The 63,452-nt window shown below is 40.4% G+C and overlaps 4 protein-coding genes across 5 annotated transcripts; 2 read left to right on the forward strand and 2 right to left on the reverse strand.

Annotated features, from left to right (window-relative positions):
- Positions 1-6,116: 6,116 nt before the first annotated feature.
- On the forward strand, positions 6,117-9,671 carry LOC121639773 (tripartite motif-containing protein 16-like). The gene has a single exon (XM_041985257.1). It carries the CDS (start codon positions 6,141-6,143, stop codon positions 7,842-7,844), a length of 1,704 nt encoding a protein of 567 aa, XP_041841191.1. The 5' UTR covers positions 6,117-6,140; the 3' UTR covers positions 7,845-9,671.
- Positions 9,672-17,160: 7,489 nt separating this feature from the next.
- Positions 17,161-21,340, reverse strand: anapc10 (anaphase promoting complex subunit 10). Of its 2 annotated transcripts, none has more exons than XM_041985373.1 (6): positions 21,232-21,340; positions 19,834-19,956; positions 19,668-19,758; positions 19,355-19,475; positions 19,202-19,255; positions 17,161-17,758 (listed from the first exon to the last, which is right to left on the reverse strand). In XM_041985373.1, the coding sequence occupies exons 2-6, from the start codon at positions 19,946-19,948 to the stop codon at positions 17,579-17,581; spliced, it is 561 nt and encodes a 186-aa protein (XP_041841307.1). In that variant the 5' UTR covers positions 19,949-19,956; positions 21,232-21,340; the 3' UTR covers positions 17,161-17,578. The 2 variants fall into 2 exon arrangements, with proteins under 2 accessions (XP_041841307.1, XP_041841306.1); XM_041985372.1 differs by lacking the exon at positions 21,232-21,340 and adding an exon at positions 20,452-20,593.
- Positions 20,635-30,537, forward strand: abce1 (ATP-binding cassette, sub-family E (OABP), member 1). The gene is made up of 19 exons (XM_041985194.1): positions 20,635-20,771; positions 22,144-22,285; positions 22,369-22,454; positions 22,540-22,637; positions 24,487-24,604; positions 25,487-25,624; positions 25,710-25,779; positions 25,863-25,959; positions 26,044-26,133; positions 26,207-26,328; positions 26,404-26,528; positions 27,903-27,999; positions 28,098-28,157; positions 28,229-28,287; positions 28,361-28,471; positions 29,515-29,657; positions 29,776-29,898; positions 29,972-30,083; positions 30,155-30,537. Exons 2-19 carry the CDS (start codon positions 22,183-22,185, stop codon positions 30,200-30,202), a joined length of 1,800 nt encoding a protein of 599 aa, XP_041841128.1. The 5' UTR covers positions 20,635-20,771; positions 22,144-22,182; the 3' UTR covers positions 30,203-30,537.
- Positions 30,538-33,226: 2,689 nt separating this feature from the next.
- On the reverse strand, positions 33,227-57,498 carry otud4 (OTU deubiquitinase 4). Its single transcript, XM_041985152.1, has 21 exons — positions 57,063-57,498; positions 56,638-56,721; positions 50,091-50,141; positions 49,930-49,976; positions 48,116-48,188; positions 47,807-47,888; positions 47,351-47,516; positions 46,362-46,416; positions 46,161-46,260; positions 43,809-43,873; positions 43,638-43,735; positions 43,463-43,557; positions 43,202-43,364; positions 41,969-42,101; positions 40,503-40,577; positions 39,333-39,945; positions 36,709-37,383; positions 36,518-36,558; positions 34,900-35,551; positions 34,687-34,763; positions 33,227-34,569 (listed from the first exon to the last, which is right to left on the reverse strand). The coding sequence occupies exons 1-21, from the start codon at positions 57,201-57,203 to the stop codon at positions 34,159-34,161; spliced, it is 3,897 nt and encodes a 1,298-aa protein (XP_041841086.1). The 5' UTR covers positions 57,204-57,498; the 3' UTR covers positions 33,227-34,158.
- Positions 57,499-63,452: the final 5,954 nt, after the last annotated feature.

A 63,452-nucleotide genomic window follows, 5' to 3' on the forward strand; every position in this document is an offset into this window, starting at 1 on the left:
TCCTGTGTGGCTGCAAGTTAGTGTTTGATGTGTGTGGATTGTTTTCCTTCTTCTTTCTGCAAACCTGATTTATGCTCCAATCGTTAAAACATACAACATATTAGAGTATAGAGATCAATGTGCAGCGGGATTGTGTAGCAGCATGATGAAAACTGACAAGTGGACGACTGGAAAACCTGAATTTCTGCAAAACATGAACGGAGAGCAAATCCTCCTAAGAAAAGGTAGGAAAGGTCAAAAAGGGGAAAAAGACAAGAAATAATGGAAAATAAGAAAAGAGCCAAAGAAGAAAATTCCGGGGAAAAAAGACACAAATAAAGAAAAGACAGTGGAAAAAATTTAAAAAAAAAAGATGTGAGGTTAGGAAAATGAGAAGAGAAAATTTAGGTGAAAATTAGCAGGAGAATGGAAAGGAAAAAAGAGAAAAGTAATAATGTGAAAAATGAAAGCTAAAAAAAGTGAAAGCAAAGAAGGGAAAGAAAGAAGAGAGAGGAAAGACAAATGGAAGAAAAAAAGGATGTAGAAGGATCAGCAAAGGAAACTAGAAAATGCTTTTCTAAGAAAAGTGTGAATGCTCATGGTGATCATGGGCTGAATTAGCTAAAAACTTGATACAGCAAGAATTTGTTTAAATAGCTGACTTGTGTTAGATTAACCTTCTACTTAACACATCGTTTCAAGAAAATTAAAACATCCGAAGTCAAAATGCAATATGAAGTGAAAGGTCACAATCTTCACTTGGACTGAACTTGCACTGTGATTTTGCTGGAAACGTCTCACTTTAAGAACAAACCCCGTTTCCCACTGAAACCGTTTTCCAACCACACAAAGATCAAGGCATTGATGAACATGTCAGTGTGTCATTTGTTTCTCGTTGTTAAAAGCTGTTGATGTTAGAGTGAGTTAAAAATAATGGTAACATGAGCTTTTCTACCAAAAAATGCTATCAGTTAATATGGGAGTCTAAGAAGCTGTTAGAGGATACTCTGTGGATTCAGGGGTTTTCAGGACAAAGTTTGATGGTAATGAAAGTCACATTGTGAGAGAGCGGAGACATTTCCCTGCATTTTGAATGTAAAATGATGCACATACTGCAATAGTTGTGCACACAGTGGCAGGTTAAAAGCAGTATTTGGATTATTTTTTTTGTCTTCTCCCACTCTATTCCCAACATTCCATTCCATAGCAACCCATTATAAATGCAGTTTTACTGAATCTGAATTTGAGCTAAAGGTGAATATTTCTAAAACTGTTTTGTATATAAAGAAAATCAGAACATCAGAACTATAGTCCAATCACTGATTTTGAAGTTCGAATGGTGTCTCTGGGTGTTTTTTTGTGGATGGAGAAACATTTTGAAGTAGCTTATGCTTGAAACGGTTTCAAAGGTTCAGCCCATTGAAATTTAGCTAAAAAACCCAAATATTTCTGAAGTTATTAAAGATGTTGAAATTTTCTTTCTGAGCACCCCTTTCTTGAATAAGCTGAATAATTTGCTGTTTGAATAGCTTCAACAAAAATAGTAAAATTAAGAAAAGGGATCTCTTGGTGTGAAAGTGTAATGAACATTTAGACAGATAAAGGATAGAAAAGGGCAATGAGGGGAAAAATAAAGATTGTCAAGGACAGGGCAAAAGGCAAAATAAAAAAATAGAGTGGGAGGAAAAAAGGGAAAATGGGAAATTACATAAGCAAAGTTAAAGGCAAATGACAGCAGAGTGGAACGAAAATGCATGAAAAAAAATAAATGCAAAAAAAATGTAAATTATGAAAAAGGGAATAAGAAAGAAGAAAAAGAAAAAGAATATTATGCAGTATACTTTCCTTGTCAAACACACCCTGCCTTCCCCCTGACACCACCTGTGTGTTTTATAGCTGCCCCAGAGGGGGCTTTCAGCTGCAAAGCCTCATGGGTAATAGATATGTGTGCTAACACACATACATACACACACTACAGGTTTATGCTCAAGATTTATGCTCAAGGAAAAAAAAAATATTTTGATTCTTGACAGGCAAAAACAAACACACACTCACACACATATCCATATGATATTTCTACATCTGCGAGGACAAAATTACACCTAAAAACCTGAACAACATCCTCACAATGCATCAGAGTCATCACACAGGACTAAGCTACACATAGTCATGGCACAAAGAAATTACACCATCCTTTAAATATGAGGTTTCACATGAAATAATCAACAAATCCTTAAAAGATTTTAAAATGGTGTAAATATGACCTCAGATGGACAGCAACCTGTAGTATAATACACTCCATCACTTTTGCATCCAGTAGGCTGGATTACTGAAATGGTCTTTTAACAGGACTTCCTAAAAAGAGCATTAAGCATCTGCAGCTCATCCAAAATGCTGCTGCTAGAGTTTTAACCAGGACTAAGAGCTCTGAACACATCACACCAGTTTTGAAATCTTTACACTTTACACTGGCTTCCAGTCAGTCACAGAATAGATTTTAAACCCTTCTGATCTTTTACATCCCAGAATGTTTTAGGCCCAGAATACATCTGTGATATGTTCAGAGAATATAAACCTAGCAGAGCTCTTAGATCCAAAGACTCTGGTCATTAGTCCATACCAGAGTCCAGACTAAACATGGAGAAGCAGCATTTAGCTGTTACACTGCAGACAAGTGGAACAAATTGCCAGTGGAGATTAAACTTTCACCAAATGTAGACATTTTTAAATCCAGGTTAAAAACATTTCTTTTCTCATGAGCCTATGTATGAAATCTGCACGGTAACTTTTTCACTCATCTTGCTTTTAGTCATTTTAATGTAATTTATTATTTTATTGTGATTCTTTCTATGTGTTGCCACCTTTTACTATTTCTTAATATCTGTAATGCTTTTGTTTTATGTAAAGCACTTTGAATAGTCCTGTATATGAAATGTGTTGTACAAATAAATTGCCTTGCCTTGCCTATTTAACAAAAACTTAGTCAAATCACACAAACAATGAGGCTGGTCATCTTTTCAGTAGCCATCCTAGGTAAAGAAAATAAAAAGACATTACGTAAGCATTGATATCTCCCAGCAGAACAAAGGAGTCCTCAGTAGGAGCTCAACCACAGAGTTGAAAATGGTCCAATCCTATCAATGAGACTGGTTCTAGAGCCCAAACTGTGTCATGATGTGAGTCTGACTATATCTATCTGGAACCCCTCAACATTGCACACCAGCTCAGACTCCTTCTTCTCTAGAACTAATTTCTGTAGCTGAGGACTGAATCACCAATGAGCTTGCCTTCAGCCACCGCCCAATTTCCAATGAACCAGATTAAAACTTTCCTTCCCACAGGTGGTGAACCTCCATAGAGTAGTCAGAAAATTTCTAAAACCTTCTAGATAAGATTATGACTGAAGCTTGTGTAAAGATTTAAGTTATAAAAGTAAAATAATAATAATAATAATAATAATAATAATGATGATATGATTTTTATAGCACTTTTTCTGCGGGACCTTTTTGGGTCCAAGGATTCTATTTGTGAGTTTTTCTGGAGAAATCCCAGAGGTTATTTTAGTTAGTTTAATAGTAATTCCACAAAAGAAGGAATGCATGTAACTGAATTTGCAACCACTGTCTGGGAATGGCTCCTCCCTGAGCCACCACCTTTTCGTGGTGGAGGAGTTTGTGCATCCTGACGATCCTAGCGGCTATGTTGTCGGGGGCTCATGCCCCTGGTAGGGTCACCCATGGCAAACAGGTGCCTAGGGGAGGGACCAGACGAAGTGCGGCTCAAATCACCTCTTTGATGATGAGAAAGCAAGGACCAAGGTTTCCCTTGCCCGGACGTGGGTCAGCCAGGCCTGGAGGTGGGGCACAGAGGCGAGCGCCTGGTGGCTGGGCCTTTGCCCATGGGGCCCGGTCGAGCTGAGGCAGCTGATGGGTATCGGTGGGCTAAGCGGAGCGCAGCTTTGGCGGTCGCTAAGGCAAAAACTCGGGCATGGGAGGAGTTTGTAGAGGCCATGACTTCCGGACGGCTTCGAGAAGATTCTGGTCCACCATCCGGCGGCTCAGGAGGGGAAAGCAGTGCTCTGTCAACACTATGTACAGTGGGGATGGGGGGCTGCTGACCTCGACTCGGGACGTTGTGAGGCGGTGGAAGGAATACTTCGAAGACCTTCTCAACCCCATCAACACGTCTTCCGATGAAGAAGCAGAGTCTGGGGTAGCTGGTGCTGGCTCTCCTATCTCTGGGGCTGAGGTCGCTGAGGTGGTTAAAAAGCTCCTCGGTGGCAAGGCCCCGGGGGTGGATGAGGTCCAACCAGAGCTCCTTAAGGCTCTGGATGCTGTAGGGCTGTTTTGGCTGACACGCCTCTGCAGCATCGCGTGGACATCGGGGACAGTTCCCCTGGACTGGCAGACTGGGGTGGTGGTCCCCTTCTACAAAAAGAGGGACCGGAGGGTGTGCTCCAACTAAAGGGGGATCACACTCCTCAGCCTCCCCAGTAAGGTCTATTCAGGGGTGCTTGAGAGGAGGGTCCGTTGGATAGTCGAACCTTGGATTGAGGAGGAGCAGTGTGGATTTCGTCCTAGTCGTGGAACAGTGGACCAGCTCTACACTGTCTTTAGGGTCTTTGAGGGGGCATGGGAGTTTGCCCAACCAATCTACATGTGTTTTGTGGATTTGGAGAAGGCATTCAACCGTGTTACCCTGGGACTCTTGTGGGGGGTACTTTTTCAACTTGCTTGTACAAGCTGTCCAGTCCCTGTACGACTGGTTTTCAGAGCTTGGTCCGCATTGCCGGCAGTAAATCAGAATCGTTTCCAGTGCGGGTTGGACTCGTCACCGATTATGTTCATAACCTTTATGGGTAACCTCTCACTGGAGCGATTCGCAGCCGAATGTCAAAGCGCCTGGGATGGGAAGCAGCACCTCTAAATGCAAGACCATGGTTCTCAGCCGGAAAAGGGTGGAGTGCTCTCTCCGGGTCTGCAATAGGGTCCTGCCCCAAATTGAGGAGTTCACGTATCTCGGGGTCTTGTTCATGAGTGAGGGAAGGATGGAGCAGGAGATCAACAGGTGAATCGGTGCAGCGTCTGCAGGGATGCGGACTCCGCATCGGTACAAGCGAATCGGTGCAGCGTCTGCAGTGATGCGGACTCTGCATTGGTCTGTCGTGGTGAAGAGGGAGTTGAGCCAAAAGGCAAAGCTCTCGATTTACCGGTCGATCTACGTTCCTACCCTCACCTATGGTCACGAGCTGTGGGTAGTGACCGAAAGAACAAGATCGCGAGTACAAGCGGCCGAAATTAGTTTTCTCCGCAGGGAGGCCGGGCTCTCCCTTAGAGATAGGGTGAGAAGCTCGGTGATCCGGGAGGGGCTCAGAGTAGAGCCCCTGCTCCTCCACATCGAGAGGAGCCAGACGAGGTGGCTCGGGCATCTGGTTAGGATGCCTCCTGGACGCCTCCCTGGTGAGGTGTTCCGGGCACGTCCCACCAGAAAGAGGCCCCGGGGAAGACCTAAGACGCGCTGGACGGACTACATCTCTTGGCTCGCCTGGGAACGCCTCGGGATCCCTCTGGATGAGCTGGTGAATGTGGCCGGGGAGAGGGAAGTCTGGGTTTCCCTTCTTAGGCAGCTGCCCCTGCAACCCGACCCCGGATAAGCAGCAGAAAATGGATGGATGGATGGATGTCTGGGAATGGACTTACTTCTACAGCAGTTTTTCTATGTATTTCTTTGAGCTTTTGTAATCATCAAAACATTTAATCTCACTATTTTAGGAAAGCAGATAAGCTAAATAGGAAAATGTGGTATCCATCTCTAAACCTAAAGAATTAAAAAACGTATCTCTTATAAAGTGAGCTGACCAGACACTTTGAAGCAGTTATCTTGTACAGACTACAAACTGCTCCTCTTCCTGCAATAAGTGAACGTATTACAACTCCTCCTTCTTCCTGCTAATGAAACACAGCGTCTCCACTATGTCCGCATATTTGCTTTTGCCCCTCCCTTTTGAATCTAAGCTTGTATATGGGTGGTACCAACTTTTGCTGAAGCGTAGGAGCTGATTGGCCTCATTCACTGCGCACTTATGTTGCTGGGTAAGATCTCAACTGAGTTTCATTTATCAGGAAGCAAAACTAACGGAGTCATTGTTATTGAGAGCTGAAATGGCACAGAGAGGAGTTCAGCTGGACCAAGAAAACATTTCTTGTTCAATCTGTGGGGATCTACTGAAGGATCCGGTTACTATTCCCTGTGGACACAGCTACTGTATGGTCTGTATTAAAACCTGCTGGGATGAAGAGGATCATAAAAGAATCCACAGCTGTCCTCGGTGCAGGAAAACGTTCAAACCGAGGCCTGTGCTGGAGAAAAACATCCTGTTAGCAGAGTTAGTGGAGAAGCTGAAGAAGACTGGACTCCAAGCTGCTCCAGCTGATCACTGCTATGCTGGACCTGAAGACGTGGCCTGTGACGTCTGCACTGGGAGGAAGCTGAAAGCCATCAAGTCCTGTCTGGTCTGTCTGGTTTCTTACTGTGAGAAACATCTCCAACATCATTATGACATAGTTCAGTTAAAGAAACACAAGCTGGTGGAGCCCTCCAAGAATCTCCAGCAGCTCATCTGTTCTCGTCATGATGAGGTGATGAAGATTTTCTGTCGTACTGATCAGCAGAGTATCTGTTATCTCTGCTTAATGGATGAACATAAAGGTCATGAAACAGTTCCAGCTGCAGCAGAAAGAGCTGAGAAGCAGAAGGAGCTGGAGGCGAGACGACAACAAATCCAGCAGAGAATCCAGGACGGAGAGAAAGATGTGAAGCTGCTTCAACAGGAGGTGGAGGTCATCAATGGCTTCGCTGATAAAGCAGTGGAGGACAGTGAGAAGATCTTCACTGAGCTGATCCGTCTCATCCAGAAAATAAGCTCTGATGTGAAGCAGCAGATCAGATCCCAGCAGGAAACTGAAGTGAGTCGAGTCAAAGAGCTTCAGGAGAAGCTGGAGCAGGAGATCACTGAGCTGAAGAGGAAAGACGGCGAGCTGGAGCAGCTCTCACACACAGAGGATCACAACCAGTTTCTACACAACTACCCCTCACTGTCAGCACTCAGTGAGTCTACACACTCATCCAGCATCAATATTCGTCCTCTCAGATACTTTGAGGATGTGACAGCAGCTGTGTCAGAGACCAGAGATAAACTACAGGACATCCTGACAGAGAAATGGACAAACATCTCACTGGCAGTCACTGATGTGGATGTTTTACTGTCTGAACCAGAACCAAAGAGCAGAGATGACTTCCTAAAATATTCAACAGAAATCACACTGGATCCAAACACAGCAAACACATATCTGTTATTATCTGAGGGAAACAGAAAAGCAACATTAATGAAACTTATTCAATTAATGAGTCAGTCTTATCCTAGTCATCCAGACAGATTCACTGGATGGTGGCAGGTCCTGAGCAGAGAGAGTCTGACTGGACGTTGTTACTGGGAGGTGGAGTGGAGAGGAAGAGGAGTTGAGATAGCAGTCGCTTACAAGAATATCAGCAGAGCAGGGAACTCACATGAATGTGGATTCGGATTCAATGACAAATCTTGGTCGTTACGTTGTGATGCAAACAGTTATACTTTGCGCTGCAACAAAGTCCAAACTCCAGTCTCAGGTCCTCCTTCCTCCAGAATAGGAGTGTATCTGGACCACAGAGCAGGTATGCTGTCTTTCTACAGCATCTCTGAAACCATGACTCTCCTTGACAGAGTCCAGACCACATTCACTCAGCCGCTCTATGTTGGAGTTAATTTTTATAACTATTTACTTTCATATTCTGGCGGAGCCACTGCCGAGTTGATCAAACTGAAGTAGTGTCTGTGTAGGCATGGAGTCGGTGATTGATCACACTTTTATTTACCTTTATAAATTATGTTTGTTGGCTGTTGTTATTGTTGAAATGAATGTACAGCAGGTTCACTGAAATTAATTCAGCTTGGAAAATATCTCAGACCCTGAAGACTTGTCAGTTAGTTTAGCCACGAGTTGAAATTACGTCCCTCTAAGTCATTATGCTGCCCCTGCTTGTATCATCTCCCTGTGGAGATTAATCTAAGAGATCTGGTGTTACAAATATGGAGCTACACATGCTGTGTGCTGATGATATAGCAATCCATTAGTATAATTCCAGACATGTTAGCCTAAACTATTTAGAATGTCATTAAAATCAGCAAAATGATAGTGTGGTGGTGGTAATCTTTATCATTTAGTCTTATTTTAGTCTAAACAACTATGTAGTAACATTTAGATGTGGTTTTGTTTTTGTTTTAAGGATGGGGGAGGGGCAACTCTTTAGCGGGTAGCAAAAGATGTCCATCTCTTGAGCGCCTAGTTTAGACCAGTGGTTCACAAACGGGTTGAGATCATTTCAGGGGGTTGCAGATAACTGTAAAAAACTATATAGCCTACATTCACCAAATAAATTTGTGATTTTTTTACAGGGCTGTCAAAAGTAAACTATTAATGACGAGATAAATCTTTGAAATTAGCACCTTAATTTTTTAACACTAACACATAAACAACAACGTTAGTACACATGCCATATTAAAAATCTGAAATTGAGATTAACTGTGTGAGTAAAGCTTATTTTGGGCATGTAGGTGCCTTTACATATTGGTGAACCACCAAAAACCACTATCCTCCTTATTTATGAAGATTCTGAAAGTTTTCCAGCCTTACATTTAGAGCATGGCTGCAGGATGACTTATATGACACTATATCATACAATCACCAAGTTGGGGGTCAGGAACAAACATATCTTATCTTGTGGCTCAAAAGATTTGAGAAACACTGGTCTACACATAACATATATAACATATGAAGTTTTATTATATCACAAATTCTTAATTTTTTTTAAAAAATGTTGTTTGTTTAAATCAACATTATAATTATATCATGTGAAGGGTTTTACTTATGTAGATGTTTTTATGCTTATAAATTCTCCCTGATTTGCCATTGTGTATAAAGAGGTGTGTGTGTAATTTGGAGACTGCCTGCTGATTTTGAACAACAGGCTAAATGTGTTGCTGCTTAGTTTCATACGTTTTCCAAGTCTATTTATAGTGGGTTGCTCTAATTTTGAATATATTTATTTATGAAAAATTAAGGCAATGCATTACTAAAACGCAGCAAACTGCAGTGGTTTAATGTTACTGTACCCCTGGACCAGACCAGACACTTCACGTTTGTCTGTTGTTAATGGACATGTAACTGAAGCTAATTTTGTCCTGTCCTAAGTAAAAGACAACTTATTGTCCCCAGCCTATGTCCTGTCCATCTTCGTGTTTGTCTGCATTCCTGAGAAAAGACAAAGGATGATCTGGAAAAGTTTGAAAGACGACAGCAAGCAACAAAGAGAAGAGTACAAATTAAAGTTTTTAAAAATGGTCTTGTTCATTTGTTTAATTCTTGAACAGAAACCACAAAGTCAGTCAAATAATACGTTTGTATGCAAGCCATGTTTTATGTGAAGCAGCAAATGAACAAAACATTCTCAAGTTTCTCAGTGTAAATGTGATCACGGTGAAACTGGTTGGCTATTCAACAAATTCAACCTCTACCGCCGATCACCATGGTGACGGCAGTTTTCAGTGTTAATGAAAAGTTCGACATGTATTTTCCTTGGTGGTCTCAATAAATGAAACAGTCTTTAAATGACAATGTTTTCTTAAAGGAATTGTTAGTAATGTTAACTCCTAGATATCTGTGTCTGCTGTTTTGTACTCGGCTTTGACATGAAGAGGAAATACTTTTGTTTGAGGCACTTTCCACATATGATACCCATCCTGCCACAAAATATGTATAAGTTTCTGGTATGCTTGTAATTCTGCATTATAACGTCTTAAAATGACGTTATAATGCAACGTCAAGAAGAAAGAAAACAAAGGCTGTGTATGAATGTGTACCCTACTCCCTACATCCAGAGAGAAAAAAGCAGGGCACTCAAAATTACCCGCAATGCATCTTGAAAAGCAGTGAGCATCGATGGTCCCTAGACGGGTCAATATAGACCACAATGCATTGTGGGCAGAAGCTCAACATGGTGCAAGGAGGCAAAAAAAAACATTTTTTATTGAATAGATATGCAACAAAGAATAAAATTCAGCATAAGGAATAAAAATAAAAATATTTACACACAACTTTGGATTGGATTTAGAATGACATCTTGATGTGCATTGTGGTTGCCGTGGTGATGGCTTGTAGTCACATGGTCTGCGGCGAGGAAAAAATAGGCAGCTTCATGTCCAAATCACCAAGAGAATGAGTCACTATGTAGTGTGCTATATAGTGCAGCCCTACGTAGTGAACGAGGGGTTAAGGAGTAGGGTGGACATTTGGACACAGCCAAACTGTTAGATGACCGCCATTCTCCTTTGTTTCTGAGTCGTGTTTTGGTTACACTTTAAGGAAGGCGCTGCGATGGCGTCATGCTATTATGTAGTTGAGGTGTCTATTGCTATCCCACTGATACTCCGCCTCTCAGGTAAGGTTACACTTGGCTGTGGAAACTCAACAAGATAAAAGTTTACTAACCATATCCACACCCTGACCGTCCCGACCTGACCCGCACCCGTTGGTGGAAAAGAGGCTTTAGATTAATTAGTTTCAGACTTTTGGACTTTTACAGAGCTTTTAAAAAATACTTTATTTTTTACCTGCTGATCCTCATCTGGTGGCAGACAGCAGCTCAAATCGTGGCAGCGGCAATTTGCAGCGGGACTTCCTGCAGTTGCCACAGCTTGCCAGAGCCTTTCGGAGCTGTTGACACAAAACAGCGCAACAAAGCAGTTCAGGCTGATACGGTTCAGGGCCACCTTGTTCTTCCACCACTGCGTTGTGTAGCTGAGGGGATTCAGGAGGGAAAAAGCCAAAGACTGCTCTGTGGTGTAGGTGCTTTGTGAATCTGTATCGTTTTCCATCTTGCTGGTGGCCAGTGAGCTGTTATCTGTCATGTAACAATTTCTGCCTGTGTATTTACAACCCGTCGACTCTCCGACCCCTGATCACCCCCACATCTCGCATCCCAACTGTCATGAACTTCTGGACGGAGATACCTGTTGCCGAGCTGTAGTCTAACAGACTAAAAGATTCATTGATTCCTGCAGGAACTGCGTTTTTAAATTATTCGTTGTGATACGTGTTTTTATTATTCATGTTGTTCTACTGGCTGTAAAGCTAAATGCCCGCAGGGGATAAAAAAGGTTCTTGAACTTGAAACAGGAAAAAAAGAAAGGGTAAAGTATAATGGTCAAAAGATAAATAAAAAACAAAGGTCTTCCCTGAATCTTCTTCAGCAGATTGACCATTTAAGCCTGACTTTTTCTTTTATTTTAATTTAAGCCCAAATTAAAATAAATCTTGAAATCTGAATGAAAAGTTAAAAGAAAAACATCTGAATAATCAATCCCCAGTCTTTGCTTGTCAAGCAGGGAAAATATTTAAACATTACATTTACAGCAGGACTTTTCTGTTCCAATATGTTTAAAATGTGCTTGGACTCATTTAGTGATACTGACTGTAAGATTCAGATGATTTCCAAATTTTTCCAAGCTGATATAGTAGCATGTATAGAAGCATTTTTTACCTGATTCAGTATTGAGTACAGTTGCGAAAATAGACAAAAGAAAGTAAAGATAACAGTCCTGTGGTTTTTGCAAGATGAACATGTACTAATAAGTTGGGAGTAGATCAAGAATAGTTTTCTAAACAAGAATTCGCCACTATTTAAATTTAGAAAATATAATTTAAAGAAACAGTCGTGCATGTTGTTCTGCACCAGTGTGAATATTTCTACCTCTAAAAGCAAAATGCAGCCAAAATTTTCCTGCAATGGACTCAATGTTATGTTACATCCCTTGATCAAAAGATTAAGTGGGTTTCAAGCTACTCTTTCACAGTTCATCTTTAAGTGCAGTTAAACATTACAATAGTCTTAAACAAACAGCTAAAAGTTAATAATTACAATAAAAGTGTATTAGTAAAAAGAGTAAAACAATATGATGAATTAAAATAATAATAATGTGAGCATGATTAGGCATCAAAGAATGTAATTAATGTCATTTTAAAGAAATATTCTTTGCTTGTGATGGAGACCTGGGGATCCATCACCACCACTGTTCATACAAATGTTACTTGAATGATTGGCAGAGTTTAATTCAATGAGCACACAGAGTAATAGATTTTTTTATTTAAATATTGAACATAGTAAAAATGTTTGGTGTTTGTTTGTTCTACTTCTAAAGTAAAATGATAAGCTCAGCAGAGTAATGGCAGCATGTACCTCTTGTCGTCCTGCAGGGCAGGGGAGGTAAAGGAGGGAAGTAGGGAGGGGAGGGGGGTAGTTTGAATTATGCATCAACATTAGTTATTGAATTATTTATAGGTATGTATATATGTAAATATTTATTCATGCAGGTTGTTTTAGGTAATATGTTTGTGGATATTTTGTATTCTTGTTCCACCTCAGTGGGTTTTTCCAGCTAATTATCTGCAGCAGGAGGGTATAAAAGGCCTTAGTTGCTCTTTGTAATGTGATGATTGTTGGTTAATAAATCTTTCCAGTCATAGTTGGAATATACCCAAGTCTCACCAAAGTCTTCACAAAACTGTTGTGTGGCAGCCAAATTGACATTCCTGTAGTAGATTTATGAGAAATTTAGCAAATGGCAAACTTTTAAAGGAAATGCCAGGGCTCTTTATTCAGCTAAATGTTTTTAGTTAGTTGGTTCACAGGGGAATATTTACCCACCACTTATATACACAAGTTTTTAAGCATGGCTGCTACTCAGGCCCAGAGGTATTTGCTAAATTTATCTGAGTCCTGTACTCACACACAGATATTCATAGCTCCCTTCAGTGTGTTTGTAACCCATATTTCATGTTTCTAGTCCAAACGGAGAGCTGATTGATTATGCATGTTCAGGCTGTAGCATTGCACTGTTTCCTCCTCTCCACAGGTCATCACTCACACAGACACAGTGAAGGATGCTATAGATGGAAAAATAACCTCAACACCTGCACAGGCTAACACACTGCAACAAAATGCAGCTGAGATTCTTCCCAGGACTGTGTTCAGACATAATCCTGCTCGTGTTCCTGGTTTTTTGTTTTGTACTGTCCTGTGAGTGTATAAAGAGAGGGCTATGTTGGTGCTTTTAGTCAGATGAAACCAGCCTGATGTTTGTGTGCTTTATACCGCACACTGCCCACAGCAATTACATTAACAGTCTGCTCACACACGGCTGAGCTTCCACACTTGTGAGGACCTTCATTGACCTAATGCATCTGCTAACCAACTTAAGCTGCTGTGAATCTAATCCCAACCTGAAGCCCTTTAACTTCCTCTCTTACTATAAAAATGTAACATTAATCTCATGTAAACATCATAGAACCGGATTTAATAGCAGGGACTGAAGAGGGTGCTTTAAATGTTCCATTATTAATGATCATATTTAGCAATCAGAAATACTGGACATCGAGCTTCAAAGATGCAACTGTGTCTTATTGTTAAATCAAACTAAATGGAGCCTAAACTTAAAACGGAGAAGCATGAAAGCAGAGCAAATGTTAAAATTCAAAACTCTTAAAACAGACCTGTTTATAAATGGGTCACAATCATATATGTGGAACTAAGGTAAGGGGCTGGGGAACTGCTGTATTAATGGAAAGTCCCCACAGCTATATAAACCAGATCTGTGAGTGTGTGTGTGTGTGTGTGTGTGTGTGTGTGTGTGTGTGTGTAGGTGTGTGTGTGTGTGTGTGCGAGACCAATCTTCAAACTCAATTGGGTGAAGACTCACTCATTAGTTTAATTCAATTAAGAGCAACACTTATTGGCTGTAATAGATCCAGTTACCACAGCAACTGATCCCACAAGACCCAAACTTCCCACCCTGCCTGGCTTAATGAGCCTCTCTGACTCCCTCTAGTGGTGAAAACATCCTACTGCAACCTGACATCTCCAACTAACCATGTTGCATCTGCAATGAACAGTCTCATCTCCATTCACATCTGCACTCTGAAACCTCAACAACAAAAACAAGTCTGTTTCCTACAGTCAAATGAAGAAACTGGACCAGAACAAGGCTGCAGGTCCAGATTAAATCAGCTCCAGGGTCCTGAAGACCTGCACAGGGCAACTATGGGGGATTTTAGATCATCTGTTCCTTGTTAACCCAAATCAGGAAAAAGATCCACCTTAAGAAGACATCCTTGTTTCAGTACCTAAAGAAAACTATCCATCTACCTTAAGTTACTACAGACTAGGTGACCTAATTTACCACATCATTAAAGTCCCAGAGAGACTGACTCGCCTCAGTCACCATTTCCAGGTTGCTCATTATACCAGGGTGTATATGCACAGCCGAATGAACAAAATATCCAGGGTTTATACTTTATGGCAATTAAATAAAATTTAAAGTACAATGAATATTAAAAAAGTGTACACATCCCTGTGTTAGAGGGAAAAATATAGGAAGTAAAAAACACAAGCAAAGTCTTCCTTGAAAACAAAACATGCTCTGAATCTGTGAGGTTTTGAGGGCATCTCTTGTGCTTAACCCATCTCCAGATGACGCCATTGTTTTGTTGATTTAGATGCATGTTTGGGGTCATAGCTGTGTTAAGAATTCCTCTTCAGCTTCAGCTTTCTAGCAGATGCCTGGCGGTTTTGGGCTAAATGTGACCGATATTTGGAACTGTTCATTGTTCCCTTCACCTTGACTAAAGCCCCAGTTCCTACTAAAGATGCTGATGTTTTATAGGCTGTGTTCTAACAAACTAATTACAATTTTTACTGTCAAAAGGTGCTTCAACAAAGCACTTAGCTGCTCTGATGGACAAACTGGGATTCAGCTTCTAGCAGCTTTCATGTGAGCAACAATTCATGAGTGCATACACCGAGATTAACATTTCTCAGAGCTGTGCTTGATGAATATTCAGTCACATATTAGTGAGGCTGAAATAAAACCTGTGAAGAACATCATTTAACATCTTCATCACCAGAACCCCCTGTACAGGAGGCAGCATGAGATACGTGTAGAACAGAAGATGTTTGCAGACACCAGGAAGCAGCAATGCTAACATGTAGCATCGCTAAACGATCAGGAGAAACTCCGCTAAAAGACTCCACCAAGCACTGACATCCCAAACACAGTTTTACCCGAAACAATTATACGCAACATAACACAAGAACAGCTCTGTTAATTTTGGAGCTTCTACTAATTTCTCCACACAAACAAGGTGTCACATGAAAGCAGAAACTCTGTTGATTACAAACACGTCCGTCTCATCACTGTGGGACAGAAACTCTGGGAGCTAGCAGCCAGAATCAGAAATCATGTCTCACCTTTCTGTTTTGTGGTGAAAAGTTTCATTCCAGCTCCAAAAAACTCTGCTACTGTGTTCTCCAGTGACTATTGAAATGAATCAGGTCCTGCTAGTTTCCATGGAGATGAAGGAGGTTTTATATCGAAGGATTTACTCTTCCTATCATAGACTATCTTAGACTTCACTTCTTTCTGAGTCCTCAGGGTGTTTCTAAGGTGAATGTGGGGGCGATCCCTGGATCATCCTGACTCGGAATATTAATAGAGATGTCCATCATCAACATCAGCCGATGGCTTCCTGAGATACTTACCTGCGTAACGCCTCTATTAAAACACCTGTAAGACTGTTCAGGTTCACTTCTCACTCCCTTATTCCTAGGTGAACTGGGCTGCTATCCTCTGGTTTTTACTGGAAGTAGTGTGGTTTTCTTTCAGGAAGAGATAAGAATTTTCTACTGTGTTCCATGTGAATTTACTCTGACACAGTAACACATATCTTGATGCTGATACTTCGGTAGTAATCTCACATCTCAGCTTTCTGTAGAGACAAAGATCATATGTACAGCCCTCGTAGATGTGAAGATATTAGAGCCATCAGTCATTCAAAACATTTAATTGTGATTAATCACATATTCATCACAGATTATTTTATGTTTCTTAATGTATTGCTTTTAATACTCCTTTATTCTCTCTCTCACTCAATCTGACAGCCTCACCTTCGTTTAGAAGGAAACATATAAACAGGAGTAAACAGCCTGCAGTGCTCCAGCACTGTTTCTAACGTCTTTTTTTTCTCCAGATCAGCTGTTGCAGGTTGCTGCTTTATCAGGATGTCTCAGCTGGACGTTTCCCATCACTGACTGTCTTTAGAGGAGGAGAGCTCTGAATCAGCTGTTTGCTGCACAGCAGGTGGTTTTTGAGACGCGACGCACGGCGGTGGTAGTCCAGCTCACATCAACAGTAGATTAAAATGACCGTACTCTTGTCCAGAGGACCATCATCCAGAGCTTTAAAGCTAAACTGTCCGTGTAAAAGACGCATTCTGTATCCATTTCTGCTTCAAAACCACACAGTTAATTCTGCATCACCTTACTGATACTACACAGATGGTGTGTGTGTTAATCGTGCGTCAAATAAAAATTGTGCCATGTAAAGGACTTTGTGTTAATGCAGCCCTAGAAGATATACTTCGTTTATTCTGGGTATGTCGTTTCAGGAAGGAGGCAGAACAAAAGAGGAGGTCAAGTCCTTGTCTACATCTGTGTGGCTCATATAACCGCAGCTGGCAGGTAAACACCACAAGCCCCCCTGCCTTGCTTGGTCTCTTGGATGTTATCATGACAACGGACCCAGACCTCCACCGCTGACTCGTGGATGTAAAGGCTGGTTCACCAGATGAGGCTCTGGTCCAGAAGCCAGAAGCAGGACAAGTGGAGGGAAATAGAGACTTGAGGAGATCGTTGAGGTTTTACCTTCAGGACATTCCGGGCTTTTCCAGCTACAAATAAATGTTTCTGAGCAGGAATTCCGGGGTTAAGGGACGGTTTTGCAGAACCAAAGACAACCACCTTTCATGTGAACAAAGACCACCTGCAGAACTGGTTCTGTGGTTGAAAGGCATCAGTTCTCTACAGTGGTGGGGAACCCTGGTCTTCAAGAGTCACATTCCTGCATGTTTTCCATGTTTCTTCAGGTGTTTCAGAGCAGGGACACATGGAAAACCTGCAGGACGAGGGCCAAGGTTCCCCATCAGTGGTCTACATGAGGATTAGCTCCGCGGTTCCCAGATAGAACAAGAACTGAACCAGTTCTCTCGCTGGTTGTAATAAAGGATTTATAATTATTGATACATACAAAGATATAAATGAACTTCTTACACCTTGTTTTCTTCATTTCACACAGTAACACCGTCATCTGAAACATTTATTTCAACATTATGGAGCAAATCCAGGAGGATTATTGGCACAAAGGTTTTCCAAAGTCTGAGTAAAAACAGCGTGTTTTTACTCAGCAACCTGTCTCTACGTCAAACGGCGCCAAAGTCCCGCTTTTAATGACTTTAAACATTTAATATTGGCACCGAATGTTAAAATATCAGAGCTGAATTCCTCCTCGGTGTAAAAATGATCGATTCAGTCAGTTTTAATGAGCTCCAGATCTCAGTCTGTCATGTTTCATCTGATCCCGAACTTCCCAGGTCAGCGGGTCACGCGTAAGTCTGGATCACCTGATCGTACGGTACATCATGAAGTCCACCGTGGTGCATCGTGGGAACTTTCCGATGGAGCTCTCCTCCACCGGCGTGTACACCTTGATCTGCCGCATGTGCGTGTCTCTGCCGTTCTGGTGGTTGGCCAGCACGGCGATCTGGATCATGAAGGTGCTGATCGGCTCGTTTGTCCGCTGAAACACACACACACTTAAATTTATATCACTGTTAACCACCAACAACTGCAACAACACAAAAATATGACACCATGATTGCATCTGACTACCACATCCCTTCTTAACAGCAGCCAATACTTTGTTGCATCGTTCAGCTGTACAAACTCATTTTTTCCATACTTTTGTTCAGTAACTTTAAAGGAAATGAAGGAAACCTGAATAAAATGCATAAAGTCTCAGGAAGTTACCTTAACTCACAAAAACTAAATAGGTCTAATGACTACTGCATGCAAAAAGGAAGACAAATCTCCAAAAAGAGATGATGTAAAAGACTTAATGTTAGATAAGAACGCTGCTGCAACAGACAGGAAAGTGTTAACAGCCTGATATTTTCATATTTACATGCTCCAGTGCTGCATTTAAATGCTGATCCACAGTGCTGCAGTATAACTGTACAGTGACGATAAGCCCAACAGAAATACTTCTGTTTCAAAGGCTTGATTCAAACTGATGCAGTGGAGTTAAACCTGATGGAATATGCACGATGGAAAGAAATCACATCAGGCTTTTTTTTTTGTAATGTTGCTGGAGAACATCATTATGTCCTGTGACATTAAAACCTGGCAGGAGCAAGGCAGCTGCAGTCAAAACTACCAACTACAAAACTCTGATTGGCTGGAAGCTTCACTTATTATACACATAATATGTAATAAATATCTCTGATCTTCAGATCTGTTATGTTCTATAGCTATCCCTCTGAAAATGGATGTTATAAATATTATAAAGCAATAATACTTGATATGATTTATGATGTAATCCAGATTTTTCTGACATTTCTAATCAGATTTCTAACGTGACATTAGTAATTATTTCTACAGATTAATCTGTCTGCATTAACATGTTCATTTTGACAGCCTTAATAAAAATTCAAATGGCGAGCCCCTAAATTATCTTGGGACCCTCGTGGGGGTCAGGACCTCCAGTTTGGGAAAGGTTTATCTAATCAATTCAATTCAGCTTTATTTCTAGAGATTGTGATTATAAGTATCTGACTGTGGAGTAAAACATCTCCATTGCATATTAATTTCTGCCTGTAAACACCAGACAAAGGTTTTGTAGCTGCAGAGTTGGCTTGTATCTTACAAAGATCTTTACTTGAACATTTGAAGTGTTTGGCTTGTACTTTGACTTGTTTTCACATATTCAAATATCCAGATACAAGTAACGAAAACATTTTGGCTTATAAATCAGAACACTTCATTGTTTCTTGAAGTATTACTTCAGGGAACATTATTCATTTTCATCGACTTAAACAATTATTCCTGTTATTTTTTTTTTTTAAACAGTCAATAATTTAACTTAATTTCAGTAAATTTAAGTGTTGTTTTCATGACGAACAACCCTAAGGATGCATTTAAGGTGGTAATGGGAATAAAAATAACTAATTTGTTTAGTTTTTACCTGATTTAAGAGAGAGATGTGAATCCAGCCGCTGGGCTCCACCATCTCCAGTTGCTGCAGAGGACGATAGAAGAAGAGGAGATTCTCGTTTTAATGAAACTTTCAGCAGCTGTGAAAGTCTGAACTTAGTGAGCAACTTATATAAGAAGTTACCCGGATTTCTTGAAGATTGTGGAAGTTGTTGCCCACTCGAACAGAGATCTTACTAGGAGTGTAGCTCTCGTCTGATTTATAATCAGCATAAATACACAGCATCTTCACTGTTGTCCTCCTCCTAGACACAACAAATTAGATGTTTAATTACAGATGCTTAACCTCCAGGGAGACAAAAGCTTTTTCAAAGAAGCACAATACACAACAAGTCACATATGAAATAAAAATGGGCATCATCATGAAGTAAAACTACATAAGCAGTGTAAAAATATTGTGGCTTCCTCTGGTGTAGACACTGTAAAGTCCACGTTACCTAAACTGGATGTTGACAAGGTGAGGCTGGGATCCATCCGACTGCCAGTATGTCTCCAGGTTGTCATCTCTCAGCTGATCCACACCAAAACCTGCAAACAAGGTGGTCCGTATGAGACTATATTCATTACCCTGTATCCACACAGCCGCCTCTATATCCAATTTACCGGGTTTACAGGAGGAGAGGGACCACACCGCCTGAGAGCCAATCTCACGGACAGTCCCAGTCCGCTCCAACTGCTTCGGGTCAGCACCGGGTGGCGTCTTGCTCGGAGTGGCCATTCTGTATCCTAAAAACAGATTTTTTATAAACCCATCAAGTTCTAGCTAAAAATCATCTGTTTTTACATCAAAATAAGTTAAATGAATGCGTATTTCATTCAAATTTGAGACATTTTACAATATTTTTGGATGCGAATAGCTGTAAGTCGTTTACAGAAGCAACTTTATGAGACTAATAGTTCCATGTGTAAAATTCAGCATATCAATTATACAACTATTAGCAGTTTATTTGGCTAACAGCTGGATAATCTGCCATGTATGTAGCTAACATTTAAAAAAGGAAACTCAGCTTGTGTCAAACATACTAACCCCGTGAATTAATATAGTAAGTAATGCATTTCGTAATCTATTGTCAGTAAATGTCAACATCTGTCAAGTTAACCTTAAACAAACGTTTTATAACAGTTTGGTGGAGCTATAACTAGCTGCTAGCACCTAAGGTTTAAACCGAATTAAAGATCCTTAAAATAACTTTATTTATAAAAGATAAAAGTTTAACTTACATAAAACGGTCATAGGAGGTTCTAAGATACCGTGTCAATGCATTAGATGCGAACTTGCCAGACAAAAATACAGTTAAACTCCGTTTGTTTTTCTGCTGCAACGACTTCAAATCTCCCACCTGAGTGTCTGAGTCGCTTGTTAATGACGTCAACATTACAACGTCGCGTGGAATCTGCGTGTCTCCCGCCATCTTTCCAGCCGGCTTCCAGTAGCGAAACACGTTGCTGGGGAAAAAAGAACTTTCCTCTCCGATTATTTAACTGTAGACGTCGCTTCTCGTCTATTTTATTCCAAGGCGAGATACGGGAGCCTAAAAGGGGTGAGCTTTAACTAATCGACTCAGATTTGTTGCGCTTTAAACGTGTATTACCATGGACACGGAGGTCTTCGCTAGGAGCAGCTGTCACAGTGCAGGGCCTCTCCGCTGATGTCCCATAACGTGAAGCTAGCAGCTAACCGTTAGCGTTGCCAAGTGATCGTATTTATTAGTTCATTCCGTCCTCCAGAGTAGCTTTTAAAGACGTAGATTAACTAATCTGAATACACAGTTAGTGCCTCTTGATTTTCAGACAGTGTAGTTTTCTACACAGATTATTTTTGCTGAAAGAAGGGGCCCGAAAAGATGACGTTTCCTTCTTAAATGCAAGAATACTCCTCAAGACTGCGTTTCTTAGTCGTCTAAAAATAGTTTTTTGCTTTTTTTCTATCATAAACCATGAAATTAATATACGTGATCGAAATTCAACATGTTTTGACAATGGTATGGATTAATATTTTACTTTAGCGTATGAGTAACTCACACATCAGCAGATTATTTTGGGGTAAATCTGAATTTGTTGCTGCTCGCCACCGCCCATCACGTTGCATTTGAGGGGGGTGGGAGACGAACTAAATGTCCGAGCAGATCAGGATTTGAGTCAGGTCGGTTGTAAATTATGTTGAATGCCTCCCGTGTAAAGCATGAGGTTTACTACTGAAAACCTGAAGGCCTTTAAATCACAGCGCTGACCATATTCTGCGACGCTCTTCCTTCACCAAAGACTGCAGAGTGGGCTGGTGTTATGTCGACTTTTGTGACCCATTAGATTCTGTGTCACCCAAAATGTCTCCTCAGATTTCAAATTTGGTCACAATTTCATGTAAATATTTGATATTGATGAAATATTTATATATTTTGGAGAGACTTATTCATATAAAGCTGTAATAAAACAAATAATGATGTAAATATTAATCACGTGCCAGAATTAACTACATTTATTTCCATTATTTATCAATGTAGCAAACAAAAATCTAAATATAGTATCCAAATTAAATGCAGTTGCTTCACCATGATCCAAATGAGTAATAAAATAAATGCAAATAGTTTAATTAGGATATTAGTAGCTGAAAATCTTGATCAGATCACAGAATTTGACACTACACCAGATTATTATATGACTCCAGGGAAATAATAATAAAGATCCACTGGATCAGGATTCAGGCCCAGTCAGGAGTTCAGGGCTGTGGGTGTACACCTGTTGCCTCCCATTGTTGGATTCACACGCTGTGGGTTTTTTGTTCAGAACTGAATGTGTTGCTTCAGCAGTGTGCGCGTGGATGCATTCTCCCTCTTTCTCCATCTCTTTTTCTCATGATTTATCTCGTGAATGACTCATCACTCCCCTCCTGTCTGGCTTTTCTTCATCTCCCAGCTCCGCAGGTGCAAGCATCCGTCATTCCAGCCCTCCATCATGGCGGATAAAAACACCAGGATTGCCATCGTCAACCATGACAAATGCAAACCTAAGAAATGCCGTCAGGAGTGCAAGAAGAGCTGCCCGGTGGTCCGTATGGGTGAGTTTCTGGACAAGGAGCATCAGTCAAATCATCAGACTTCTGTGTTGTAGTACTGACGCCAGAATGTTGCGTGTTTGCAGGTAAACTGTGTATCGAAGTGACTCCTCAGAGTAAGATCGTGTGGATCTCAGAGTCTTTGTGTATAGGCTGCGGCATCTGCATCAAGGTAGAAAAACCTGCTCGGCGGAGCACCAGCTGCAGCCTCATATGGGTTCAGGTCTGGTTTTCCTCATGGTGTTTTCTCGTTGTAGAAATGTCCGTTCGGAGCGTTGTCCATCGTCAACCTTCCCAGCAACCTGGAGAAAGAAACAACACACAGATACTGCGCCAACTCCTTCAAACTGCACAGGTACGCCGCTTTGACTCGGCCAGATCACTGAGTTAGTTAATCTCATTACAATCTAAAGAGATATGACTCCATAAAAAATTAAAGTGTTGTTTTTCTTACAGTGTGACTTTTGGGTATTTTTAAACATAATAATTTACTTTTTAATATCTTTATATACTAAGAAATAAGTGTGGTCGTCTAACTGAAAGGCTGCATTTGCTGACAGGGAAGAGTTACAGCTTACATCCTCTTTAAGTTCCTCCTTATTTTTTTTATTAACATGTAGAAAATGGAGTTTTGACATTTGTTAATTGAGTCAGAGTAAAGCTGGGTAATGTGGACATTTTGTTTTCTGTACTGATTAATGATGATAAAGTTTTGGATTAAACGTCACTTTCTAGAGTGAGCTGGTAATGGCTGCAGGAAGCAGTGTGTCTCTATGAAATATGAAAATGAGATGAACTGAAATATGCTGGTGGACACGCGGCAGGAGGAGATTTATCGGAGCTTTGATCATAATAATATAATAAAATGACCAAAAAAAAGTAATAAATGAAGAAGAAATTCGTACTTGGCAACAATGACTATAAAGCTTGATCAAAATTTCCAACATTAACCTGAATCCTGAAGCACATTTTCTCTGCCTCCAGTCTGAATGACATACTGAAAATAAATAAATAATCTCTTCACATCTACGAGGGCTGTGCATATGATCCTGGTCTCTACAGAAAGCTGAGGCATGAGAGATTACTACCGAAGTATCAGCATCAGGATATGTGTTACTGTGTCGGAGTAAAATCACCTGGAACACAGTAGAAAATGTAAATGTTATCACCACATTACTGTTGGTAAAAACCAGAAGATAGCAGCCCAGTTCATCTAGGAATAAGAGAGTGGGAAGTGAACCTGAACAGTCGTACAGGTGTTTTAATAGAGGCGTTACGCAGGTAAATATCTCAGGAAGCCATCGGCTGATGTTGATGATGGACATCTCTATTAATGGTCAGAGTCAGGAGGATCCAGGGATCGCCCCCACATTCACCATGAGGATCCAGAAAGAAGTGAAGTCTAAGATAGTCTATGATAGGAAGAGTAAATCCTTCAGTATAAAACCTTCATCTCCATGGAAACCAGCAGAAACTTCATGATTCGTCTCAAAGTTATAGTAGAAACACATGTAATCAGAGCCTCTGCTTTCATGTGAAACCTTGTTTGTGTAGAAATTAGCAGAAGCTCTAATGTGGACAGAGCTGTTCTTGTATTATTTAATTGCTTCAGGTTTGAACTGTGTTTGGTTGGGGTGCCGGGGCTTGGTGGAGCCTTTTAGCCGAGTTTCTCCCGTCATTTAGCGATGCTACATGTTAGCATTGCTGCTTCCTGGTGTCTGCAAACATCTTCTGAAATAAGTACTAGACAGATGTAAGAACCTTTAGGCCTGCCCTCTGTTACTATTTTATGTTTGTCTGTTAGAACAGTTTTATTAGAAATGAAGTTAAATGTGTTGCACAATTATACAGTGGAACAGAAAAATTGAGTAGAAAGCAGCTTATAGTTCAACAAAACTAAGATGTCACATGAGTCAGTCACATTTTTTTAAGAAAACAGACCCAGAATGTAAAGATATTTTAGTAAATCCGGTGAAATCTGTCTGGTTACCCGTCCAGATGTGAGGGTAGTTAATACTGATGATGATGATGATGATGATCTTGGTAGTTTTCCAGGATAGATTTCCAACCCAGGAAGCTGGAAAACTTGATGAAGGGATGATGATCAGAAATATCTTTGTTCTCTGAAAAGATCATCGACGTTGTCGTCATGGTTACAGCAGCTTGTGCTGAGCTGTGTGTGTGTGTGTGTGTGTGTGCTGCAGGCTGCCTATTCCCAGGCCCGGGGAGGTTCTGGGTCTGGTGGGGACCAACGGTATTGGAAAGTCCACGGCTCTGAAGATCCTGGCCGGAAAACAGAAACCCAACCTGGGCAAGTATGATGTGAGTGTTTTCTCTCTCTCTCTCTCACACACACACACACGCACACACACACAGGATACGTGGGTGTGTTTGCTGCTGCTGTGCTGAAGTGATAAGGTTTGGGTGGATCGACTGTTTGTCAGTGACTTGTTGTCTTCAGGATGAAGCTGAATGAGATTTTAGCTGAACTGGAACCAGTTAAAGTGGTTAATGGTTTAATGGCCAGATGGGGAGAAGAGGTGGAAATGTGTTGAAATGACTTCAGATTATTTTAGTTTTTACTTAAATTTGTTTATGTTGGTTTTAATCAACAAAAAAGTGGAAGTCTGGTTTTTATTCATTTTAGCTCAAACAGCTTCAGACTCTTCAGATTTCTTGTATAAGGACCTCCGGGTTTAGTACGGCGTCTCACCTGCTCACACTAAACCGAAGTTCACATCATTTCACACGAGTTTCATTTGACATTAAAGATTTTTCATCCTAAAACATCGTTGTTTCCCTTCAAGTAGTAATAAAGTATTTTTATTTATCTTTTTAAATTTATTGATATTATTGTTTTTTATTTTTATTTATTATTCCTACAACATAATTTCCCTTTAAACAGTAATAAATTATTACTTTTATTTAAATTTAGTTTAATTGATTTTATTCTTTGGATTTTATTTATTTACTTGTATACATTTTTTTTATTCTACATTATTAATACCTGAAGGGCAATTATAAAGTATTTATTTGATTAATTTTATATTTATTAGTTTCTGAACAATTAGTCCAGTTCTTCTTGTATTTTTATTTTATCTCAGTTTGTTCTTTTTTTTTTTTTCTTTAAAGCTTTAATCATATTTTCGGGACCCGCGTCCAGTTCATACATGTTAAACATTGTGTTTTGTTGACGTGTCCCAGAATCCTCCAGACTGGCAGGAGATCTTGACCTACTTCCGAGGTTCAGAGCTTCAGAACTACTTCACCAAAATCCTGGAGGACGACCTGCGGGCCATCGTCAAGCCGCAGTACGTCGACCAGATCCCAAAAACCGTGAAGGTTGGTGACTCCTGCAGGACTCCCGCTAAAGTCCGAGCACGGGTTTGTGTTTGAGGAGGTTGTAATGCTTGGTCTCCGCCTGCAGGGGTCAGTAGGGGCCATCCTGAGCAGGAAAGACGACACCGACACTCAGGACATCGTCTGCGACCAGCTTGGTACAAACACATTTCTTGAAGAGACGCCTCCTGTTTCTCTGTAAATCCCTAAAGATCCAAACTTTGCTGGTGTTTTGGGGCAGATCTGACTCACCTGCGGGAGAGGAACGTGGAGGATCTGTCCGGAGGAGAGCTGCAGAGGTTCGCCTGCGCTGTCGTCTGCATCCAGAGGGCCGACATGTGAGCAAACACTCGTCTTCGTCTCGCTGTTTTCTGTCTGACCTCAGACCCCCGCTGACCTGTTTTCCTGCTCCTCTGCTGCAGTTTCATGTTTGACGAGCCGTCCAGTTACCTGGATGTTAAACAGAGGCTGAAGGCCGCCATCACCATCCGTTCGCTCATCACCCCGGACAGGTGAGCCGAGACCCGTCAGGCCGAAACAGAACAGTCTGGATGTTGTTCTCCAACGCGTTGTTGTTTGCTTCAGGTACATCATTGTGGTGGAGCACGACCTGAGCGTCCTGGACTACCTGTCGGACTTCATCTGCTGTCTGTACGGCGTCCCCAGCGCCTACGGAGTCGTCACCATGCCCTTCAGCGTCCGGGAAGGTAAAACTCGCACACACAGCTGACGTCTTTGTTTCAGCTGGAACGCTGACGGTCCGGCTTCTTCTGTCCCTCCAGGTATCAACATCTTCCTGGACGGTTACGTCCCCACAGAGAATCTCAGGTTTCGCGAAACCTCGTTGGTCTTCAAGGTGGCGGAGACAGCCAATGAGGAGGAGGTGAAGAGACTCAGGCATTACCAGGTCTGTATGCACTCTGGTTCAGTCGGCTGGTTAGACCCTGTAATCACGTCTTTTTTTTAGTTTTATAAAGTTTATTTATGAATAACAGCAAAAGCAACTCAAGGTGCTTCACAAAATAAAAGCGGTAAAAGAATGGAACAATAATACGAGTAAAAACTTTCACTTAAAACCTTTCCAGGAAATGTGTAAATAATTTTACCTTTTGTTCAGGACAAATGTAACTTTACGCTATTATGTTATTAATGCTTAAAACTGTTTGTAATAAAAATATTTAAAAATGAAAAAAACAGCGTGCAGTGGTCGGAGAAGCGGTTCCCGTCCAGGTGAAGACTTCAAGCTTGTTACATACTCACCAAGAAATTTGTTCTTGTTCTCGAGGCCATAAGAAAAAAGTTGGTATTAGTCATTTCATCTTCCACGAGAAGGTTTGACTGTGAGAGGGTGGGATTACTGCAGGAGGGGAGTCTGTGTTTTTATGTGCAATAAACGTCTGAGCAGGTTATTTCATATTTAGTGTGAAACTTCAGGGCGGGGTTGTGTTTAAATCCCACATGTGTTTACGTACTTTCTCATGACCTCAATCAGCTGTTCATTAAAACTGTCGCCTTTCATCAGGCTTTATCTCATCAGCCCTCACACCACCAGGGTGTGTTCAGGGTTGGTTTTTTTTGTTTCAGAAGGTTTTGCAATCTCTAAAAATATAAAAAGATTTGATGAGATTCTGCTTGTCAGCAGATTTTACATAATTCAAGTTTTATACTGTAGATGGAAACCGAAACAAACCATCCATCCAGGTCAGATTTTTCCAAAAGAAACTTCCGTGTCTTAAAGAAAATAGTTAAAAGAACCTGGCAGAAGTTTAAAAAAATAAACTGTACCATAAGTAAACAGAAAAAACATTTTGTACTATTTACAAAATTATTACCAATGGAAACAAAATGAAATAGGAATCTATTGAGAAAAAGACAAACTGTAGTAAAAATGAACTACGGCAAAAAAACTCTTAAAAACAATCCTGATACTCTTATTTACAACAATTAAACCTTATTTACACAGAAAACACAGCTATGTGGTGCTAAGATAACATAAAATAAAGTTTCATTCTGACTCTTAACTGCTGCTTTCAGGCTCAAACGTCACCCCTCCCCCACACGGTACTGTCGTACGTCCCTCCCGTTATTCAGAATCCCCTGGAATTACCTCGATGACTTACAGGGTTAAAAGAAATCCCAGACAAGTCTCCAAATGTCCAGCACGTCCCTACTCCACCTTTTATTTCTTCATCTTCCTCTGTCACCATCTCCTGTTGCTTTAGTTTGTTTTTCCGGTGGGTTCAAACATCTGAGTTAATGACTTCCCTCTGCTGATGTTCAGTATCCAGACATGGGGAAGACGATGGGCGAGTTCACGCTGGACATCAAAGGAGGAGAGTTCACTGACTCTGAAATCATGGTGATGCTGGGAGAGAACGGTAAGCGGGACAAACTGGGGCGATCCCAGTTCTGGTTCAGGATGGTGACCAGCTGAGAGCCTGATGTTTTTATTAACGTGTATCATTGTCGTCTCCAGGCACAGGAAAGACGACCTTCATCAGGATGTTGGCTGGAGGTCTCAAACCTGACGGAGGAGGTGAGCGTCGCCCACGGTAACCAAACCACATGGAAGCAGACTCACATTTTAACCTGCGCTTTGTCTTCCAGGCGAGGTTCCCATCCTGAACGTCAGCTACAAGCCTCAGACCATCAGCCCCAAGTTTAAGGTGAGAGATCCTTCATGTTTTAAATGTTCCTTCATTTTAGTCCCAGAGGAGCTGAAGGTCTGTCTGTCTGCAGGGCAGCGTCAGAGCTCTGCTGCATGAGAAGATCAGAGATGCCTACACACACCCGCAGTTCATCACCGACGTCATGAAGCCGCTGCAGATCGAGAGCATCATAGACCAGGATGTAAGAAACACACAGACCACGTCCTGGACCTGAGTCCTCACCACAAACACGTGCTTCAAAACCGCAGCAGTCCCCCGTCACCGCAACGTACTGCTTTAATTCAGATAAATGTCATCCCACTGTTGCTAGGCAACCACAGGGCTCGACGTAGGCACTGGGACACTCATAAGTGTCAAAGCTCTGAGGCGGTTATGGTTGTTCAGACTGTATGACACATTAATGGTGATGGATCAGGTGGTTACTCTTATTTTCTCCTCTGATGGACCTTGGACCAGTTAAAGGGACAGTGCGTGTGACAGCTGCTGACATCTAGTGGTCAAGTTAGAAATGACATCCATCCAACCATCCATTTTCTATACCGCTTAGTCCAGTTCAGGGTCGCGGGGAAGCTGGAGTCTAGCAGGTACACCTGGACAGGTTGCCAGTTCATCACAGCCATCTGAAAATCTGACATCTTATCAGGCTCAAACAGCTGGTAAACAGGATTTTGTTTAAGTTACCCTGACGACCAAACCGACTCTTTGCTTCTTAATAATACCAGACCCCAAGATGTCCATGATGTGGGAAACACGGTCAGAATCACAGAGTCTGACAGTGAAACTGGAATCTATTGTAAAACATAAAATATGGTGGAATTTTACCCGTTAGCTCCAGCAGTTTTTCACAGAGCCTCAAACCATTGAAGAACATCTGAATGAGAGTTTGTTGAAATCTGACCTGCAGCCTCTGTCTGACATCACCTGAACCAGCGGAGTCTCCTCCAGAAGTTCAGCAGTGGCTAAGAGGCCGACAGAAACACTGATGTCCCAAGAGTTGAACTGTTAATCCCAGTTTCCTGTTAGGGAAAAGATCATTGAAATAATTTCTATCAGCACCAAACGGATGATTTGGGGTTGAGAGGTTAAAGAGAAAAGAAATGACAATGAAATAAAACAGTTGTGCTTCTCTAAAAACCAAAGTCCTGCACAGAGTTTTCTAGAAGCGGCCTGTTGTAGACGTAATAAGAACAGGATGACGGAGCTCTCCTCGCTCCACCTCTGCAGGTACAGAACCTTTCTGGTGGAGAGCTGCAGAGAGTCGCCCTGACGCTGTGTTTGGGAAAACCGGCCGACGTCTACCTGATCGATGAGCCGTCGGCCTACCTGGACTCTGAGCAGAGGTTGATGGCTGCCAGAGTCATCAAGAGGTACAGTATAATTATTTTCTTTGCTCTCTTCTGGATTTAAAAGCCTTTAATTTAAATCCTATAAATTGTGGTCCGTGACGATTCCTGCATTGACATTCGACTTGTGTTTTGTTTGCAGGTACATCCTTCACGCCAAGAAGACTGCGTTCGTGGTGGAGCACGACTTCATCATGGCAACATACCTGGCTGACAGAGTCATCGTGTTTGATGGCATTCCCTCCAAAAAGACGGCGGCTAACACGTAAGCTCCGCCCACTTTTCCACTTCCCTGGCGCTCGCCTCGGTTTAAACCCCGTTCTCGTTTCCTCGGACAGGCCTCAGAGTCTGCTGGCCGGGATGAACCGCTTCCTGTCGCTGCTAGAGATCACGTTCAGGAGAGACCCCAACAACTTCAGGCCGCGAATCAACAAACTCAACTCCATCAAGGTAGCGCAGAATCCAGCCTCCCGTTCTGCAGCCACAAATACAAACACTAAACTCTGCCTCCTCTCTTCCAGGACACGGAGCAGAAGAAGAGCGGGAACTATTTCTTCCTGGACGACTAAGACACCGTCCTATGTGACCAACCGCGACGTCCCGGCTGCCGTTCGATGTCTGCCAACGCGTCGCCGAGACATTTCCAGCCAGACTGCGTTCACCAAGCGGCAGACGAGTTCAAACCATCAAAGAAACAGAAATAAACCCTCATCAGCCTTCATGCTCTGGGCCACGTTCAGTAAACAGCAATGTTGTAAAATAAAATAACGAAGTGCGTTGCTTCCTGTGTGTGTCGGCCGACCGTGTGGGCTGGATTCAGGCAGTGACATGATGGAACATTAAGCAGCACATTTTAACACTCATGCATTTACAAGTGATAATAAACTGTTGCCTCCTGACCCGGAAAACGGCCTCTCTGCTCTTTTCTTCATCATTCCTGCTGCTTTGGTTCAGAGATTGAAACACTGAAGCTCATAATAAAACCTTGAATACAACCGGAGCGATCAGCTTAGCTTTGTGAAAGCTTAATTAGAATATCTGTAATTAGAGGAAAAGAATACGGCATTAATTAGTCATGTAATTTTTATTTGTGTAGCTCCTCACCGACAGGAAGCACCACCCTTCAAGCCCCAAGAGGAAATAATGGAAAGGATCATGAATTTTATTCAGCTCAGAAAAAGGCAAAAGATGATCGTTTCCATCTTTTGGGTAAAAAATATGAAGCAACTACAATCAAAATGGGAATTTAGTAAAAAAGGAAACGTACAGGTTGACCAAGGAAGATGTGACAGAAAACTCAATACAAGATGCCTGAAATGGAAAATACATCAGAGCTGGAGGAATAGATGAGCAGAATGTGGTCAGTTTATACTGGATTTACTGTAAGTCCAGTTTATTTCCATTTAATTTTAAAATGAAAACACTAAATGTATTTTTTTCTTTTTACTTTTAAGGTGGAATTAGCTAAATAAATGGTTTGATTTGGGTTTTACTGTTTGCAGAACAAAGTCACCTAAATATAACTACCTGTCATATTTTCAGACAGGAAGGGGTTTATGTGGGCGAAGCTGTGGTGGGAGGGGCTTAATAGGTCCAGCTGCATGTTACCTACCCAGACACCTTATACGCTATAACCTTAATGTGAACGTGATTTTACGCTTCTAAACTTAGAAACACACATGTTTTACAAACACACAGTTTTAATGTTCTGGTTTCATGACAACTTTTATCTAAACAGTTGTCTTCATCATGCATCTGATGACATCATCAGACCCAGACGACATTTCGTTCAGGGCAACTTACTGACATGCTAACATTTTACGTTGTGGTTTATCCACCACTGATGTTAGCTTTTGTGTCAAACTGTTTGAATGAAGGCATTACCATTGCTTGATTCTACTTAAATGTCCTACATTTATGATATGAATGAATGAATGAAACTTTATTGTCATTGCAACAGGTGCAACGAATCTTTTTTCCAGTACAAACCCGTCCAAGAGTAGACAACATATAAACAAAAAGGATCAGGCAGACTGAGGCAGCAGCCGCCATTTTCACAGATGGAAAAGATAACATGAGGGAGAGTAACGGGATATACCACCAGTGTAGCACCAGTTTTTTTTTTATATTTTCTGTAAATATTACCTGAAAGTTGAATATATCTCTAACTTTTGTGAGTATTGTGCAGCCGTATATTTTCCCTGTTGCCTCTGGTCCCTCTGGTCCAGGTTGCCATTGTAAATGAGAACTGGTTCTCATTTACTCATTTCACCTTCCTGGTTAAATAAAAAAATTAAATCAAAAGGGTTTTCCGTCATCATTTCTAGTTGTTGTTAATGGTAATTTATTTACCAGGTAGAAGAAATCCTTGTAATCTGTGTGGTTTGTATTTCAACCTCAAAGTTCTGGAAAATTTATTTAAGAGCAGATACCACTTGTTGGCATGTAACAAAGTACAAGTACTGTACTTTACTCACATAGATTTAGTTATACTTTTAACTTTTACTTTACTACATTTTAAAGCAAATATCTCTACTTTCTATTCCACTTCCCAAAGTGGTGGAGAACCACTGAGCGAAGATCCTGTGGGACTTCCAGATACAGCCCAACAAAACGGTGGTGGCCAGCCAACCAGACATTGTGATCATGGATAAGCAGCAAAGGAAAGCTGTAGTGATCGATGTAGCCACCCCCCCAACAATGGCAATGTCAGGAAAAAGGAACACGAGAAAGTGGAGAAATACCAAGAAATCAAGGAAGAGCTGGCGAAAGCCTGGAAGGGGAAGCCAACAGTAGTACCAGTGGTCATCGGAGTATTGGGGCCATGTCCCGGAGAAGTGGCTCCAACGGATACCTGGAGAAACATCAGACTTTCAGTCCAGAAGTGATCAATCCTGAAAAGGACCCTCAAGCTCCCAGGACTCTGGTAGAGGACCTGAGCTTGAGATGAACAGCCACCCAGCTTACCCAGGGGAGATTTAATGGAAAAGTGTGTACAAAACTAGTATGTATATATAGATGTTCCAACTGAGCATCAGAATGAGGACAAATTTAAGAGACTTTGAACGCGGCATGGTTGTTGGCCTGAGTATTTACTGGGATTTTCACACACAAACATCTCCAGAGTTTCCAGAGAATTCAGACCAAATACCCAGTGAACAGCAGTTTGGACCAGATAGTCTTGTTGATGTCAGAGAATGGGCAGACTGGTTGGAGATGGAAAGGCAACAGGAAGTCCAATAAGCACTGGTTCCAACCAAGGTCTGCAGAACAGCATCTCTCAATTAGCTACACCGCCGACCTTGAAGCAGATGGGCTACAGCAGCAGAAGACCACACCGGGTACCTCCTGTCAGCTAAGAACAGGACACTGAGGCTACAATTCACAGACTCACCAACACTGGACAATAGAAGATGGAGAAACGTTGCTGGTCTGATGAGTCTCCATTTCAGCTCCACATTCAGATGCTAGGCTCAGAATTTGGTGGAAACATGAGGGCATTTATCCATCATGCTGTTTCAAAGTTAAACACAACAAGCTTGACAGCCATTCTCCCAAACAAAACGCCCCATTTAACCACAAACCAACAAATATTCTGAACCAAAGTTTTATTCAAACACATAGAAAGAAACCAACACATTTTGTTCTGTACAGCAGTGTTTCTTGGACAATCTGGGTAAAAGCTTTAAACACAAGGCACTGAATCTCTAGTGAGGCTAGTTGGTCTAAAGGGAGAAACGATGCGAAACTAGCAGCATAACAAAAACACATTCAAAAAGAAACAACTTTAAATAAAACCTGAGCCCTGCAAATGCAAACATTCAACTCTTACAGCTGTTCTCTGATCAGATTTGGTGTCTATCATGTTTTTTATCTACTTTCTTTCAGCTCACAGAACTTTGCTGACCTACATCGCTTCTCTGATGTACACACAGGCGTTATGGTGCGTTCAGGTGATAAACAAAAGTCAGAAATATGACTTCTGACTGAACAAAACAAGTTTAAGGAATTATTCTTGCTATAAGAGATGAGAAGTAGCCATGTTTTTAATGTCTGTGAGACTGATCTGACTGTTGAACATATCAGAGCTTCTTACAGAAGCCTTCATTTCCGGTTTTATGAACCTGTTCAAGTTTAGCCTGGGCTGATTTCCATATTTACGCAAAGCTATTTAGCCACATATGTCCCATAAAAACATGAAAGCTGATGTGATTCCATCAACAATGCAGTGGCAAGGTTTTAATTTATTGACGATTAATCTTAAACCACCCTCCATGTTTGTTAAATCCATACATTCAACTGTTCAGAAAGGCAAACTTGAGGTTTCGTAAGCTAACATGCTAGCCTGATAAGCTGGCTAAATAAAACAAAAGCCCCAAAAGTAGTGTTCCAGACGAGACAAAAAAGAAAAAAAAATAAAAGATTGTGCAGCCGTTGCTGACGCAGCGTCACATGGCATCCACCAATCAGATCAAGTTTTGACAGGCAGACAAAAGAAGAAGAAAGCCGCTTCCTATGATAACTATTATCTCCGCTCCCTTCCCTGCGCCCTGTAGGAGGAACTATACTGTGTAAAGTTTGGCCCCGCCCCCACATCGCCATGCCTCCTCCTTGGTGCTCCCCTCCCTCCATCATGGCCTCCTCTTCCTCTTCCTCGATTGTAGCTCTTCCTCTGCCCCATGTGGTTCATGGCTGTGTGCCTGAATCCCTCCGTGTCTCCGTAGTCGTCCTCCGTGCTGCAGGCCACAGACAGTGGCTCTCCCATGGTGACGGACGGTGGGTAACTGTGGTGGCTGGGCTCTACATATGGTTTTGTGTTGGTGTGCTGTTTGCGGGGGCCCCGGTACGGTGTTGGAGAGCCGGGGCTGCAGCCGGGCCTAATAGTTGCTATGGAGACAGGGGTGTCCCTAATGTCAGAGTCTGAAACCACAGCAAGCTGGAAGAGAGACAAACCAAGTTCAGGTGACCTGAAATTCCTGTTACGACTGCTTATATTTGTTAGCACTGCTGTCATTAATGTGTGTGTGTGTGTGTGTGTGTGGGGTGTCCATACTATGGGTTTATTGTTGAGTGGTGGGTCCACCAGCAGCACCGTTCTGGTCGTACCCTCTGCCGGCTCCTTCTTCATGCCTGATGGAGAAAAAGAATTGTAATTAGCAGAGCCTTTAGTTTGTACATCAGCTCCACCTGCTGGAAAGACATTGTTACTACATCACATCCAAGGTTCAAGTTATTTACTTTATATACTTCAAAATCGTCTACATACCAAATTTAGAAGAAACCACAAGGGGCCTGTTGTTGTTAGCATTAACAACATTAACATTAGCAGGACCCTCCAGAGAACCCAGGACTCTGACGTGCCCATGGCCAAGCATTGTGTCTCCATTGGTGGGTTTAAACTGCTCCATCGCCCCCTGGCTCGCCTGGAGCTCTTCGGGGGTGGAAGAAGACTGGTATCCCACCGAGAAGGTGGGGTACTGAGGGGCAGCTGAGGGGTACAGAGAGTGTACTGGGCCTTGTCCTGGATGGTAACCCTGAGATGAGGGTGGTGGACCCGGGTATGGTGGAGTAGGAGAGGGATACCCAACTTGGTAGCTGGGGTTTCTGGGTGGAGGCATCTGTTGCCAAGGCACTGAGGTACAGGGCATCCGGTGGGGTGGAGGCTGGAAACCAGCCTGGGTAAAAAAAGGCTCGCTGGGACAGGTTGGCTCAGAGAGTGGAGGCTGGTGGTCGTACTGAGGGGGTGCTGATGATGGAGTTTGAGGGTACTGCGGAGATGGGTAGGCTTCCTGCTGCCTGGTCGGGGGGTTGGAGAGAGGATAGTGGGGGGACGGGGACTGGGACTTGAGATGCATGGTGTAAGTCTGCTGCAGCAGGAGGAGGTACAAGTACGGGGGAAACATGGGTGATGTGTAGGCCTTAGAGGAAAAAGCAGAGCGAGATATGAGATATGAGGTTTAAATAAAACTTCAAATAGTTTAAGAAATCTTTAGACTCATTGTTTACCAACATAATTAACCACTTTAACCTTTAAGGAGTTGAATGAATTAAAAAAAGAAACTAAACAACCCACAGGACAGAAAAAAGTAAAACTTTTTAAATGTCCTCATGAAACAGTTTCATTCAGTGGAGTCGCTCTAAATATTCTTAAAGTTCAGATCTTAGATAACGTGTTGATGTTAATAAAACCTACAAAGAATATCAGATCCATTTAAAGCCGTAATACGACCCAAATTCCTTCAATGATGTAGACTCAGCTGTGTTGCCGTGAAAAATCTGAAAGGTACTGGAGTGATTGGATTAACTACACTGGGATGGTTTAAATGTCCAGATATGCATCAATGGGAAGATATTTTCTCATGCTGGGATCTGAGTTTTTTTGGTCTGACCAGTGGGGGAGAACTGAACGATGAAGGTCTGTTATTGAAACGTTTATTTATTTAAGGACTTCGTGTCCATTGAGAAACAAGGAATCATGTAGGCTCCATTTGTTTTTATTGCTGTTGGACCTGGTTTTGTGTGCTATATTTTTATTTTATTTTTTTTCTTCTGCATAAAATGAATAGACTTATAAAGGATTAAGTATAAAATTTTAAATTCATATGAACCACGTTGTCTGGGTACGTAATGCCAAAAGTAAGTTTTGTTTTTTACCTCATTACCATTTCAAATTTAGATAATTTAACACTTCTTACTATATTATTAACTGTTATCAACCATGTTACCTACACAGTGATTCTAATTATTATTGTCCCAATAACATTTAGAAAAAAGCAAAGAATTATAATGAATATTAAACGGTTAAATCACTGATTTAATTTGATTACTCCTCTAAATCTTTTATGGGGATTTGCTCGCTGCATCATGTTTTTATTTTATCTTACCTTCACACCCAAGTTGAAGAAAAACCTCAAGATGTTCATATCTGCAGAGGACACAACATTATTTAAATATATGGAGCTACAGAACGTCAGTGATGAATCCAGCTGACGTCTCTTTTAAAAGCAACCTGTGTTGTCTTCAGTGTGATGGGTAACTGATGTTTTAACTGTATAGAAAGTTTTGTCGGGCTCACCTTGAGGCAGGTCGTCGCCCAGCTTGCTGGTGGAGAAAGGTGGAATTTCAGCCAATTCTCCTTTTTCTCCCTGGGGGAAGCCGGGGTACAAGGGGTCTTGGTAGATCTGGGACAGCTGCTGCAGAGGAACAGATCCGGGGATGTTTGGAAGGTGAGGAGTGGGGTGTGCCGGCTGAAAATGAGAGGGATGGGGAGACTGTGACTGCTGGGAGGGGGGACGAGGTGGAGATTGGGGCTTCTCAGGTGGAGGAGCTTCGGTTTGGTTCTGGGTAATGGAGGACTCGAGGGAGGATTGGGTTGTAGAGGAGAGAGAAAGGGAGGGATGTGGGACTTGGGAGGGGTGAGGAGGCTGGATGTGGGGGTGGGAAGCTCCGGAAGGATTCTGGTCCATCTCGGACTGCAAATGGAGGTGGGTTTGAATCTCAGAGGGCACCTCTGTGTCGGGGGAAGAGGACTGGACCTCGGCCCTCATCTGGGGTACCACGACCTGGTTTTGTGGGAGAAAAGCTTGAGTTTGGGTCGGGATCTTGGGTAAAGATGGCGGTGTTTCTTTCTCATCCGGGAACACAGGGATCTGGTTCTGGTTTGGTGGTGCAGGCACCTGGGGATGAATCTGGGGCAGAGACGTCTGGCTTTGGGAGGCCGACAGACTTCCTTCAGGCTTTGGCCAAGAGTCTGAAAAAAACCGTAGAAACTTATAGATTAGATAATTACTGACTCCACCTTCACAGCTGAATAAAACCAGTCAGAACTAAAAGATTTCATATCAGGCCTCATCAATGGTCGCATCTTAAAAGGCTGCTGGTTATACCAGTGGCTCTTAAAATCTGTACATTGTACCCCCTGTAAATATTTCACCCAGTACTCCCTAGAGCAGGCCTGTGATTTACAATTTACTTCAGGGGCCACATTTAGTGCAATATTATCTCCAGTGGGCCGGAGCAGTAAAATAAATAAATACTAATAAAAACCCCTGATTTCTTCCTTTGTTTTAGTACAAAGAAGTACAAGTACATTATCAAGGTGTTTCAATTTAATGACCCGTCCTTTTAGAAAAGATCATGAAATTTCTGCAGAAGAATAAGTGCAGTTTCAATAATAACGGGTTAGTGCATGGAGTCTTACCTGCCACGTTATTGTCTGTCATTCAATTGTAAAAGATAAAAATTGATATTAATAGGCTCATAGCTCTGGCTGGCACTTTATCTAAGCTGCTGGAGAGGGCTATTCTGAACAAGATGGAAGTGTTTTTGCTGACCTCTGACAACTAGTTTGGCTTCAAAGCCAAATATAAAACAGACATGTGCATCTATGCTTTGAAGGAAACAGACACAAAACGACAATTTTACGTCTTTTATTGATGCCTCAAAGGCGTTTCATTACGTAAATCATGAAAAGTTATTTTTAAAGTTTTTTTTTTTTAAGAGAAGTGTCCCTACATGTCTGGTGAGATTTCTGGTCTACTGGTATACCATCAGTCTGTCTGTAAAATGGGGAAAGTGTTTATCTGCACCATTAGTGTGTTAAATCGAGTGAGACAGGACAACAGTGCCATCAGCCACTTAATGTACGCTGAAGATCTTGTTTTTTTTTGTCCTTATAGTGCTATAAGAGCTGTTGCAGGTGTGCTCTCAGTATGACAGAGACTTTGATATAAAATATAATTTAAAGAAAAGTATCATCATGATTGTTCGGAGCAGAGAGAATTCTAAGCAGATGCTTCCTGACTTTGTTTTGCCTGGTAAGAGACTGAATGTCAGGGATGAGTATAAATATTTGGGACACTATGTGACTGCAGACATGTCTGATGATAGCGAGTTTACAGACAGTGCTGAATGTTTTATGGACAGACCAACATGCTCACCAACTGTAATGATTAGACTCTTTCAGTCCTACTGCACTCCCGTGTATACGGCCCACCGTAGTGCAGGCAATACAAAAAGAGCAGCGTGCAAACCTCATTGTGGGAAATAATGATGGTATGCAGATGCTGCTTAATGGATGGAGCAGTGCATGCCAAATGTTCGTAGATGCAGGTGTTCCTCATGTACAGGTTATGTGCAGGGTGTCACACTGTCAACAGCACTATCGCTACACAGAGCAACCCTGGACTGAGCTCAGCGTGTTTCTATTCTATGGACTCACTGGAGTTTGAGCCTACATATTTTGCCTCAGTTACACTTTTACATAATTTTATTTAGTTACATAGTTACATATTCTTATTTATTTTATTTGATATTTTTTATTATATTTATTTTATTATATTAAGTTTTCATAAAATATTAAAAAAATATATAAAATTGATCAGTTTCATACATTATTAACATATTAACATATATATTAAAATATTTTATACATTATATTTCCATTTATATTTTATTTATAATTTTTATTTACATATTTATTTGATTTTACTTATTTACTAATTCATAAATTACAACTTACTGATCACAAATTATATATATGTATATATATATATATATATATATATATATATATATATATATATATATATGTATATATATATACATATGTATATATATATATATATATATATATATACATACAGCATATGAAATGAGTTCTCATGGGTTAAAACAGAGTTGAACGAACTGATTTCTTACTTGTGTGTTGAGCAGGTGGAGGTGAAGAAGAAGTAAATGAGGAGGAGGAGGGTGGACTGGCGGAGCAGGGCAGTGAGGCGACCGGTAAGAACGAGCGTGGGAGGCCTTTCGGAGCTGTGGGAGAAGGAGCGATGGGGGCAATGAAGGATGGAGGTGGAACTGAAGAGGAAGTAGGTGGAGAAGCAGCTGACGTGGATGGAGAAGAGGAGGATGCTGGAGGTGATGAAGCAGCTGGGAGAACTGGGGTGACGAAGGAGAAATGGCTGGCAGAGGACGGGACTGGTTTAGCACTCGGTGCAGCGACGGGTGGAGGGGAAGGTGGAGCGGTGGCTGTTGTGGTGTAGGACTGTAGGTTTGCTTTAGCAGCTAGGGTAGCAGAGGCAGGTGGCAGGCTGGAGGCGGAGCCTGATGCTGCAGTCGCCATGGTTACGTTTGGTGTCGAAGCTTTGACAGAGTTCAGCCAGGCAGAGTCGGAGTTTGCAGACGGAGCAGGGTTGGTGGGTGTAGTTGTGTTGGAACTTGGAGCAGATGAAGCAGAAGTGGTCCCAGGAGGCGGGGTGGAGGATTTAGGTCTTTCTCCAGTGGAAGGAGACGATGCTTCTTCAATGGGACCCTTGTTAAAAACAAGGACAGTAACAGAAAAGTCCCATTAAAACAAAGCTTCAGCTTTTCTTTCTCCTCATGTTGATTTTCAGCTAACGGCTTCTTTTCAAGTAAATATTCTTAGTGTTTCACCCATCTTCATCCCTTTAGAGCACCACGTGGCTCATACAAGACGCACACTACTACATGTGTGATATTTATAAAGTTCTGTGGATGCATTAGAAACCCAAACCAACCTCTTCCCTTGAGGCAGATTTAGAAATCAGTGATGTGTGAATATACAGGATCAGATTTACAGATTACGTCGTTGCACATTAGAGAAGCAACTTCACCGTCCACTTTTAAAACTGGTCCTGAAAGCCATTTTTATTCTTTGGCCATAAACCTCTGAATGAATGTCTTTATTTACTCGTGTTTGCTTTAACTGGTCTTACTGTGTTGAATTTTAATTATTCTCACGAGTTTCTGTAGAAAACCAAACTGCAGCTTCAGAGTATTTATCAATCATCAATATATGGAATAAGATTCAGCTATTTTTACACCTTGTTGTGTCTGAAGCAAACTCACCATCTTGTTCCTCTGAGATCGTCTCTTCTCTCCCCCCTTTCTCCTCCCTCCTTCACCCTGCATCAGCGGCTGAGTCTGAGGACGAAAACATCTTCTTGTCACTTATTTAAATAAAAAAATAAAAACACTAACAGCTGCTGTTTGTTAGATTATCCTGCATGAAGAAGCTGTGGACAGAAGCAGCTGAATATAAGTTTTATATTGTTTAATTAAAAACTGTGTTTTACTGATGAGGGTTTATATAAACTGCTTTGACAGAGTAGTTATCATTTATGTCACAGATCTTTGACTTCACCATCGCTGCATTTTGTCAGCAACAAGCTGCACCACCTCTTAAAACCACATCCTAATAGAAAAAGGTCTTTTTGCTTTAAATCATGTGGTCAGACTGAGAGCAGAAGCTACAGATCAAATATTTTCAAACTGTTAGAATTGTCTTTTGTTTTAGACCCTAGGAACATAAATACATGAATGAATGAGTAAAAAACTGTGTTGCTGCCACTTAATCCAAATAAAACTGTGAAGGAGGAAAGCTTATAATTAATTAGTAATATATATTATAGTAAATTTCAATCAAACGATCCCTCTTCATGTCTCACACAGGAACTTTAACTGGTTTAAACGCACCCAAACAAAGCTGCTAATTAAAGAAAGCAGCATTAACGAACTCTAACGAGCAACATGGCGTGTGAAAAGTCTGAATTTCAGCCGCTATCCTCACATGAACCAACCACACATCAGATTCTGTGTTTTAACCAATCGAGACTCAACCTGGACTAAACTAAAAATACAAGCTGGAAAGCTGCATGTTACCACATCTGCATGTAAACGTCAACTTAAATTAAACCATACTCCATACCATGAAGCAATGTTTCATGCATTTGTCCGTTAAATAAACATGTAAATAAATAATAATCTACATGTATCTGGTCTGATGTGGGTTTCTAGTGGTGACTGTGTCTTCTCAGCATATCGTAGAGCTGCTAATCCCATTTTATTGTCCTGTTATTTGCTAGTAAACTATATTCTATACTAAAAAGACCCTTATTTGCATTTTCTTAGATAACTGTAGAAACAGCGTGTTAATGAATCTACTCTGTAGAATAAATCAGTCCAGATTAAAACGTCTTAAGTCTTGTAGTTTCTCAGCAGAATCTGGTCCTTACCCTCCATCTATCGTATGTGCGGTCTAGCATCAGTCTAGGCTGCAGCTGGATCAATAAACCTGATGTTTTACATGTCCCGCTCCAGCTTCTGATCGCTAGACTGAAAGAGCTCAACTAACATAATAACCCACATTAACACACATCAACAAGTTATTAAAGTATCTTTTTTTTCCTCCTGATGCAAAAAGTCCACAAGCTGGAGATTCATGGCAGTGCCAGAATACCTTAGCTCACCAAATGAAGCCAGTTTTACCTGACACATGCCTTTCAGCATATTCACACAGCTGCTTTTAAACTCACCCCGAGGGCGGGGAAGCTGTTCTCGTCTCGGAGCTGGATCTCCACCAGCGCCATGGTCATCTCCTCCTCCTCTCTGGCCTTACGAGACTCCTCCGTTATACCGAAAGCAGCCTCAGCTGAGCTCACCGACTTCCTGTAGAAACACACATTACATAGTACATTATAAATCATTATTAAATGTTCAGACTGCTGCTTTTCTAGGAATAAGATGTTAAATTAAAGCAGGTCTGGGTAAATATTACTAGAAAATTATCTTATATATTAAATTGATCTTGATCACAATGCTGTCAATTTAGAAAATGTACGAATGAATGAAACGTAAACAAAGTTAAACTTGAATTTAAAGTTTAGTGATCAGGTTAGAGGTGCATTTCCAGTCCGAAGCAGCTGGTTCTGTAGATGAATCGACTGAAAATGTCTCATTCTCATCACAGAGATCAACACAAATTTAATCATAATGTAATTCTGAGATAGCTTTTAATTCACCGAACCTTCCCTTAAAGGCTCTAATATCATTCTGACTGATGTATTAATTAACTTGTTGATTCTTTCAGAGCCTCAAACTACCCCCTGCTGCCTCTAAAAGGCAAAAAAAAAAACATTTTAAAAGACATCCAGGACGTCATCTCTGAGCTGCTTCCTGAGGGGAAGATCTAGACCCGCTTTGTTTACCAGCTACCTGCAGCACTGAAAACTTTCTGCTGCACCGTCTGCAAAAGGGTTGTAAAATGTGACTAAATGGACACAATCTGAAGCTGTTACAACAATAAAATTAAGCTAGTTTTATTGAGGGCTGTGTGTCTCTACGTCAAAGGGAGGAGGCAAAAACAGCTCTGTTTTGTTCTGCAGAAATGTATGTTTTAAGCCTTGAAACTCAGAGCCATTTTTAGCTATTTTTGGTTCACCCTGTTATTTTTTTAATATAAAGCCGCATGTAGAAGCTCAACTCTTTTAATCTTAGTCAACTTCCAGACATTATTATTTCAGGACACCCTCAGTTGTCAGATTATGAAGCCAAAATGATGTAAAAGAGCAGCATAAAGGCCAACCAGAACAAAACAGAATTTATTACTATCAGAACTTTGTAGAAATATTCTGATAAAAAATGTAAGAAATGTGTGAATGGCTGCTTTGCCGTCATGAGCTCCTTCATTCATATTCAGCTGGTCATGGGACCCAGCTTTAATAATAAATCCTAACTGGAGCTGCTTGAGGCCTCATCATCACACTGACCTGGTGGCCTTCCCCCCTCCCTGCTCCTCTACGGTGGCCTGCTGAGGCCATGAGTGCTGCTTCTGAACGCGCCCGCTGGAGCCCGCTGCTGTTGCCTGGGAAACAGAAGAAGATGCTGGGACGGACTTCCCTCTTCCTCTCCCTTTACCTCTCCCTTCCCACTCTGAAAGAGACACACTTGGCAGTTTGAACCTCTCTCTACACACGGTAAATCTTGATAAAAAAAAAAAAAAAAAAAAAAAAGAAGTGTGTGTGCTCCACCTCCGTGTCCGTTGCTGAGCCTCTTGTCTCGGCTGACCACGGTGCTCCAGCTGTTCTCACTGTTGGGAGGACGGAGGTTCCACAGAGGAACCTGTCTACAGGCAGAAAACCAACAGCTGACATGTCTGAGCAGTCACCACGGTTACAGTGGCGAGTGTGTGGTAACGTGACCTACTTCCTGCCCAACTCCTCTATGTGAACCGTCACCAGTCCGCTATCATGAGGCACCTCTTTGATGACGGCGTTGTAGCTCCGTCCGTTCTCCAGACGAGCCTACAAATGATGCACAAACGGCCGTTGATGCAACTCAGATTCAGTTAACACACAAGAAAAAACACACACACACCTGGCAGCGATCTCCCGCAGTGAAGTGCATCCCAGCAGCGATGCAGTAGTCCAGTTTCTGTTGAGCTAAAGAGACAAAAAAAGACACTTAAAAATTCAGTTTTTTATTAATTAACATGCACATTTTACTCTTAAATTATTTTGTAACTGATTTATGATTCAGTTCAACATTAATCAGAGAACAACCTAAACTAGTGACATGATTAGTGGTTTATAAAGTAAGAAATCAGATCATTTCAAGCCTTTCTGCTCTAATCTTCCTACTAAATACAAATTCAAACCTAAAGCAGAGGCTGCACCACCTGCTCCACTTTCATTGTTTTGCATATTTAACCACGCAGGTTAATCCATTCAGCTGCTGGCTGTCACTTCCAGATGCTTCCCAGTAGCGCTCAGACTTTAATGATCACTTTAATGATCAGATGAAGCAGCAGAGCCTGCACGTTATTTCATCTGCTGCTGCTGTTGATGCACTTATAGCTTGTTAAGCCTCCTGGATGTGACAGTTAAATCCAGAGTCAGCTCGCCTCCTGGACTCACAACAATCCTGTTAGCATGTAAAAGGCCTGCACATGTATTAAAATATTCATGAAACGGTTTCCATGGCTGTCCCGGCTTCACACCAGCAGGGTGGCGTGATTTTTCATTTAGAGTCCTGAGTTAAACAAAGCGTGTGCGCCAGATGTCACACATATTTGTAAAGTGCAGCGTGAACATGCAGAGTTGAACAGACTGGTTTAATGACTCTGCAGTCTAAGTTAGCAGCTGAAACAACTACTGGTCGTCATACAGACCTCGTATGAGTGGCTTCAGTGTCTCAGCATCAAGTAAAAATATATTAGCTTGATTTTATTTAATTTTTGCAGTTGTATCTTCTTAAAACAGGGACTTTAGGAACCACCATGTATCAGAGGACTATTAGGAACTTGTACAAGTAATAACTGTAACTGCAGTCACACTATAAGAATTAAATCACAATCTCTGTTTAAAGAGGATGCATTGACACTTAGGCTTTAATAAACCTGTTTTTTTTCCTACCATGATTCCTTATTTGACATAATTAAAAGTTATTTCTCTTTTAGGACTTACAGCTCAGATTCACAGCAGATTATCCACCATATTGGTCCTTGACAGATTAAGCAAAGCTATTTAAAACAGTAATACCAAGAAAGGTCTGTAGGTGGCAGTAGTACGCAATATGTAAGAAAAATCTTTCAAAGCACCAGGTCTTTTGTAGTCTAGATGCCCCCCTCAAAAACCACAAAAATAGACTTATAAGCATTTTCATAAAAAGAATAAAGGTTTATAAATCAGACACTGTGTGTTATTGAATCTATAGGCTTTTTAGAATAATTCAGTGCAGATTTTCCTGCAGTTTTTCAGTAGGATCTGGTCTAAAGTGGTCCAAGACCATAACATACCAGAAGAACTGCCCTTTATGTGATCACAAATCAGAAGGTCACTTAAGCAACATAAGGTTTTCATTTCTGCCATCCACGCTAAGCGCCTGTATTTCCCTGACATTATATTAGGGACCCCCTTCTCCTCTCCTCCAATGACGAAAACCTAACCAGCCTTGTTATTTAACTTATTCAACCTCTTCTTGACTACAGCCTCCTGTACAGGAGGCAGCATGAGATATGTGCAGCCCAGAAGATGTTTGCAGACACCAGGAAGCAGCGATGCTAACATGTAGCATCGCTAAATGACAGGGAGAACTCAGCTAAAAGACTCTACCAAGCACTGGCATCCAAACCAAACACAGTTCAAACCCAAAACACTTAAATGGGAATGTAAGAAAAACACGAGAACAGCTCTGTTCACTAAGATCATACACACAGCCCTTGTAGATGTGAAGAGATACTTTCAGACAGGAGGCAGAAAAAATGGGCCTCATGAAGAAAAGGTCACTTTAACTTGGACCAATGACTGAGAACCTTAAATCTGAACACACACTCCTTAAATTTCTTATAGTTAAGTTGCTGCATCTTCACTGTAAACAAGTTTCTGGGTCACAATGTCTGAAACAACTTCTTTTTCCCATAAGGCCTGTGATCTTTTCCTGGTGTTGGTTTCTACTGAGAAGTTTCCTGTTTGGGAAGCACTCAAGTCTCCGAGGGCTTAAAAGTGAGGGGTATTCAATGGTAAAATGTGGTTTTTAAAACTTATTGTGCTTAAGTTTGTCAGTTTTGTGTCTAGCTTTTACAACTAAGGCCTGAACACAGAACTGTTTAGTATTTTTAACACTGACATCGTACCAAAGTGATCTTATATGAGGCACAAAACTCTGAAAACAGATCAACTCAGTCAACATTAATCATTCAATTTGTTTTTGTTTCCTTCTTGGCGTCACCTCTTTTGCTCTTGTGCCAGACGTCGTATTCTACATTTCTGAGCAGTGTCGGGTTCAGAGATCTTCTCACCCTTTCCGGCAGCCGGCCACGCCCACGACCCTTAAAGCACACACACACACACACACACGTTTTTTACTTGTGTTAACCTCCAGGTGAGCAGGTGTGTAAAATATGTCAGGAATGAAGCACGTGCGTGTTACCCTGTAGCTCTGGTTGCCGTGTCTGGAGGAAGTCGAACTGGTTTCATGTTCCAACCTGAATCGTAAAACGCACGTTTAATGAGCTTGTTTGTCATTTCATAGTGGTGTCTGATATATATATATATATATATATATATATATATATATATATATATATATATATATATATATATATATATATATATATATATATATATATATAGATATATATATATATAAAAAGAGTAAATAAAAAAAAAAAAAAAGAAAAAAAAAGCCAGTAGGTATGAATAAGTATTATTTATGTTTCTAAGCGAGGTAGTATTATCACTGGAGCAGAACTGGAACTTGTTATTCGTGCTTTTGTTTCTTCCAGACTGGATTACTGTAACTCATTTCCCACCTGCTTAAACAAAGCCTGACTGGACTGTCTGCAGGTCGTACACAAAGTTTCTGACTAAACCTCCGAAGTTGTCTCATGTCACGCCAATTCAAGTCCAGCTCTACATCCACTTCAGAGTACCCTTCAAGACCTTGATCCTCACTTATAGGACTCTGAACGAACAAGCACCAGCATACATCAAAGAACTTTTACATCTGTATGTTCCTTGCAGGTTCCTACAGTCATGTGACCAGGCCATGATGGTTGCTGAAAACTAAAGGACCTTCTCTGCCGTTGCACCAGGACTCTGGAACTCTTTCCCCTTTAGGTTGAGGTCTGCAGACTCTGTGGAGCTTTTTAAAAAGCAACTAAAAACATATATTGTTACAACTGCTTTACCTAACTACTGGTACTGTTGTCTGATGTTTTCAATTTTCATCTGCAAAGCACTTTGTGACTAAAATATTGAAACGTGCAATATAAATAAAAGTTGTACTTATTTCAAGCATTTAAGAGTCAATTTAAGAATAATTTAAGTTTTAAGGAGAAGAGGAAGAAGTTTTCACTGCACGAGTTACTGTGTAAGTAAATAAATAGTGAGATAAACAGAAATCGAAATGGCTCCTACCGCAGCGACTCGTTCGAGTCCAGGTCAGACTCGTCGCTGCTGCCACAGAAGGGCATGCTGTCGTCACTCAGTAGGTCATGCGGTCGGGCCTGTCTCTGACACAGACTCAGAGACAGGCCCCGGTCCACCTTAAACACACCGTCGTACAGCAGCTCGTACAGGATGGCTGCAGGAAACACATGTTCAGGCTGAGTCACTCAAACATTAAAACTGGACTTAATAGGCTGCTGAGGAGAGAAATTTCATATGAATCCGGTGTGTTGGAGCAGGGAAACATCTAAAACCAAAGCTGGACACTCCTGGCTTAAAACTCCTTTTTTTAAGCTAAAGTAAGTGGCCATTTCCATCTCTGACCACAATTTGTTCCTTTTTAAGTCAGCAGTAGAAACAAAAACGGACGAGACGATTAACAGCAAATGTTAGTTGCTGAGATGAAAGTGCGGCTTTTATACTCACACTGGCAGACAGCCGTGTTCTTAATGTGGCTGATCGGATAAACGCTGTCGTAGTGATTCCCATTCAGGAAACACAACCGCACCTGAAAGGAAGAAAAAACTAAATTATTAGAGGTTATTAAATTCAGCAACATTCTCAGTGTGTCTGCACCCAGTAGAACACAACAGGACATAATAGATAATTTATTCCTTATTATCTATATATTTAAATCAAATAATGAATGAAAAACACCCAAACATGTACCTAAAAACTTTTAATCCCAAGGTTATTTCATGCTCTGCTGTATAAGAAGGATGAGAGCCGTCTCACCTTGTCCTTAAAGTTGTTGTCTGTGATGTTGACGGCTGGTTTGTCAGGCTCCTGGAAGATCAGAAAATCCCTCCTGTGGTCAAACAATCAGAGAGAGAGGGATGAAACATGGAAACTACCTAGTGATGAAGGCATAATGAGTCATCATCATGAACTTAAAATAAAAAACAGCACTCAGTGGGTGTTAGTGGTCATAAAACTCACTAACATCTGGCTTTTAAGCATCATAAGACCAAGCAGTTGCAGCTGATCTTCACAAGGTTTATCAGGATGATGAACAAATTACTTTTTCTTTACAAAAACATGTTTACAAGCTGTAACGTCTCACATGGAGCCTCTAAACTAAGATAAACTATAAACAACTAGAAGCACTCGAAGCACAGACCGCCGTCATGCCATTGTAAAGTCTTTATGCTAATTATTGTGGCCATTATTAGTTGAGTTAGAGGAAGTTTCCCAATAGTAAATAATCCTTTAAAAACTCTGGATCCAGTCGGTGATCCAGGTCACTCCCACAATCTAGTCACTTGTTTGTTTTATAGGTTTATATGACAGGGACGTTGTACATTAATAGCATTACTGTAAATGTACCAGAGTTAGCCAAATGGCTATTTTACATCTGCAGTCCCTGGATGAGAGACACAAGATAAAATCTCACATATATTATAAACAACCAAGATAAAAGTACATACAAAATACTAATAACATTTTAAAATACGATTAACCACAGCGCGATTTCCTGAAAATTTAATCAAAATCCACCCATAACATTTTCAATTAGAGAGGGAGTGGTAGCCTTGTGGTGACAGAGGTGGGCTTGGGTCTGGAGAACCTGGGTTCAAGTCACCAAGCTGGCAGAGGTGAACCACTGGGCCCCGAGCAAGACCCTTAACCCCACCAACTGCTCCCCGGGCGCCAGAGAACGGCAGCCCATTCCTCCTAGTGTAAGCAGTGAAGGGTTAAAAGCAGAGGACAAATTTTGGAGTGTTTCATAAGATATGTACTGACAAATAAAGTTTAAATTTTAAGTTTATGTTGCCAGACTGACGGACTGACAAGACGCCACCTAAAACATGACCTCCGCCTTGGTGCTGGTAATGAATGTATCAACAGATATAGCAGCATAAAGACCAATTAAAATAAAAAAAGCTGAATTTATTACTAACAGAACTTTGTAGAAATAACAGATCAGCAGTGAGCAAGCCTTTTCTCATCCGCACATCATTCTCTCACGTCTGGCTTTAAGGAAAAAAAATACTGACATTAAACCATGTTTTTTTTTTTTTGCTATTTAAAGATATTTATGCTACTATTTAATTACTATCCTCACTAAATCAACTCAGCTGCTTATTGGTGCCATCGCGCATCGGAAAAGTCTTCTTGGCTTTATTCCAGCCATTTAGGAGCATTATTTTTCTTCTTTCTGCTCACTTGTTGATCTTTGCTGCTTCTGATTGGACATTACCATCAATCTAAGCTCTCTGATTGGTGGAAAGTTCAGGACATGTTCAGGTCTGAATAGAGGTCTCTTAGCAACATAGTAGTGATCTTTTTACCCATTATGTAAATGTGATAAATAATGGTGTTATCATGGATCGTTGTGGATTTACCATTTAGAGTCTCTGAATAAAAACTACATTTTGTGGCTGGATTGTAAACCTCCTGGAAAGAAAATAAATGTCTTGAAAACTTCCACAGATCACCTATAGAGTGAACTATCATCACAATTTACCCCACAGAGCTACACACTATCGTTCCTGAGAAACTGGTGATTATTTAAGTTGTAGAGCTCAGTTAATGCACATTTTACTTACTTGTACATAACAGCCAGTGCATTAATCTCCACTTCTCCAACCCATTGCTGCAAAAACAGAGAATCCTGTTAATCTCACCAGTTTGTATCATTAAATGGTTCCAGTATGTAAAACAAAAGCAGAGCTGCAGTAAGACTCAAACAGGACGGAGTGAGGTTTACCTGGGGGTCCTGAAGCTTGAACAAGTACTCCTCAAAATCCCCTTCAATGAACTATAACAGATAATACACATGTATACAGTCAAAGTGATGCGAGTAAATATAACATCATGCTCCATGCAGAGTAGTGGAAACCAGTGTCAGATGAACTGGGATCCAGAGGAAAACAAACAGCAGATGCATCTATGGCTGAGAGAAAGACAGAGAGAGAGGAAAATGTTTTTTGTTTCTTTGTTGTTAAAAGTTTTCTTCTCCTGTTTGAGCCTGTACGATCCAGATCTTCTTATTTAGGAGGAGGCAGTTTTAACACTCGAGTCGATGATTTTAGATGCAGCAAAACGCAGCCTCATCAAGTCTCCGTTTGTCCAACCTGAGGATGTGAAACTATGTAGCAGTGCTTAAACTGTGTTGATCGGCCAAGTAAAAGCAGAATTACCACAAACAATCCTAGTGTTTATTATCATCACATCTGCCGCAGGTAGAAACGGTAAAAACCTGGAGTTTCTGAGGAAAAAGAAAAATCTGATAAACCTGATCAGTGTTTGAGAACAACCTTCAAAGCTTTGGCTTCTATAAAAAAAATGACAGCTTTTCTCCTCGTGTCCACAAACACTAAAATTATCTTTTGTCTCACGTCATAAAAATCCACAGATTAACTTAAATATTAAAACGTGCTTCTGAAAATGTCACATTCAACATGAAAAGGGAACCGATGTGAATCATCACTAGAAACAGGAAGGATAAAATGGCCGTGCATGCGGTGACGATCATGTCAGACGTAGTTAGGGTTTGGAAAATTAACATTCTCAGTTTTCATAACTTAATAATCGGAAATGAGCTTGTTTCATAAACAAGGCCCTCCATGGCCTCGCTCGGCCTCTTTTAAATGATTTCTTTAAGCAGAGGTCTGGCAGCGGTACCGGGGTGGTTCCATTCAGATGTGCTGTCAAGTAGAAGGAAGTAAATTCTGGAAAAATCTACTTCCTGATCCTAGAAAGTGTTCCACATATTCCATATTTAAGGCTAATCTCAAAAAGCGGCAAACAGAACATCAGTCCTGTGATTACTTTTAGTTTTTGTGACGTTTACATGGGAATGTTGTATGGTGATGTTTTTATTCTCTTACCTGCTTTTCTGGACCACAGATGGAAATTAGCGTTCTTTGCTATAATCCTTTTTTTTTTGTACTGACGTTCATTAACCTGCACTGTTCCAATTACAAAAAAAAAAAACAAATAAAGACTAAAATGATTAAGCAAACAGAATTAGCTACAAAAGGAGGATTTCCACTCCGGCCGAATGAAACAATCAACCACACATGGTGCTGTAACTTTAAAAAATAAACAAATCAATAAATAACAAATATATTTATTCTTAAAAAACAAACAAAAAAACACCAATTTAGCTAAAAGCAGCTATTTCTCTTTTCTTTTAGGACTAAAATAGGGATCATTTGATTTGGTAATTGTACACATGACTGACTGTAGCTGTTTTCTTAAAGCTGAGATGGTTGGAGTAAAGTTCTTCTGAGTTTCACATGTGCAAACTGATTTCTGCACGTCTGCAGTGGTGTGGATCGTGTAAAATTCTGCATTTCACATTCACCCTCAGTCTTCAGTTTTTCTACTTCATAAACCGATTTACAAGGTGTCCATAAAGTTTCTTTACTTTTTAACTAATTTGTAAAAGACTCATGAAGACACAAATCTGTGGAAAGCATTATTAAATGAGGAGTAGATACTGAGGTATTTTTGTTTTGTTTAAAGTGTAACTACACCCCCTACTTTTTGCATAACTCCACCCACTGCCAAATTTTGAAAAATGCCAGAAACTGCAAGGGTTGGGATGCGAGATGTGGGGGTGATCAGGGAGTAGACAGTGGACGGGTCATAAATACAGAGGCAGTAATGACTGAATGACCGACAGCAGCTTAACGACCACTAGCCAAATGGTCACAAAGCAGCTGCACCACAGAGCAGTCTTTGAGGTGGAAGACGTTCCCTCCAGAATCCCCTCAGCTACACAAGAACAAGGTGGTCCTGAACCGTATCAGGGTGAGCTGTTGGCGCTGCAGCGCTGGCCTGTCAGCAGCTCCTGCAGGGTCTGGAAAGCTGTGGTGACTTACGGCAAGTTTACCTCTACGTCATGAAAAACAAAGCCTGGTTTTACCCTTTTTTTTCAAGTAATATCTGACCCACAAAGTCCTGTTTTTTAAAGAAATTAAAATTTTACTCATTTTCAAAACAGTATAGGTGGTTTTCATCACAATTATGTAATATGTTTACAGCTCAAAAACCCATTTTAGGGTGCACTGCCCCTTTAATACGCCTCTATATGCGCATCAACACGGTACTCTATTTTTTGCCATGTGCTGTTGCCTCCTCAATGATCATTTGCTTCAGGTCGCTGATGTCCCGTATCTTTGCTCGATGCACAGTATCTTTAAAATAACCTTATAGGTGGCCAGGGAATTGGCCATCCCTTGCAGTCCACGGGTCTGGAAATGTTTGATTTAGGAACTCACGAACATGCAGTCCATGCTGAAGTACATGTATGAAATGTGATTAAAAACTTTGATAAACATTAAGTACAGAACAAATCTGACTAATATATCTCATCAGCTGCCTTTGAAATACTTTTATGGATTTTATGGACACCGTATAAATAAGTTGCTTCGACCCAACTCTGAACAAATAAAATCTGCAGCTTTAGTGAATATTTCAACAAAGTGTAAACAACAAATTGTTCTCCGGCTAGAAAAACCTGGAGAAATTAAATCTTGTCCTCCAGAAGCTCATATGAAAGCAGACATAATATCACAGGTAAAATCTAAAAGTAGTCCGCAGGCAAGGCGCATTCATCCACCTGTGCACAGAGATCAAGCTGAAGGCAGCTGGCTCACAGCCCGGCTCTGCAAGGCACTGAACTGCATTCTGGGAAATGTAGTAAAGCCCTGTCAGTTCCCCGTCGGTCTTTACTCAAACAGGAAACTAAAACCTGCACCATCATCCTACACCGTCTGTACCACCGGCAACGCTCACATTTCCCTCCTCATTCATGATCCGCTACAGCTTCCAGCAAAATTTGCATCTATTTTACAGCTACTTGTCACACAAACAAAAGATCTGAATGCCTTTGATTTGTTTGCTCCGAAAATCTTAGACCTCATCAAGATTATCTGCATCTATTTAGAAAAAAAAAAAAGAAGAATAATAGAAACAATCAGGATAATCTGAAACCTATTTGTACCCCACATGTGGGAGTAAATGAGTATATTTGGACTTTAGTTCAGACATCTGAAGGAGCTGTACAGAGCAAGCAAAAGTGCTGATTAATTCACTTTTTTCCAAGCATAGGGATTTTCTGGAGCCTTATTTTGTGCCTTTTAGCAAAGCATACTAAATCCAAAGAATTCTTTAAAAATAACTTACAAAAACCTGAGAAGTTTCTGAAAACACAAAAAAATCCACCATTTCTCAGCCTCTGAGTCTGAAAAGGATAAACATGTTTAAACATGAGTTAAAGGTCCCATATTATGCAAAATTCACTTTTTAATGGTTTTGGAACAGTCATACTGGTCCCCCCGCATGTGTAGGAGACCCGTAAGTGTGAAACTCTTTCAGGCGCTCTCTCTCCCCCCTGCTCCACCTCTAGGGAAGTAAGCGCTGAAATGAGCTTGTTTGAAAGCGTGTACGTTATGACGTCATAAGGGACAATAACCACTCCCCACAGAGCGATGGACCCGTCTACCGGCTCTCAAAGCCCGCCCTCTAAAAATCACCTAGCGCCCAGTGTTTTTCCCTCTTCGGCAACCCTCGTTAGCGGACATGGCTAAGCTACAGAAGCACTGTTCTGTTTGTGGCTGCATAAATGAACACGAAAACGTTTTTTTTACTTCCATCCACTGAACCCACGAGGACTGAGTGGATTAATTTTATTTTTGGAGGAAATGTACCCGGAAAACTTCCAAAGGTTTTGCATGTCTGTGGCCAGCATTTCAAAGAGGACTGTTTCCACAACATGGGGGCATGGAAAGCAGGCTTCGCCAACCGTTTGAAGCTGAAGCCAGGTTCAATACCAACTGTCCGTGACACAGCTGGAGAGGTAAGAGCTGGCAGTTATTTTATCGTTTCGGCCTTATTAGTCTGATAGCTTGAAAATATATTAGCACTGTTGTAAATGTAGCCAAGTCACTGTTTCTACTGTTTGTATCCGGTGCCATTGTGCATCAGATTGATGAGCGTAGCTAGCTGTGTTCTCCGTGCGTCGCGGTTTGGGTCGGGATATTACTATTGATTTCAGTTACCATGTAAACAGGGGTAACTGAAACTGGTAAGGGAGAACGACAGCGTCTCTACCAGTTGCCATAACGCTGCTGTTCACGAGAGCGGCATGAACGGGCATCATCCATGAACATAGTTACAAAAGAGGGGGAAAAAATTCAAGACAGGGACTAATGGAATGGCTGAAATTTTACTGGCTGGACGAGTAAAAGTCACACTAACCTTTCACTAACGTCCTGTTAGTCTTCTTGCTCGAACTTCTTCAGGAATGGGTTCCGGTGTTCCGGCGTTTGTTTATCCTTCACTACGCTGTAATCAGCGTCTAGTAACCGCTAAGGCCTAACCTGTCAATCACCTCATGACGGGCGATGCGATGGGCGGAGCCAACAGCTGAGCTGCTCCACCAGGGTTCCGCCCACCATAAACGGCACATTTCTGAAGCTGCTAAAAAGAGGGAGGTGAAGAGAAGCCGCTGCACTCAAACTGAGGGTCGATTTGTCCATACCATGGCGGAAATATTTCATTTAGATATTAATGAATGGTCTCAGATTGGGAATAAAGTGTATAATATGGGACCTTTAAAATTAAGCTGAAAATAATGATGAAGCTCTATGATAGAGGATGTTGCTGAGGTTTCAGTGAAGAAACAGTTTTCATCTTGTTTTTATAAGCACAGCACAAGTCCTCAAAGAATCAAATCTATAACGGCTTAAGTGCTAAAGAGTTGCAAAAACAATTTTAAAATAATATACCACTTTAATGACAACGTTTTAGACATGCAAAACATGAAAAGCCAACTGCTGGCAAATCTGTCCTTAAAAGGCACAAATAAATCATCTCAAAGGAGATATATATATATATATATATATATATATATATATATATATATATATATGTATGAGGGCTTCAGATGTGCAGCCACTTATGTAACTTTACACCAGGCCACATTCACTGTGCACCTGAAAACAAAACTATTCAGCTTCACTGCTTTACAATTATCACCAAATTTGTAACAAGAGTTATATTGCTCAATTAACTCATAAAAAAGATAATAAACTAAGGTAGTAATGTTCTACTGGTGCTTTGTTTGATGTTTTATTAGTTTAAAAATGGCACTGAACCATGTTTGGTGAGTTCACATTTTTAGGGAATGACATAAAATCTAATTGTTTAATTAAATCCATTTCTGTTTAATGCAGCATTAATGGAAGATGCGTATATGTGGCTTAATCGTCTTAATTTAATGTTCTTCTCTACATATGTTTAGTGTTTTGTTTTTTTTGGTTTTTGTTTGTTTTTACCAACCTAAGCCGGTTCAACAAGCAACTCTTAATGAAACTTAAGATGGATCAGTATTAATAATGTATTGTATTTGGCTGTGTTTGCTATTATTATGCTAATTATTTGACACTCTTATACAGTAATAACTTGGCTTCTCACCGGTTTTAGCAGAGGAACACATATTACCCGTTTTAGCCTTGCTACACGGGCTCCCTGTACGTTTCAGAATTAATTTTAAAGTTTTACTGATTACTTTTAAAGCTCGTTTGGGTCTGGCACCCGGCTGCATTACAGATTTACTGACACCCTACGAGCCTCCCCACAGCCTTAGATCCTCATGCAGGTCCCTTTTAGCTGTGCCAGGGTCGAAACTCAAGACCAGAGGTGACCGAGCTTTTTTCCGTCCAAGCCCCTCGACTCTGGAACGACCTGCCTGAGGAGATAAGGCTGGCACCATCAGTTTCATCTTTTAAGTCACTTCTTAAAACACACTTTTATCGACAGGCTTTTTTATAACATTTTTATTTACTTTATTTATTTTCACAATGTACTCGTGCATGTATCTTTTCATTGTTGATTTTATTACCTTACTTTGCTGTGTGCTGTTCAGCACTTTGTAAACCTGTTTTTTTTTTAAAGTGCTATACAAATAAAGATTTATTTATTATTATTGACATTCATCAACAATTACCGAATGTAATTTGAGTCCAACTTTTTTTGCATTTGAATGGTAGCACATGCCCCACCTATATAAAAAGAGGCACACCCCTGCTGCAATCAAAGCTATAAAAACAGAGCTGCAAAGACAGCAGAACTGAAGTCCAGTGGTGTTTTGACAAAACTACGTCATAAACATTTCTTTAAATTTCTCAGGAAATTGAGTTAACTTGTGAAGAAGAAAAAAAACGGAGAGAGAGAATACATACCTAAAAAAGCAAAGTTATTACCTAAATAGATAAAGATGCTTGTTATTTAAACGTACATACCGCCTCATAACTCTCTCTGTTCTTCCTCAGAAACTCCACACATTTGGCCCGAACTTCATTATGAAGGCTTTGGTTATGCAGTACCTGCATGAGGTTATAAAACAGATTATATCACAATCCTGACATGTAAAAAATGAAGATAAAATAAAATCTTTTCCGGCAGTGTTTCAGTAAGAGGATAAAATAAAATTAAAATAAGTATGTTATGGTTTGGTCTGTATGAGAAAAGCTCAAACTCAAGTTGCCTCAAGCTGTTAAAAAATAAATAAATAAAATAAAATAAATTTTAAAAAAGGTGAGTTTGCTAACCCACATTAGCATAACAAACGGACCAACCCCGTCTGCTCACCTGTGATACTAAGCTAGCTAGAATACAACTTTAAACAGGCCATTTCCTTAAAAAAGACTTAAAAAGTTATCTTTACCTGCTCGGCGACGGCACGAAACAAGCACGACCCATCTTTGGCTATCTTCTTCCGATGGAAACCGTTTGCTTTCAAGTAATTATCCATTGATTTCTCCACACTCTTCTCCTCGTTACTCTGCATGTTTCCTCCACTGTCCATGCTAGCGCGGCTAACCGCTTAAGCTAGCTTGTGAAAGTAAGCTACCTGTTGTATTTGACGGTTTGGACGGCCAGCGGGGAGAACTTTTACACGCCCCGGGAAGCACGCTGTTTCTATCGGTGTTGACGAGAGTGAAACACAAACATATGAGAGTTAAACGCTGTCAGACACAACTATAGCTACAGCTAGTTTCGTTTCCGAGGAAGTCCAACAGTGCCAACGGTGAGCATTCCGGTCTAGTAAAAAGTGAAACTTTAGTTCGCAGTAAGCAGAGGAGCTAACAGCTAACGACACGCCCCCTTTTGGCCAAATATGTCAAGTTCTACACATTACAAAATAAAACTTCTTTTTTATTTAACAAAGTAAAAACTACAAAAAGGATTAAGTTCCAAGAATCTCTCCTTGACATTATAAAGGAATGAACTTCCTCTTGGAATGAAGCTTATTTTATCGACATAACCTTATTCTACAAAACAATTGTTTTTTAAACCCCTCACTAAACAGAGCATTAAGCTTTACATAGTAAATGACACCGGAAGTCAGGATTTTGACACAAATGTTTCTTAAAGCTCACAAAGCAAACTGTTGGGAAAAAGAATTCCCCCGAAAATATAAATATATACATACTTTATTGGTAAATATAATTAGGCAATCGATATATATATATTCTATTCTACTATTCTATAGTCATTTAGCAGATGCTTTTATCCAAAGCGACTTACATCTGAGAGTAAGAACAATACAAGATGGGATATCATAATGAAGTAGTAGTCAGACTGCTGTGAGTTCAGTTGGACCCAGATGCTGTCATGTAGTGCTAGTTGCAGTGCATATATATATATATATATATATATTGTTTGTTTGTTTTTGTTGTTTTGTTTTTTGTCAGTCCTATGTTTAAATACAAGATCACAATTTCATCACACAATATCATCTTGGGCATAAGTGCACGCAGCTTATTCAGTGCTGAGTTGAGCCAAAGAGCTGGACAAAGCTCATTCTGACGAGTAGAACAGTTAAGCTCTGTGTGGAGCTATATATATATATATATATATATATATATATATATATATATATATATATATATATATATATATATAGTTATTTATTTATTTTATGATTTATGATCTGTTTCCTCATCCTCTCCATCTCCTTCTCATGCCATTCCTCTCTCTTTCTGGCACTTGCAGCAGCATTGATTTTCAGTTCTGAAAGCTCAGAGTGCTGCAAAGCAGAGAGGCTGGGTGTTGGCTGTGGGCATTTGTGATTGTATTATAGCGGCTCATATGGATAAACCTTTGTTCTTTTTTCAGTACATGTTCACTCATTTCCTTCATGTTATTAACTGATGCAGATTTTTGAGTCTTTACATGTAGACTGTAGTTGCTCAGCTCCACCAACAGGAAGTGTCACATCTTCAACTGTTAAAATCTCAAGTGTAAAAAGGAAACCTTTTTCAGTCATTGATGCAGTTATGTCCTATTATAAGATAAGTTATGATATAATTGGTATTATCTTAAAGAATAATTTATTTATTTCAACCTCGCCCCTTCATTAATGATAAAATATGGCAAAACTTCCTACGTGACTACAAACCCTGATTTTGTATCAGTCTTTTTCATCATGAAGAAAATTATCCTATAACAATAATTAAGTTATCTATTAATTACATAACTTAAAAAGTAAATACGCTTTGTTCAGGCTTAAATTATGATATGAGAAAAAAAATATTAGTATTATGTGTTTTCATAAAAATAAAAATGTAAAGAATAGGATATAATTAAAAGTTTGGTATTCATACATTTGCACAAATTTAACCATTTTTTAAAACTAATGTACTTAATCCTTCAGGGGTGTCCAGCTAGGGACACAATCCTGCAGGTTTTCGATGTGTCCCTGCTCCAAAACCACCTGACTCAAGTTAATGAGTCATTGTGCAAAACATAATAGGCTGTTGGATCTATTTAATTTGAGTCAGGTGTGTTGAAACAGGAAACACTGAAAAGTTGCAGGACAGCGGCCCTCGAGGACCGACTTTGGACACCCTTTCTTAAAAGTTTGCAAGAAAAAAAGCAAGAGAAAAAAAAATCGTTAACAGTTTTCCATGGACAAAAATTATAAGAATCAATGTGTTTTAAACAAATCATAGATGATAGTTAATAATATAGCAACAACAGTTAAATGTTCAAAATCTGAATATGTAACGGGATAACGAACACTTACTTTTAGCATTATAATCCCCAACCAAATGGTAGAGATGGCTCAGATCAGTTTATTTTCATTAGCCTAAATCTTGATGAGTATGAACTGTGCACAGATTATTTGAAATTTTACAGGCGGGATGTAAAATGTCCTCCAAACCCAACAAAATAGTTTGTGACAAGGTGAGGAAATTATAGCAATGCCTAGTTTAGGGCAATTTAAAACTTATCAAAATGCAGAAATATCTTTTTTTAAAGTAAAGCTAGCTAAGTAAAGCCAAGTAAGAGTTAGCTTAGCTGGGTACAGCTAACCTAGTTCTGCTCAAAATCCACCAAAAACACTTCTAAAGCACATTATGATAGGTATTTTTAAAAATGTGTTAAAATATATATATATATATATATATATATATATATATATATAAAATGCCACTGTAAAATTATAGCTAATTTGTTTGCTGCTTTTAAACTGAAATTGTTGAGCGGATTAAGCGAACATATTAATTATGTGAGCTGTTGAAGTGGTTAAAAGGATTTTCAGGCCTTTTCCATTTCATTCCTTTCTATTGTTTGTCTTGTGTTGCCTTTTGTAACTAACAGAAAAGCTCTGATGGTCCCTGGTAATTCTATTATAGACAGTAAATAACTACATATAGTCTAACTGAATGTCGATCAGTTTGGACAAATCCAGGTGAGCTATTTCAGTTTCCAGTCCTGTGGTGAGCTAAGATGACTAGCTTTAAACTGTGGCTTCATATTTAATAAAGACACAAGATGTATGTTTGAAATGTTTTCATATAAAATGCTGTTTAAATGTAGTATTATCACATAGTGATTAAGTCATACAAGTGAATACTGTATATCCTGATTTATCATTTGTGCTCAACTACGCTACTTTATTGTGTACACAAGTGTGTAGATGGGAAAAAATACCATCTGGATGCCTAATCGATATTTTCCCTATAAAATAGTCCTTTTTCCTTTGACAAATGTCCCAACTAGTAGTTCACAAAAAATTTTTATCCCCTAAATTTCTTTTTCAGTATATATTTTTATTGACTAATTTCTAATCAGCCAACAGTGTGACTTATTTTTAATTTATCAAAATAAAATTACATGGACATAGAAAGAGTACAAGGACCATGTCCAAAAACCATCCAGGTAAAACCAAACAATTAATCCTTGATTTTTTTGGCAGAATTTCATAAAACAAACTTAACATGCCCAAGTATTGAGCCGAAAGAGGCCAACGGCATGACAAAATCAAAAACGTAAACATCAATAAATGAATAAATAAAATAAAGGCAAAAAGCTCAGCCATATGTTGAACTTGCATTTTCATTATAGTTTTTCCTCGATCACAAAGCACTGCAGGCCTTCAGCAAAGATAAAACACCAACAGCACAAACAACAACAACTCAGAGTTCAGATTGTTTAATATATTTCTGATGCTCCTCCCAAGCGGCAGCAAAATGCTACAACATGTAAACATGAATTTGTAAAAGCCCAGCCATAAGAGGTTGCAGAGGTATATTCAGACCCTTGGGAGGAGAGCACTGACAGCTACACGTTTTAGGTCTTTGTGTAACAGCAAACTTCAGTTGGGCCAACAATATTGCAGCTACATTTAAAAGAAAAAGAAAAAAAAAAGCAGGGACTTGATGTCGCCAGCCTGCTAAAAAATGGTCAGACTCAATGTTCTTACTAATGGCATCACTGTGTGGTTTGGAAGCACCACCCAGACAAAAAGGAAGATTCTCAAAAGGGTTGTAAAGGGCACAAAGAGGATCATTAGAAATGACTTCACATCCAGTGGCCACTCTGTACACACAGTGCTGCAGAACAAAAGCACAGAGCATCCTCAAGGGCACATAAAACCCAGACAGGAAAGCACGACTTTAAACCTTTATCTTATTGTTACTTATTTCCCTTCTTCTCCTGCTCAAACACAAACAAATGAAAAACAGTATCTATGCATGCACAAATGGACAATAAAACCTCCTGAAAGCTGAATCTTTTATGTATGGTTTGGTTTTTTTAAGTTGCACCAAACTGTTAAGAATGTGGATAAATGAGTTTTGGACCACTTTTGATTTTATGTGTCCTCAATCTGTCCTGGGTGTGTTTACATCCAGGGTGTCCACTTGTGATTGGGTCATTCAGGGCACAAATAAATAGGGCCTAACTCACCGTAAAAAAAAACAAAAAAAAAAAACAGGCAGAAAAAATCCCAAAACATATTTTAAAAGATGTCAAGTAACAAAGCATGTGTGGCCCAGATATGGCCCATATCTGCAGTTTTATGACTAATATCGGGTTTTGAATGATACAATTAAATTTGACAAATATGATGTGGCTGAAAATTTGTCACATTAGACCACATATGACCCATAACCCATGTCAAGACTGAATTATTACATTTGGTCTCACTTGTTTGTTAGACACAAGTCCTAGAAGCCGTCAAAATGTATGTAATGTAATTGTTAATGTAAGATGTAGTTGTATTTCTTGACTTAAAAAAAGAAGAAACATCCCTGGCACATGTTTGCAGCTTTAACTGACACGATTCCCCATCTCCCTCCACACAATGACCTTTGTGCACAGCAGAGTGCGACCTTCGCGCTGCGTGATGATTTGCCGAGCCCAGAGCTGCTACTGCTCACTGCTGTGGAGACCTACAACATGCCAGGTAGTCATAGCAACGGGGGAGGAGGGGCCAGGACCCATGGCGACTGACACTTATCCTCCCACTCATGTAGTGAGTGTGGTGTGTGACCTTCATCCCTGGTTTCTCTCTGAAATTCTCAGTTTTTCTGCTCTGTGAAACAAAGTTGAGTGACTGTGTCTCTGCTAAGCATCAGCATAAGCTGCGCTCCTATCCAGGCGTCTTATAAAATCACTGCAGCAATGAAGAGGTCGGACTCCTCCAACACCCACTCCTGCTCAGTAACATGATCTTTCTCCAAGTAAATGTGGTTACATTTAAGCAGAGAAGATGCGTCAGATGAAATTAAACTTTATTGATTATTGCAGCAGCACACAGTAAAAGGATGCACCAAGGAAAGACTGGAAATTAAAGGTAAATAACCGAGAGAGAGGTGAACATGGGTCTTTAAAGGTGGGGTGGTTTTTAGTAAGCTTCTTGCTTCATGCTTCTTGGAGTGAAAATAAAGTGTTAAAAAGAAACGTGCAGTCAGAAATCGTCTCAAGCTCTGCAGAGTCTAGCACCATTGGTTGGATTTCATATAAAAACTGTGTGCAGGCTTTTTCTTGCAGCTGCAACATTAAAGGGCGACTGTGTTACTCCCTTCACTACAAACCTCCATTCAGGATTGTAATAATCACACTTAATGACACGAATTATCATCATTGCACATGCTCAGACGCTATATATATATATATATATATGTATATATATATATATATATATATATATATATATAATAAAGTCTGGTCTGGATTTACTAAGTTACTAAGGAATTAAACAATAGTTCTAACTAGCGTGAATAAAATCCTAGCCTGTTAGCATGGCGAAATAAACCCGAACATTTGTTACAAGCTTCTAAAAATCTTTGGGACGCTGTGTAAAAAAACAAACATTACAAACAGAATGCTATGACTAGTAAGTAATTTAAAACCATCATTAACTAAAACAGTACAAAAATGGTAACAAATGATAAAAATGAGAAATATTTAAGAATTTTTAAAGACAAACCTGACCTCATCACAGGATGTGAAATACCTACATTGGTGCACAAAGCAAAATGTTGCAGTTTTATAAAAAAAAGTTCTGATTCATCACCATGTTGACATCATACTTCTTCATATGTGTTCTTACATCCACTTTCCATGTCTCACTTGTGTTTATTTAGCCACAAATCCTGATACTACATGTGATGTATAATAAGGGAATATAGTTTATATAAAGATAGGTTGTTTTGAGTTAAAATGGTCTTTTCTTTTAGCATTTTGCACCACTCTTTGTTATGGTCATTGAAAAGTATTTTTATTCATTTTGTTTTAAGAGCATTTAATTTAATTTACAGCT

Source organism: Melanotaenia boesemani, chromosome 5, assembly GCF_017639745.1.
Source record: "Melanotaenia boesemani isolate fMelBoe1 chromosome 5, fMelBoe1.pri, whole genome shotgun sequence".
NCBI classification, from domain to species: domain Eukaryota; kingdom Metazoa; phylum Chordata; class Actinopteri; order Atheriniformes; family Melanotaeniidae; genus Melanotaenia; species Melanotaenia boesemani.

Bases quoted from the DNA above. Each gene is read 5' to 3' on its own strand.
- LOC121639773 (XM_041985257.1), top strand. From the start codon at position 6,141: ATGGCACAGAGAGGAGTTCAGCTGGACCAAGAAAACATTTCTTGTTCA.
- anapc10 (XM_041985373.1), bottom strand. From the start codon at position 19,948: ATGGCCACTCCGAGCAAGACGCCACCCGGTGCTGACCCGAAGCAGTTG. The intron at 19,759-19,833 runs GTAAATTGGATA...CCTTGTTTGCAG, and splicing joins CCTCTCCTCCTGTAAACCCG to GTTTTGGTGTGGATCAGCTG. The intron at 19,476-19,667 runs GTAACGTGGACT...TGTTGTGTCTAG, and splicing joins CTTGTCAACATCCAGTTTAG to GAGGAGGACAACAGTGAAGA.
- abce1 (XM_041985194.1), top strand. From the start codon at position 22,183: ATGGCGGATAAAAACACCAGGATTGCCATCGTCAACCATGACAAATGC. The intron at 25,625-25,709 runs GTTGGTGACTCC...CTCCGCCTGCAG, and splicing joins AGATCCCAAAAACCGTGAAG to GGGTCAGTAGGGGCCATCCT. The intron at 29,899-29,971 runs GTAAGCTCCGCC...TTCCTCGGACAG, and splicing joins AAAAAGACGGCGGCTAACAC to GCCTCAGAGTCTGCTGGCCG.
- otud4 (XM_041985152.1), bottom strand. From the start codon at position 57,203: ATGGACAGTGGAGGAAACATGCAGAGTAACGAGGAGAAGAGTGTGGAG. The intron at 49,977-50,090 runs GTAAACCTCACT...CTGTTTTTGCAG, and splicing joins TCAAGCTTCAGGACCCCCAG to CAATGGGTTGGAGAAGTGGA. The intron at 48,189-49,929 runs GTAAGTAAAATG...GTTTGACCACAG, and splicing joins GCACTGGCTGTTATGTACAA to GAGGGATTTTCTGATCTTCC.